This window comes from Myotis daubentonii, chromosome 10 (assembly GCF_963259705.1).
Source record: "Myotis daubentonii chromosome 10, mMyoDau2.1, whole genome shotgun sequence".
NCBI lineage: Eukaryota > Metazoa > Chordata > Mammalia > Chiroptera > Vespertilionidae > Myotis > Myotis daubentonii.
Genome location: NC_081849.1, coordinates 23,921,449 through 23,992,788, shown reverse-complemented (window position 1 = coordinate 23,992,788; position 71,340 = coordinate 23,921,449). Strand labels below are relative to the sequence as shown.

General features: G+C 44.3%; 2 protein-coding genes across 5 annotated transcripts; one reads left to right on the top strand and one right to left on the bottom strand.

Annotated features, from left to right (window-relative positions):
• The first annotated feature begins 12,827 nt into the window (after positions 1-12,827).
• Positions 12,828-48,962, top strand: CEP41 (centrosomal protein 41). 4 transcript variants are annotated; one of them, XM_059711797.1, is made up of 11 exons: positions 12,828-12,959; positions 21,180-21,243; positions 31,831-31,878; positions 35,958-36,019; positions 37,291-37,360; positions 43,282-43,426; positions 45,102-45,253; positions 45,642-45,709; positions 47,003-47,117; positions 47,762-47,977; positions 48,584-48,962. In XM_059711797.1, exons 1-11 carry the CDS (start codon positions 12,927-12,929, stop codon positions 48,730-48,732), a joined length of 1,122 nt encoding a protein of 373 aa, XP_059567780.1. In that variant the 5' UTR covers positions 12,828-12,926; the 3' UTR covers positions 48,733-48,962. The 4 variants fall into 4 exon arrangements, with proteins under 4 accessions (XP_059567780.1, XP_059567781.1, XP_059567783.1 ...); XM_059711798.1 differs by lacking the exon at positions 21,180-21,243 and having other exon boundaries at positions 12,837-12,959; XM_059711799.1 differs by lacking the exons at positions 12,828-12,959; positions 21,180-21,243 and adding an exon at positions 27,643-29,084.
• A 9,873-nt stretch (positions 48,963-58,835) lies between these two features.
• Positions 58,836-65,258, bottom strand: CPA1 (carboxypeptidase A1). Its single transcript, XM_059711795.1, has 10 exons — positions 65,127-65,258; positions 64,622-64,703; positions 63,957-64,190; positions 63,647-63,748; positions 63,058-63,159; positions 62,723-62,833; positions 61,967-62,057; positions 61,282-61,481; positions 60,692-60,776; positions 58,836-59,089 (listed from the first exon to the last, which is right to left on the bottom strand). Exons 1-10 carry the CDS (start codon positions 65,189-65,191, stop codon positions 58,902-58,904), a joined length of 1,260 nt encoding a protein of 419 aa, XP_059567778.1. The 5' UTR covers positions 65,192-65,258; the 3' UTR covers positions 58,836-58,901.
• Positions 65,259-71,340: the final 6,082 nt, after the last annotated feature.

Genomic DNA, 71,340 nt, shown 5'->3' with positions numbered 1-71,340 from the left:
ATCGTTGATGTTTCTGTCTCTCTCTCCCTCTCCCTTTCTCTCTGGAATCAATAAAAATATATTAAAACAACTTTTTAAAAAAACATGCACAGTAACTAGCATTGGCAAGGATATGGAGAAGTGAGAACCCTCCTACATTGCTAGTGGTAATGTAAAATGGTACAGCCCCTTTGGAAAACAGTTCAGTAGTGCCTCAAAAAGATAAACATGAAGTTACCATGTGACCAACAATTCTGTCCCTAGGTATATATAAAAAAGCATTGGAAACATGTTCACACAAAAACTTGCACACCAATGTTCATAATAGCCAAAAGGCTATAGCAACCCAAGTATTCTTCAACTGATGAATACATAAGCAAAATGTGGTATACCCAAAAATGGAATACTATTCAGCCATAAAAAGAGATGAAGCACTGATGCATGTCACAATATGGATGAACTTTAAAAACATTATGTTAAGTGGATGAAGCTAGACATCAAAGGCCACATATGGTATGACTCCATGTATATGCAGTATTCGTAATAGGCAAATTCATAGAGACAGAAGGTAGACTATTGCTTGCCAGGTGTCGGGAAAGGGGGATTTAGGGAGTGACCAGTGATGGATATGAGCTTCTTTTTGAGGTGATTAAAATGGAAGTATATACAGATGATAGTGGCACAACCTTGTGACTATAATAAAATCCTCTGAATTGTACACTCTAAAAGCATGAATTTTATGGTATGTGAATAATATCTCAAAAAAGAGAACCACTCCTGATAATATATTCATGCTTCTTTGGATCTTTCTATGTTTGTATGTAATATGTGATGTTTTAACCAAAATGACATATTACTAAATGAGCTTTTTGAAATCTTCTTTCTCAGTCATCTTGCCATTTCTGTAAGTTTGATTTCATCTAATACTCAATCCATATTCAAATGTCTCCATTTGTTTGAAAAATGTTCTTTAGAGCTATTTTGCTCAAATCAGTATCCAGTCCAGGATCATACATTACATCTTCTTTCCTGTTGTTGTTGTTATTGGGGTTTTTTTCTTTTTTTTTTTTAAAGTATAGCTGACATATAGTAATATATTAGTTTTAGATGACATTTATATCCTTAACATGTGATCACCACAGTAAGTCTAATGTAAATTTTGTTTTGATGTACCTTAAGTCTCTTTTTAAAATTTTTATTGATTGATAGATTTGAGAGAGAGAGGAAAACATCGATTTTTTGTTCCACTTACATATGCATTCATTAGTTGATTCTTGTACGTGCCCTGACTGGGGATCAAACCCATAACCTTGGGTTATCAGGATGATGCTCTAACCAACTCAGCTACCCAGACAGGGCTTACGTCTCTTTTCTAATTTAAGTGTAGTTGGCATACAGTCTTATATTAATTTCAAGTGTACAACATAGTGATTCAACTTTTTTATACCTTACAATGCAATCACTAATTCTCGTAATCATTTATCACCGTGCAAATTTATCTATATAATATCATTGACTATATTGCCCTTCATCTTTCCACCACCCTTATCCCCCTCCTCTCTGGCAACCATCCCTTTTGTCTCTGCTTCTATGGGCCTGTTTTTGTTTTGTTTTGTTTGTTTGTTTGTTTGTTTGTTTTTCTCTTTTTCATAACACTGGCTGTTGAAGAAGGCCAGGTCCGTTGTCTTGCAGAGTATGCTACCCTCTGAATTTGATTGCTTCCTCCACCTCCTGTTTTTCCTATAAAATACAAGTGATATCTAAACTATATATCCAAGTTAAGCATATTTGACTAGAGCATATTGTAGGCTTTCCTGTACACACTATCCTGGGTCACATCAGAGGACACATAACATCTGGTTGACTCTCTCTTAGCAACACCATGATTGATCCCAGGATATGAGACCTATCAGCCTGGCCCCGGGTTCGTTTTGCACCTGGCCCCTGGAAAGCTATCCGTGCTGTGTTGCTTTAACACTCTGCAAGTATCAGCTCCCCAACCATCACTCAGCAAACAGCTTTTAACAAACTGAAGCACCTTGTCTGCAGAAATATTTTCATTAGTTTCCAAATGATTGCTTTCCTCATTGTCTGATTCTTTCTACATTTATTTATTTGCAGGCCTTCTGGCAAAGCTTTTCCTCATCAGCGAGGGCTATTTGCTTACCCTGAAATACAGTTCCTACTAGAAAGGAAGGATCAAAGCTTAATTCCTTTTATTTAATTACAAATTTTCAGGGTTTTTTTTTTTTTAAAAAAAAATTAAAGTAGGGTTCACCAACCCCATCTTCCTTCCCTGTATTTTCTATGGCTCTTCATTTCCACCTGAAAATGCATTCAAGGCTTTTCTCCAGTCCAGCATTGATTCATTCCCATTAACTTAGCCCCTAACTTTTCCTAGAACTCAGAACAGCCTATTAAGACCAAACACCCCACACAATACTCATAGGACTACCCACATCATTAGTTGAGGCCTTCGGGCCTACGGAAATTTGTCTAAACAACCATTTCAAAGACTAACTCAACCAGGTAGAGGCTGGTCTCCTCCTCCTTCTGTTCTACTTGAGACTGAGCCCTTGCCAGACTCATCTCAACTCCCACCTCATTCTCCGAAAGCATTGTCCCTAATCTGCGACGTTTGGACATGGTTACTAACGTAAATAAACACATCAGCAAGGAATCAGCAAGGTATGGGAATATGAGAACTGTACCAATAGCAGAGGCCAGATTTCTGAAAAGGAAGGTAAGTCCTGGGGAAAGACCTGCACAACAGCACCAACGGTGGGTCCAAGGCCAATTTCTCTATAAGATGGACTCAAGGCTGGAGGGCTATGGCTGCCTCGTGAAACTTTGTCCTCAGCCCCTGCTGAGGGAGGTGCAAACAAAGAGGAACAGAACTGCGTGCAGGCTCGGCAGGAGCTGGGAGAATGAGCACCTCGGCCGCCCCTGGGGTGTATGAACTGACTGATGTATAAACCAGAACACACATGCATTCATATACAAAAAGGACACCCCTTGCCAAATGGACCAGATGTTCATGTTGACTGGTCAGCGTATTCTCTCCTGTTGGAAAAACCTACATGGGAAGCCAAATTACAATCAGGAGGTTGTTTGTGAGCATGAAGTCAGAACAAAGGGAGGGAACTGGATGAGCTCTGTGGCACCCATAGGGATATAGGGTGGACTGCATATTCGTGTCAATGGTCAAAAAACTCTTTTCCTTGACAGGGCTGGAGACATAATGACAAATGTTTGTTCCTTGGCTCCACTTTTCAGCACTCCCTACAGACCACTCCCCCTCCCCCTTCTGCTCACATATTCTTTCTTCAGCTGTTAGGGCCATTGATTGGGTTACAGCTTTCCTCCACATTCCGTCATGCCTTGATTAAATTTCCAGGCACCGCTACATCCTGTTGCTTAGGATGACATTTGCAGACATTTAATCACATCTATTATGTAGATTTCACTAGTTTCATAATCACAGGATAATATTTATTTATCCGTTTGGGGGATACCTCACCATTCTACCCTATGTTCTGATATTCTAAACAGCAGGAAAAAAAGGTCGCAGTGACCAGTGTGATAAAGGGGTCGATTTCCGTTGTTTTGGTCTTCCTCGTGCCTTAGTGAGCACTGTCACAGGACTGGACTCATTTGACAAACATGTACTGTGTGCATACCATATGGCAGGCACCGTACGAGGCTCTGGGAATATAAAGGGTGAGCATGGCAGTGAATGAAGCAGACAAAGAAACCACCCATCACAGTACAGTGTGGTAGACACAGGGTGCCATGGAGACATTTAAAAGAGCAGAAGTCTGGAATGGGGTAGGGGTTACTTGAGGAAGGCTGCCAGAAAGGGGTGATTGTCATCGTTATCTCAAAGGATGAGAGTAGAAGGCAGCCAGGTGAAGAGTGGGAAAACTACTTTTCCTCACAGGCACAGAGACTCACAGGCAAGAGACAAGATGGCTTGCCATTCTGCACTTCAGAACGGCTAGAGCACTTGCAATGCTATGTTGAGAGACTGAGCTGAAGTGGTAGGCAGAGAACAGAATGTCAAAGGTTTTGTGTGTCATGCTGAAGAATTTAGGCGTTGACCACAAGACTACAGAGAAACACTGAAAAGTTCTAAAGTCTACTTTGTCTAAAATTAAATATAGCCAGTCTAGCTTTTGCTTTGTTCTTATGGTGGGCTAAAATATACGTAACATGAAGTTTACCATTATAACTGTTTCTAAGTATGTATATACCATACTTTGTTTATCCATTCATCAGTTGATGAACACTGGGGCTATTCCCACATTTTAGTTAGTGTAAATAATGCTGCTATGAATATTGGTATATAAGTATCTGTTTGAGCCCCTGTTTTCAATTTTCATGGATATATATATATATATATATATATATATATATATATAGTAATTCTATGTTTATGCTTTTGAGAAACCACTAACTGTTTTCCATAGCATGGGCACCCTTTACATTCCTACCAGCCATGCCAAGGTTCCAATTTCTCTACGTCTTCCCCAACGCTGTCTCTGGTGGTGGTGATTACTGTATTTCCATAACAGCCATCCTGCTGTGTAGGAGGTGGTGGCACGTTGTAGTTTTGACTTGCATTTCTCTAATGAACATCCATTCATGGGCTTATTGGCCATTTGTATATCTTCTTTAGAAAAATTACTATTCCAGCCCTTTGCAAATTATTTGAATTGGGTTTTTGTCGTTGTTGAGTTTTAGGAGTTCTTTATACATTCTGGGTAACAATTCCGGATCAGATGTGTGATTTGCAAATATTTTCCCTCATTCTGCAGGTTATCTTTTCACTCTCTTGATAATGCCCTTCAAAACACACACGTTTTTAATTTTGATTGAAGTCCAATTTATTATTTCTGTTGTTGCTGCCGGAGCTTTGGGTGTTACATTTAAGAAATAATTGCCGAGCAGGAGGCCTGCTCCTAAGGGTTGTTTAGATCACATTTTCTTTTCCTTTAAGTCTCTTTAGTTGACATACTCCAGGCTGGTTCTTTGGAGAAGTGGCAGCAGGCTCTGAAAAGGCTGCCATATTATTATTTTTTCACACCGTCAACAAATTCCAGGACAGCCTGCTCTGCTCTTTCTTCATTAAAGCCTCAGCACCCCAGTTGGATGAAGGCTCTGACATTGACTCTGAACCCGATTTGCCACTAAAGAGGAAACAGCGCAGGAGCCGAACCACCTTTACAGCAGAACAGCTTGAAGAACTGGAGCGCACTGTTGAGAGAGCCCACTACCCTGAGATGTGCACCAGGAGAGAATTGGCACAGAGAGCAAAGCTCACGGAGGCCTGGGCACAGGTCTGGTTTAGCAACTGCTGTGCAAGATGCAGGGAGCAAGCTGGGGGTCAGTCAACTGATGGCTTTCAACCACCTCATGGGTTGGGGGAGGTCCCCTCCACTTCCCTGCCCACCTTGCTGACATGCCAGCTGTGGGAGACCTGGTACCAGCCCACCGCTATTCCACAAGGTTCGGAGGAAAGGAGTCAAAGTGTATCTCCCGATAGCTTTCCCTGCTGCTGATTCTAAGGAAGACGCAATGACACTGTTGCTGTTTGTACATTAATGACATTATGTCAGGTTGTCCTGAATGTACCAGACACATTTCAGAAACATAGTTTGTTCTGGGACATAATCTAAATCTCTCCAGATAAATTGTGTTGTAACATGATCCCATTTTAGTATTTGAAAGCAAAACAATGAAACCAAACAACCTTTCTTTAAAAATAATGCGATTTGCTTTGCTTTAGTTAAAAATTTTACCTCTGCATTTGTACTCCAGTGGAAAAGTGACTGAAGTTCTATGATGGGTACTAAGTGCAGTGGTAATTGAGGGAAGATGAGCTTTGATAAAGTCACTATTTGCTGGCACATAGAGGTGAATGGGGTAAATAAGACAAAATGACTTTGGATTATAAAAGATTGCATTCCGGGTGTTTGAAACCTTACTACTGCACTCATACTTAGATGCTCTGAAAGTGTATTTGCAAGGAATTTGAGACCTGCAACTCTTACGTCACTTAATTCTTATGTTGATGAGTAACATTCACTACCCAAATTGACTTGTTAGCATTGTTAGCGTGACTTCGGAATTCCTATTCTGGGTGAGTTTGCCATGAGAGTATATAAATAAGTTATGAACTTGCACACAGGTGCGGAGATAGTCATATGCTCAGAAATGCAGTTGGAAATGAACATGGGGTCTGGCAGTAGGTGCTCTTGGTGGCTTGGTGACTGTGAACTTTTGCACTGAACTTTCTGGGTTGGTCTACAGAGGAACGTGATGGCTGATTATCTTGTTCACTGCAGCTGTGTCAGATCCCGGTAGCACTGTTCCTGGACCCCAGCCGCTGCCCCCCTACCTCCCCCCCGCCCAAACACTGTACACCAAGGCACTCTTCCTTCAAACCTGGGCAGCAGTCCTTCCCACTGTCTCCCCCAGCACCAGGCAGGGATTTTCCAGCTACACAGACAGCTTTGTGCCTCGGCCGGGCCCTCCAACCCCCATGAACGCGGCCGTTGGCACTGGCCTTTCAGCTCAGGTCAGTCCGCGTTTCCAGACAGCGGGTTTGCTGTATACTAGAACCCCATAGTCAATCCCTGAGGAGTGGTATAATGAATTGCCAAATGTAAACCGTCATGTATTATTTATACAAGCCACATGATTTCAGTTTCCTAGTTTCCTTTCTCTCCAACCTTCCCATGGGCTGCATCAAAAGTTGGAGCTTAGACTTAAAATTAAAGTGATTTATAATGTAATCATGGAGAGTTTATGTTTATACTTAGTTGTCAAGGTACTTGTCATCTCTCCTCTTAGTTCTGATCTTGAGTAAGAAACGCACACACATTTTTTTAAGATGGTGTTTGGTCAGCAAAAGCAACTATAAAACACCAGGTTTTCTAAAACAATTGAAAGGAAGCAAACAGATTGTATGGGGAGAGACCCAGCTGATGAGTACAGAACTCTGGAATAAATGAGGCATAAACACATGAATTAGAATTAGTGCTCTTTGGGACTGTAGAGAGATTTGAATGTTGTAATTGTTTTTCTAATTTGCATTGGACAATGAGCTTTTCTTGAAAGATCATATTATTAATAAATTGCCTTGATAATTTTAAGAAAAATAATAGCCAATTCCAGTGTCATGAAGATTTCCCCCTATGTTTCTTCTAAGAGTTTTATCTCTTACATTTAGGTTTCTTATCTACGTTGAGATCATTTTTGTATATGGTGTAAGGTTCAACTTCATTATTTCGTATGTGTATAGCTAGTTTTCCCAACACCATTTGTTGAATCGACTTTACTCTCTCTCCAGCTTTCTTTCATTTAGTGTTTGCAGTTTTCGACATTCATTTACGTTTACCCAATCAGTATTTTTATATTTAAAGTATATTTCTTATAGATAACAAATAGTTGGTTTTCTTTATCCAATCTAACAATCTTTGCCCTTTTTTTTTTATCATTATTGTTGAGAGTATTACATATGTCCTCCCCTTCCTTTTGCCTTTTAACTGAGGTGTTTACACCAGAAGTTGGCAAACGTTTTTTGTAAAGGGACAGATAGTAAATATTTTAGGCTTTGTAAGCCATCCAGTCTCTGTTGCAACTGCTCAATTCTGCCATTGGAGTCAGAAAAAAGCCACAGACAATACATTAATCAATGGGTGCGCTATGTTCCAACAAAACATTTCTTTTAGCTTAAAATAACTATCTCATTATTTTTCACAATTCTTTCAATTGATTGAGACTCAACTGGATGCTTTTCACTTATTTGTTTTTCTCTTTTTATTCTTCATTTTCTAAAATTGAGACATAATTGATATATAACATTATCTTAGTTTGATGTATATACATAATGATTCGATTCCAATAAAACTTATTTTACAAAAACAGACTGCAAGCTAGATTTGGGCTGAGAACCATAATTTATGCCCCTGGTTTAGACCATTTTTACTTAACTATTTATATGGTTTAATTTAATCTGAACATCTGGCTATTCTTTTCTATTTGTCCTATTTAGTCTTCATTCTTTTTTTGTGTGACTTCTTTGGAATAACAGAGTATTTTTATTAACTCATTTTATCCCTACTATTGGCTTATTAGTTATGACTATTTTTTTAAGTAGTTGCTCTAGGATTTACTAGTATAATATACATACTAAATTTATTATAGTCTACCTTGAAATAATTTCCCACTTCATGTATAGTTTAAGAATCAATTTTGTCTCCTAACCTTTGTGTTATTATCATGCGTTTCAATTCTACGTGTTATAAATTCTATAATGCATTATTATTATTTGTACTGAGACAGTAAATTTTCTTTTAAAGAGAATAAAAATCAAAAGAAAATGTCCTTTATATTTGCCCTCATTTAATCATTTCCATTGCTCTTCATTTGTGTATGTCAAAACTCCCACTAATATCATACTCTTTCTGCCAAAAAACTTACTTTACCATTTTGTGTAATATGAGTTTATTGGCCATGAATTCCTTCAGCTTTTGTTTGTCTGGAAAAGTCTATATAATGATAATTTTAAAAAGATATTTACACCCTGGCCTGTGTTGCACAATGGTTAGAGCATCCGGCCCTCCCCCCCCAGTACACACACACACACACACACACACACACACCAAAAGGTCCCAAGTTCAATTCCCGGTCAAGGGCACATACCTGGAGAGGCTGCAGGATGGTTAAGACTTTGGGCTCAAGCCATGTACTTCAACTCTAGCCTAAGCAGGAGGCAGAAAAAGGTCAGACCTCACGCTTAGGCTAGAGCAGTGATGGCGAACCTATGACGCGTGTGTCAGAGGTGACACGCGAACTCATTTTTTTGGTTGATTTTTCTTTGTTAAATGGCATTTAAATATATAAAATAAATATCAAAAATATAAGTCTTTGTTTTACTATGGTTGCAAATATCAAAAAATTTCTATATGTGACACGGCACCAGAGTTAAGTTAGGGTTTTTCAAAATGCCGACACGCCGAGCTCAAAAGGTCCGCCCTCGCTGGGCTAGAGGTTAGTGTGCTCCTCCCTTGGACACATTCAACCACCAGGTAGAATGACACCAAATTGTGACCAGAGCCACAGGGACTTTATCCCAGAGTGGAGCCTGGGGATCTGTGGGTTCACTGCCTCAGCTGCTCTTCCATTTCTGGGGTGCAGAGGAAGGACCCCAGGACTGGACTGAATTGGGCAGAATTGTTTGCTTAAGCTTCTGAGTTTGTGTCCCTTAGGAAACGAAGGCAAACGGAGCCAAGGAAGGGAGGCGAGGCCCATCTTTGAGAAGCAGCATCTTGAGGCAGGTCTGAGGGGCGGCTCCTGGGCTCTGACCAGGAAACCAGGCTGAGAGCTGAGCCTGAGGGGACGAGGAGCTAATGGGATGGCGTGCGTGCGCTGGAGAAGAAGATGGATTCAGGATGAAGAGGGTCCAAAGGTTTCTAGGCTCAGAAGAGGGCGAGACTGCTTGACACGCAAACATTCACTGACCAATCACAGTAGTCTAAAACACTAACCATCCTTAAACCGGCCACACTTACCCAACTGGGACTCCCACCAACTCTGCAGAAACTAAAAGCGTTTGGAACACATACAGGGTTAAAAAGAAGACATCACGCAAATGCAAGTTCACAAGAGCCCTTCCAACTTCATGAAAAATGAGATTAATCAGTGGAAGTAGGAACTTTTAAAGAAAAGAATCAGAACTTCTTCTCTTACAAACAAAGCTCGAACCTCTTAGCAATTACAACTCTGATTGCAAGGATCTTACTCAAGTGCTTGAAGAGTCTTTTTACTGCCAAGAACGAGCGAACTGCACTTCAAATAGTGGAATTACACAGAATTCAGCTCAGGTCTAAATGGGCCCAGATAAATGTCATAGACCATTTTCAGACTGAAATAAGAATGCGGTTTTTGGTTTCTTAGGGGGTGGATGTTTTTGTTAAGGTATGCAATTAATTCATAGTCACTTAAGAAAATCTACAAAATACAGAAAAGTGTAAAAAAGAAAACAAATATGCATAATCCAGAGATGATTTACATTTTAAATATTTTCAAAACAATATTTTTGTAGGTACTGCTTCCCCTGGCCCCTCACAAATCAGGTTATATTAAATTAAAAATTGTTTCCAGCCCTAACCGGTTTGGCTCGGTGGATAGAGCGTTGGCCTGCAGACTCAAGGGTCTCAGGTTCGATTCTGGTCAAAGGCATGTACCTTGGTTGCGGGCACATCCCCAGTGGGGAGTGTGCAGGAGGCAGCTGATCCATGTTTCTCTCTCATCGATGTTTCTAACTTTCTATCCCTCTCCCTTCCTCTCAGTAAAAAAATCAATAAAATATATTAAAAAAAATAAAAAATAAATAAAATAAAAATAAATAAAAATAAAAATTGTTTCCAGCTATTTCCATTTACTCCATCAGGAACAATTTTCCATTGCCTTAATTATTCCTTAAAACATACTTTTAAATATTATTCCATAATGTTACATGTTATGGATATGCCACCATTTATTTTAATCATTTTTAACTGATGATCAATTAGGTTATTTCAATTTTTTAACCTTTTAAATACAATTCCAGTAAATATCCGTGGCTGTCATCTTTGTGCATCTCTCCGATTATTTCCTTAGGAGGAATTCTCAGACTATTAAGATTTGAGAGCTTCTCCATACTCACTTTCAAATTACTTTTCAAAATGGTCTCACTTCTTTTTACTCACCTTAACAATGTGTGAGCATGGCACTGAACATTATCATTAAAAAAAAGAGAGAGAGAGAAAAAACAAAAAATCTTTGTCTGCTTGTTAGTTGAAAAATGGGATCTAGCTGTTTGGTTTTGTCTTTCATATGTTTATCGAATGTTTTTCTTCTATGAATCATCTTTTTGTGCCATTTACTGTTTTTTATATTTGGGGTAAGCAACTTGCTTTAATTTTGATGCAATTTTGCTGTAGCAAATCCAAAGGGGATCCTAAAAAGAAACTCATGAAGCTAAAAGCCTTTTGATTTATAGCTTTAAGCTTTCCAAGGATTCCGAGGCAAAATGTAAAGGAAATTGGAGGTTTTTCTAGAGCACAGTCTCTCAAGGTGTGGCCCTTGGACTCTATGCATCAGAACCAAGGAGTGAGAGAGAGCGGCCACATGTATTTAAATCACAGATTCCTAAACCCCACTGCAGACACACACAGTCAGCATCTCTGACAGTTGGGCCCAAGAACACCACATTTCTATAATCTCCAGGTATGTTCAATTTTTCTTGAACTCGATTAATGAATTATCACTCATCTATTCAGTCCTCCAAGTTAGAAAAATTACAGCTATCCCATTCCTTGCATCCCTTACCTCTTCTCATGTATACAATAATTTTACCAACAAATGTCTTTAAATTTATTTTCTGCTCCTTCTCACCACCTCTTAGTTTTGTTCCTTATGATCTCCCTCTCTTCTTTCCCGTCTACTATTTATTCTACCCTACCCTTACAGTGCCCTGGGTAAGGATAAGCATACATTCTTAGTAATGTGTCCACAAGTTTCTACTTATTATGCAAAAGGTTCTAGATAAATATCCTCCCCACCACTCCCCTTCCAATTTTTTGCAACCCTTGAACTCTTCCTTATTCTAGTTGGAGGACTGGAGAACACTAGAGAAGTTCTGACAAAACTCAGTAAGAAGCTTGAAAAGGCAAGAGACAGCTACAGGCAGTGTAAGCCCCTAGGGTCACCCACCGGTGACAACACGATTCAAGGTGTGGCCCTCAGGGTGGCATGCCCAAGTGTCTGAGAAGACAGGGCATGTGAGGCCATACTGTTGAATGGGTCATCTACACAGACCCTAAAATAGCTCACATGGATGCTGTTATTCACAGAGAGCCAGGAATATGAACAGTTCAGAGTAACATTTCTCCCGTCCCTGAAAAAACAACTTAGAGCAAAGAACAAAGAGTTACTGTGTTGTTCCTCCCATGTAAAAGGAAACAATAATTTTGATGGATTTGGTGGGACATTGGGGAGCCAAGTCAAACTGTGTGTGATTGTTTTATAAAGGTGCTAGGACTTAATTTTCAGATCTGGAATAAGAACAGGTGGTGGCTGATGGCAGGAGTCACAATGGTTTCCATGACAACGGGATTGGGTTTTAGTCATCCTCCCATCCTCCACAAAACCTTCTGCAGCTTTTCTCATAAGGTGCTTATTAAATATTTGTTAAATGAATCATGAATCACAGAATGGTGTGTGTACTTTGCAATTAAGGCTGCCGTTCTCTAGCTAGCTAAAAGCTTTTAAAGCAACACTAATTACTGTATTTACACGATATTTTGCATAATTTGCATATTAACTTAACCTGAAAATAATAAGCTACAGATTTCCACCCCTGCTGAACAGTCCTGTCCCTTATCTGTTTCCTATGGTGGAAGTAGCCCAGATGGTTGAAATGGCCTTAAGGGTGGTGATGGTGTGTGTGTCTTAAACCGCATTTGTTCTTCCACATTTGCTAGAACGCTTGTTTCCCTTACCAACACCATCTCCCTCCCCACTTTCCAGCCCCTGCTCCTCTTCTCAAACCCTCCGCCCCCGCATCTGCGCAGTCGCCCCCGTGCAGGCGCCAGCCAGCCCCTCCCCCGCGCCCCTCTTCCCGCGCTACCGCTCCAGCCCGTGGGGCCCAGCCGAGAGCACAAAAGGCCTTGGCAGCCGGCGTCCCGCGTTGCCCTTGGCAACCATTGGAGTAGCATCTCCTGCCTAGACCCTGCAAGGAGGTAGTAAAAGGGGCCTCCATTGGCTGGCCGGGAAACGCAAGCCAATCAGAGAAGAGTTTGTAGGGAGGCGGCTGAGCGGAGATTGTAGGGGTAGGAAGTTAGGGTTAAAGGCAACCGGTGAGGCTAGAACCCTGATCGTGATCGGTTGGCGCCAATATGTCTGTCCGGAGGCACATTGGGAATCCTGAGGTGAGGGCCAGGTCCGGATCGGAGAGGCGGAGGGGGCGGGCGCACCGGAAAAGGCTCCACGTGGGCAGGGAAGAGCAGCCGGCGACTTCCGCCGCCCGCAAGGCGGGAAGCGGCCGGCGTGAGGAGGGGTCTGGAGGGGGAAAGGAGGCGGGGCGGCCGGGGGCGCGGAGCCCAGGCCTTCCTCCCGCGCTGGGCCCCCATCCCGCCCTTGCAAGCCCTTGCTCACCCCTTGCTCTTTGCACGCCGGTATTTGTCGCGGAGAGGAGCGAAGTGCATAACGAAAGACACAGCCCCTTCCCGCAAAGGGCTTGCAATCTAGGAGCGGCAGATACAAAACATGAGGAACGTGCCACTGCAGCCCGAACATTAAGGAACACCATCAAAAGCAGCTGTCACGTCTCATTATGGCAGCGGTTCTCAACCTGGGGGTCGGACGACCCTTTCACAGGGGTCGCCTAAGACCATCGGAAAACACATATATCATTACATATTGTTTTTGTGATTAATCACTATGCTTTAATTATGTTCAATGTGTAACAATGAAAATACATCCTGCATATCAGATATTTACATGACGATTCATAACAGTAGCAAGATTACAGTTATGAAGTAGCAACGCAAATAATTTTATGGTTGGGGGTCACCACAACATGAGGAACTGTATTAAAGGGTCCCGGCATCAAGAAGGTTGAGAACCACTGCCTTATGGGGATACAGAAAGAGCAGCCATAAGCAGACCAAGCCTTCTGGAAAGGGCGCAAACTATGACATTCGTCTTGCCCCCACCCCATAGCACCTTTTACTTTCTTGTCTGTTCCGCCCCTACTACCCTGCCGCATTTGTGTTTATTTAATTTCCACTCGTGTTCACTGGACTCCCACCTTGGAGTAGGAGCTAGAAATGCAACGACAGTAAGTCAAGGCCTTGGTCCTGTAATGAGTTCAGTCGCGCGAGGGAGACTTGTAAACAGAATGGGATGCAATGTGGTTCGGGAACATGTAAGAGAGCCCAAGGGGACGATAGGCCCGCACGGAGGGAGAGAAGGGCGCCGGAGTGCTGGAACCGGCCAGGGGATGCGCCAGGCGAAGAAGCACTGCAGGTGGGACAGCGTGCGCTCGGCAGAAGGTGTGACACAGGCAGTGGGCAGGTCCCTGCAGAGCCCAGGCAGCAAGTCCGGAAGGGCCTTCTGTGCCTTGCTAAACTTCCTGGCCTTTCTTACTGTCCAGGCGTTGCAATTTATTTTATTTTCATCTCATGGTGGATGCCTATGAGCGATGTTGACAAAGTTGTGAGGCTGAGCTCAGGCTCTGCAGGAGAGTGCCAGGATGGATTCTGTATGACAGTGATGGCGAACCGATGACACGCGTGTCAGAGGTGACACGCGAACTCATTTTTTTTTTTGGTTGATTTTTCTTTGTTAAATGGCATTTAAACATATAAAATAAATATCAAAAATATAAGTCTTTGTTTTACTATGGTTGCAAAGATAAAAAAAATGTCTATATGTGACACGACACCAGAGTTAAGTTAGGGTTTTTCAAAATGCTGACACGCCGAGCTCAAAAGGTTCGCCATCACTGCTGTATGATGGCTACCAGGGAGGTGAGGGAGGGAGGTGTGGAGAGCGGCAGTCAGGCTGCCATATGCTTCTCTTGTCTGCCGGCCAGAATCCAGGAAGCCTTTTAAAGTAAAGAGTGACGTGATCTAATTTGCATCTCAGGCCGTGGTTGGGACACCTTGTGGAGAATGGATCTGAGGAGCCCAGGTCTGGGCCTAAGGAAACGGGTTGGGTGGTTATGATGTTATAAACCTAAGCAGTGGTTCTCACCCTGTGGGTCGCGAACAATGAAAATACATCCTGCATATCAGATTTTTACATTATGATTCATAACTAGCAAAATTACAGTGATGAAGTAGCAACGAAAATAATTTTATGGTTGGGGGTCACCACAACATGAGGAACTGTATGAAAGGGTCATGGCATGAGGAAGGTTGAGAACCCCTGAAAGGCCACAGCATGAGGGACAGAATTGAGAGAAATATTTAGGGGGTAAAATCATCAAGACCTCATCATTCGTTTTGAGAAACAAGAGAGTGATGGACGGTAGGTTCCCAGCTTGGGCTCCTCATTGGTGCCGATGCCGTGCTAACGGGATCAGGAATGTGGGTGAAAGGACGGCGGGAGGAGCGGGGATGTGTGATGATACATTTGTGTCCTGAAGGAAGACGTCCAGCTTCCTCTCTTGTTTTAGCGGAGCACCGTTTCCTGTAGTTTCTTGGAAGTGCATAAGAAATAAATATATATATATATATTTTATTTATGCCTAAGATGTTGGGCCTGTCTAAAAATGTTAGTCCTCTACCTTCACATGTACTTGCCTGAACGTCTGGTTGAGTATAGAATTGTTGGTTGGAACTCCATCCACATTTTGAAAACATTGCATTGTGATCTTCTAGCTTCCAGTGTTGCTGTGGGAGAAGTCCAAAGCCGTTCTGTTCCTTTGCATGGGACTTGATTTTTCCTCTCTGGAAACTTGTAGAATCTTCTACAGGGTTATGATCTTTCACAAAGGTATTCCTTGCTCTGTTTTCACCCATATTGTTAGGTACCAGAAACGTGTGTCTTTCTGTTCCATAAAGTTTTCTTGAATTATTTTGTTGTTGACTTTCTCCCTCCTGTTTTCTCCATCTTCTCTTTCTTGAATTCATTATTTTGTTGCTGCTTCTATATGACTGGTTCTCAGATTTTTAAAAATTGTATCTCCTTTGTTGTTGATGACATTATTACAGATGCCCCCACCCTCCGTTTTCCCCCTCTTTGCCCACCACCACCCAGCCCCCTACCACCACTACTACCACCCCACCCTCCCCACCCTGGCCTTCACCACACTGTTGTCTTGTCCATTAGCTGTGCATATATGTTCTTTGGCTAACCACATCTTTGTCTTTTTGCTTACCTTTATCTTCCAATCCTTCTATTGAGTTTTTAATCCTTAAGAGCTCTGTTTTGGACTCTGTTATCCTTTATAAAAACTCTTGTTTTTATATAAATGCAGATTCACAGGAATTCGCAAAAATAGTACCAAGTAATCCCATATGCCCTTCACCCAGTTTCCCCCAATGATTATATTTTACATAAATATAGTACAATATTAAACCAGAAAATTGGTGTTTGTACTATGTGTGTGTAGTTCTAGTCTTTTTATCACATTGTAGATTTAATATACTAGTAATCAAGATTTGCACGTGTGTAGATTTTGCAATCAAGATACAGAACTATCCCATCACTACAGTATCTCCCTTATACTACCCCTTCCTCGTCACATCCACTTTCTCCCCCCTCATTATCCTAACCCCTGTCAACCACTAATGTGTTCTCCATTTCTTCCATTTGTAATTTAAAGAGTATTGCATAAATGGAATCAAGTAGTATGTGACCTTTTGAGATTGGCTTTTCCCCACTAGAATAATGTCCTTGAGATGCATCCAAGTTGTTGCTTGTAGCAATATCATTCCTTTTTATTGCTGATTAGTATTCTGTGGTTTGGATGTATAACAGTTTATTTAACCATTCAGCTATTGTGGGATATTTGGCTGCTTTCAGTTTGGGGCTATTACAAATAAAGATATGAACTTTTCGGTATAGTTCTTTGTGTGATGTTAATTTTCATTTCTCTGGGATAGGTGCCTAGGAGTACAGTTCTTGGGTTGTATGTAAGCTTATATACTGAGTATATACAACGATGGTATATACTACATACTATATAGCCTAGGTATGTAGTAGGCTATTCATCTAGATTTCACAATGACAAAATCGCCTGTGTATTTCTCAGAATGTATCCTCATTGTTAAGTGGCACATGACTGTACAAGTTCATGTGCGGATGTGTTTTCATTCCTCTAATAGTGTTTTTAAATATTTTTCCCCTTCATAGCCTCAGTTTCCTCCATATTGCTATTTTCTTTTTGTTTTGTTGGAGATGTTTGTATTAGTAAGCTTGAGCTGCCATAACATAATACCACACATCCAGTGGCTTATACAACAGAAATTTTTTCCTCATAGTTTGGGAGGCTGGGAAGGTTATGATCAAAGTGCTAGCCAATGTAGTTTCTGGTGAGAGCTCTCTTCTGGCTTGCAGATGTGCTCGCATGACCTCTTCTTTCTGTGTGCAGGGATGGGAAAGGAGCAGGTTCTTTGGTGTTTCTCTTTATAAGAACATGTCCACCCTTATGACCTCATTTAACTTTACTTCCTAAAGGCTCTATCTCCAAATACAGTTATATTGGGGATTGGGATTTCAATGTATGAATTTTGGGGGACACAATTCAGTCTGTATCAATGTTTTCAGTCTTCTTTTATCCCTACATTGTTAATTTATGTTTTCGTGTAGGAAACTTAAAATGTGATTGGACCCTGGCTGGTATTCTCAGTGGTTAGAGACAGGCTGCACACTGAAGGGTCCAGGTTCGATTCCTGGTCAAAGGCATGTACCTGGGTTTCTCATTCGCTCCCACCCGCATGTGGGAGGCAACCAGCCAATGTGTCTCTCTCCCTCTCTTGCACTTTCTCCAAAAAACAATGGAAAAAATATTCTCAGGTGAGAATTGACAATAACAACACAAAATTAAAAATGTGATTGGTGCCCAGCCAGTGTAGCTCAGTGGGTGAGAGTCAATCCATGAACCAGGAGGTCACGGTTCGATTCCCAGTCAGGGCACATGCCCAGGTGGCAGGCTCAATCCCCAGTAGGGGGAATGCAAGAGGCAGACAATCAATAATTCTCCCTCATCATTGATGTTTCTATCTCTCTCTTCTTCTCTTTTCCTCTCTGAAATCAATAAAAATATATTTTTTAAAAAATAGAAAATAAAGATGGAGAAACTGAGTCTCAGTAAGTTGCTCAGGAGTGCACAGCCAGTAAGCAACTGTAACCCACCCACCACCCAGTCTGACAACCTAAAATGTTTCTAAACATTGACAGTTGTCCCTGGGATGGGGGGAGAAAAGTGCACTTGTCTGAGAACCAGTTACCTACAGGATAACATCCGGGTTTCCTAGCATGGATACAAGTCCTTTGTAATCTGTCCCTGTGTTGTGTGTCTCTCCAACCGCATCTGACCCCATGTTGCCCCCTATGGCTGCCCTCAAAGAGCCTGTTATAATACCACAGACATGAACCTTCTCAGCCTCTCTGTCTCCCCTGTCGCTCCCACCCACTACTCCTTGAGTTTAGCTAATGGACTCAGCCCTCAGATTTCACCCTCAGGAGACAGTTCTTTACTCTTGGTCTGGTTTAGGGGCTAATTTCACATACTCCTGTTGCACCCTCAGCTTCTCTCTCCTTGTTTATCGTGCCATGTGGCATCCGTTCACTCGCCTTCCTTTCCAGCATCAGGCAGAGCTGGACGGCTGAGAATGTGTTTTTTACCTCTGTGTCCTGGGCACAGTGGTTTACTCCTAGAAGGCACCCAGTAAATGTGACTGAATGAATGGTTGGCACCCAATACGGCTCTTTTGAATGAATGGTTTTCCTTGAAACAGCTTCTTTTTCAGTTCTTTCACTTCCCGCCATCCCATCCTGTTTATGTAATTGAAAAAAAGCCAGTTGGTCAGTAGGTCAAGAAACAGTCACCCCAAAGCAAGAATTTTAATGAAAAAAGTATGGCAGCTCCATAAAACCCACAGCGCTCTGCTTAGAGCGGAGCACAAATACTTTTACGTTGCGATTGGTGCTAGAAAGTCAGGAACAAGAAGTTGGACCAAAATAGGAAAATGAGGAGAAATACTACATTTTCCTGCTGCAGCATATGGATTTCTCATTAGGCTGTGTAAGGGGAAACCGGGGGCGGGGGGCTCCGTGATTGCAGCTGTCCGCACTCCCCCCATCATTCTGCTGCCACCACACCTGGTCCCCAGAGGCACCCTCACTTCTTAGCTATGTTGGCTTAGGTATGGACAAATCCCCTTAGTTCAGCAGAGACAAGCCTGGAATTTTTCAAAAGAAGCTTTGCTAGGCAACTAGGGAAAAAACAAAACAAAAGTAAAAACAGGAAATAGCATATAGAAATTATAAAAATACGGAGAGCAAAACAGAAAAAAAGAAAATTTCTAGCCTAAGATAACTGAGTTCCAGTATTAGCTTTTCTTTTTTTAAAAAAAAATATGTTTTTTTTTATTGATTTCAGAGGCGAAGGGAGAGGGAGATAGAAACACCAATGATGAGAGAGAACCCATTGATCGGCTGCCTCTGCATGTAGCCACTGGAAATCAAGCCCGCAACCTGGGCATGTGCCCTTGACCAGAATCGAACCCAGGACCTTTCAGTCCCCAGGCCGATGCTCTATCCACTGAACCAAACCAGCAGGGCAAGTATTAGCTTTTCTTGACTCAATTTACCAGGCACATGTTTTCTGGGTTTTTTTGTTTGTTTGTTTGCTTTTGGGTTTTTTGTTTTGCTTTGCTGTGGTATTGTCTGCCTCTGGGAACTTGTCCTAAAGTCCCTCTTTTTAGTCTTTGAATATTTTCTTTCACTTAAAAGTTTTCTAAAAAAAAAAAAGGAAAGAAAGAATCTTCTCCATCTTCATCTCGGAAGGAGGTGAAATTGGCATTAGAGTCCCTTTTTCTTCTAGACAGCAGGTGACTGATCAACTGGAGAAACCTTTCAGGGTAAAATAGTTCAGGGGTCCCACAAACACATCCATGGCGAAGGTTTTACTTACCTAGGGTGAAATGAAAAACAGGTAATGTCAGTGACTTTTTTAATAATAGTAAAGGACCAATCTTTATTTTGAGGGTCTTTTTTCTTTCTTTTCAAGTGTTAAAATAGCAGATGGTAGTTTTGAGTCATTAACTAAATGCTGTAGTTACCTACATTTTCAAGGGCAAGTGATACAGGTTTTAAAGTTTGATGTTCTCATCTAAGGAACCACCAGGTAGTTGTGATAATACAGTCCTCATTCTATATATTCATTTATTGATTGATTATTAAGTCCTGGGTGAATACAAATTTGAGTAAGTTATTGTCCCCGCCTTCAAGGAAATCCTAGCCTAGAGAAGAAGGTCGAGTTGTAAACAGTGGTACAGGGTGTCCATATTCTGGGACGGAGGGAGAAAAGAAAGTGCCTAATTCCACCTGGGACAGCTTATAGAGGAAGTGAAGTTTTGTCTGAGAAAAGGCATCCTAGGTGGACATTTGCTAAGACTGGAGACCTGAATGAATGTGGCACATTTTGGGGAACACTCAGGCAACTTTAACTTGGCAACATGGGGGTGTGGCGGAAGATGAAGCTGGAAAGGTATATTACCCGGTTCAACTTCATATTCCACAGCTACCTGTGACTGAGCATACGATTTTCATACTTGCAGGCCAGAAAAAAAGCCTGATCAAGGAAGCTATATTCTATAATGTCCTTATTCATCAGCCTTTCCTCAGTCCATGGCTTTTGAAAATGTCACTAAAATTTAATGTGGGTCAGTGTCCTGAGCTTGGATTCAGAGTTCACTGCCAGAGTACAGGACAAGGGAGACCCAAGATAGGCATCTTTGCTGGCCATAAACTTACCCCGAGCCCGGATGTGCCCCAGCTGCACCGCGAGCAGCTGCCATCGTAGTGACATCTGTGGAGCCGCGGACTCCAGGCAGGCAGCGGGAGAGGCCTGCCAACCCGGTCCGGCCCGACAACATCTGGGCGCTGTGCTCAGGTCTGGGTCCACGTGCCCCCTTTTCAGGAGAGATGTGGATATAAGAGGGTCTCCAGCGGAGATGGCCTACAAGTCATCATTCCAAGAGTAAAATTAAAAAGAAGAACAAGAGAGCTGCCTTGAGTTGGTTTAACTGATTTCTTGAGGCAGAGGCGGGTGGCTTATCCTGGGTTGCAACAGTGGACTGGATGGAAATTAGGGACCAATTTTGGCTCAATGTCAGAAATGATTTTAAGAGCCTTTTTCCCGAGTCCTTTTTTTACATACTGCTATGAGATTATTTTGGCAAAATATGCAACTGTTTTGATAGAAACAAGACAGCCATCTTCACCTGTAGAGATGCTATAGCACATAAGTCCTATCTTGAAGAGATTGTTGGACCTCTTTCTACCTATAAATTCGATGAAATTGTAGCATTTGTTCTATTTTTTAAGTAACTGACTCTTTCCTAACTTTGCCACCCTTATCTTTACAGTACATTAACCCAATGTATTGTGAATTTTTAAATTTTTTTTTTTAGTATCTGACCAAAAGGATACCACAAAACCCAAAGTATCAGCATGTCAAGTCAAGACTGGACACTGGTGAGTAAAGATTAAAAAATTAAAACTTTAAAAATTCAAAAGCTAATTATTGACAAGAAGCAGCTAAAAGTTTCCCACTGTCTTGTCTGATGTCTTTCTGGGCTCAGGGACTTGTTTTTGATACCTGTTTTTCAGATTGTCAGCCACAATTCCATTCACAGGATTAGCTTATTATAAATTGAGAAATTGATGAAAACATTGTTCAGTAAGTTGCAGGGCTGAGGCTAATAAATATCAGATGGTCAGCTTCTATTTGGGGACACCTCAAGTATGTTTCTTTAGACTGGGAGTAATAGATTATACTTGTGTACCTTTGATCAATTTGGTATTTGCAGAGTTCCGGCTCCATGCAAAATTATGGCCTATGGGACTAGAAAGATGAGTGTGAATCGTGATTTTTTGCAATCAAAGAGCTTAGATTCAAGTGGAGGCAGACAGACTTGAATGAGTAACTGAAATACCAGACAAAATTAAATTAGTGCTGCAATTCAGGTAAAATGAAATTTGAGTGTATTACTGCTTATTTCCATGCTGTTAACATTTTTCACCAGGCCCCTTGTGGATTTGCAGCCTTGTGAGATTTTTGTTGTTTATTTGTTTAGTTTTTTTTTCAAACTTTTAAAGCCTGCTGTGGAAAATCCATCCTATTAAGATGGTTTCGCTAGTAGATTGGGGTACTGCATGCCTTTAGAATACTGAACATTCCACCAGTAACCTGAAGACAACTGAGAAAATAAATTGGGATGTCAACTTTGTTTAAATCTCATTCATTTTGTCTTTGTCTTTTTTCCAGTCTCCTTCAAAATCATTATCTCACACTGTACATGTTTCCTCATATAAAATAGAGTTAAATGCTTTAAATGAACCCATTTGCAGATTCAATTTCTGGGGATCTTTCTTTCAAACATTTCCATGCTGTACAGATATTTCCTTGCAAATATCCTGTTTGATGGGAGGTAAAAAAAATATTATCTGTTATTGAGAAGCAGGAAATTGTGGCACAGAGATCGTGTGATTTACATGAAGTTCAGTAAAGAAGCTAGAACAGGGATTTGTATGCAGGATGAGGAAGTGGATGTTGGAGAACTGGTGCAAAATCCTGTGTATTATTTCAGTCCTGTGTACTGTCCTAATTTTTCCCCAGAGCTGAGGGTTTTTCCCCCCAAAAAAATATATATTTGTGTATAGCTTTATATCTTTGTCTCTTAGAAATTGAACTGAAATTCCAACGAAAATCCATTTCTTTCTCCTCAATTTCTCAATTCATAACCAAAATTTGACTCAGTATAATGATACCTGAAATTAATTTAAGTTTTTTAAATATCTTTTTTATAACACATAGTGATTACCTATATCCTTTTATATTCTGAGATTATTGTTGTTGTTGTTGTTGTTGATCCTCACCTGAGGATATTTTTCCATTGATTTTTTTAGAGAGAGTGGAAGGAAGGGAGAGAGAGAGAGAGAGAGAGTGAGAGAGAGAGAGAGAGAGAGAGAGATGAGAGAGACACATCGATTGGTTGCCTCCCACACACACCCCAACCAGGGCCTTAGATTGAACCTGCAACCCCGTTATGTACCCTTGACTGGAAATCGAACCCGAGACCCTTTGGTGGGTGGGCTGATGGCCTAAACACTGACCCACACCGGCCAAGGCTATCCTGACATTTTAAGCTAGTGTTTTGCTAATTAAACTTTCCATTTTGAGGTAATTATAGAGTCATATGGAATTATAAGAAATGATTTAGAGAGATCCCATGTATCCTTGACTCAGTTTCCCATGGTAACATCTTGGGAAATGATACTGCAAAATCACAACCATGATATTGACATTGATGTTTATAGACTAGATACAGAACATATCCATCACCACAAGGATCCTTCATGCTGCTCTTTTAAAGCCACTTCCGCTTTCCACCCTCACCTCCTCCCTAACCATGGCAACCACTAATCTGTTCTCCATTTCTAGAATTTTGTCCTTTCACAAATGCTGTATAAATGGAATCATACTATATGCAACTTTTCGGATTGGCCTTTTCTCTCAGCATAATTCTTTGGTGGTCTATCCAAGTTTTTGCATTTATTAGTAGTTTGTTCCTTCTTGTTGCTGAGTAGTTATACCATGGTATGCTACAGTATAACCGTTGCTTGTTGAAGGAGGTTTGGATCGTCTCCACCTTTTGACTATTACAAATAAAGTTGATGTATACATTTGTGAACAGATTTTTGTGTGAATATAAGTCTTCATTTCTCTGGGATAAATGCCCAGAAGTACAATTGCTGGGTTGTATGGTAGTTGCCGTTGTGTTTTTTTAAGAAACTGCCAAACTATTTTCGAGAGTGGCTGGACCATTTTATATTCCCACCAGCAATGTCTGAGTGATCCAATTTCTCCACATCCTTACCAGCATTTATTTGGTTTTTCACTTTAGCCATTCGGATAGATATGCAGGGGCATATCATTATGGCTGTGATTTGCATTTCCCTAATGGCTAATGATGTTGTGCATCTCTTCATGCACTGATTTACCATCGTCTATCTTCTTCAGTGAAATGTCTGTTCCTGGCCTTTGCCTATGTTCTAACTGAATTGTTTGCTTTTTAATTGTTGAGTTTTGAGGGTTCCTTATGTATCCTGGCCAGTCCTTTGTTGGATACATGCTTTGCAAATACTTCCTCCCACCCTGTAGCCTGTCTTTTCACCCTCCTAACAGGGTCTTTCAAAAAGCTAAAGTTTTTAATTTGGGAAAAGTGCAGTTTTAATGTTTCCTTTTTGGGTCATGCTTTGCTGTCAAGTCTAAGAACTTTTTGCCTAGCCTAGATCCCAGAGAGCTTCTATTATGCTTTTTTTCTAAAAGTTATATAGCTTTAAGTTTTACATTTAAGTCCATGATACATTTTCAGGTAATTTCTGTGTGAGATATGTGACTTAGAGTGAGATTAACGTTTTGCTCTGGATGTTCAGTTGCTCTAGCACCATTTGTTAAAAAGATGACCTTTCCTCCATTGAATTGCATGTTCATCTTTGTCAAAAAACAGTTGGGCATATTTATACGGATCTATTTCTGAGTTCTCCGTTCTGTTCCATTGACCTATATGTCTATTCCTCTGCCAGCACCACACAGTCCTGATTACTGTAGCTACATCGTAAATTAGATACTTAAACTTGGTTTCTGATTACTCACACTTTACTTTTCTTTACAAAATTATTTTAGCTATCTTAATTCCTTTGCTTTTCCATGTAAATTTTAGAATAATCTTATTTACACCTACAATAATATTACTATGATTTTAATAGTAGTTGCATTAAACCTATGTATATTCATTTGGGGAGAATTGACATCTTGGTATGTTGAAATCTTCCAGTTCATTAATATACTATGTCTCTCCATTTATTTACACCTTCTTTGATTTAATTCATCAGCATTAAATAGTTTTCAGGATATAAATCCTGTACATGGTCTGTTACATTTACACCTAAGTATGTAATTTTTTGAACAATTGTAAATGGCCCTATATTTTAAATTCTGGTGTCTAAGTGTTTATTATGTTTATTTTGTATATTTATTTTGTATCTGGGACCTTGCAGAACTCACATTTTTTAGGTTCAGGAGGCATTTCGGTATAAGTTTTTTGGGGGGAAACTGGGAAGGTTGTAGATTCCTTGGGCTTTCCTGTGTAGACAATCATGTCGTCTACTAAAGGAACAGTTTTATTTCTTCCTGTCCAGTCTGTACACTTTTCATTTTCTATTGCTGCCTTATCTCACTGGCTAGAAGTAACAGCACTATGTCACATAAAAGTGAAAAGAGTGGACATCCTTGTCTTTTCCCAGCCTTAGGGGAAAAGTATTTACTCTTTCATCATTAAGTGTAGTGTTAGCTATATTAGGTCAAGGAAATTTCCTCCTATGGCTGTTTTTCTGAGAGTTTCTATCATGAATGACTGTTGAATTTTACTAAATGCTTTTACTGCATCAATTAATATAATCATGTGATTTTTTCCCCCTTTAACTTGTTAATATAGTGGATTTTCAATATTGTACTAGTTTTGTATCCATGGGATAAATCTCACGTAGTCATAGTGTATAATTCTTTTTCTTTTTTAATATTTATTGTTGCAAATATTACATATGTCCCTTTTCTTCCCCCCATAGACTCCCTCCAGATCACCCCCACTCCCCACTCCAGGCCTTCAGCACCCTATTGTCTATGTCCATGGGTTATGCATAAATGTATACAAGGTCTTTGGTTGATTACCTCTCACCCATCTACCCTCCCCGCCTTCTCTCTGAGATTCCACACTCTGTTCCATGCTTCCATGTCTTTAGAAACACTCCATTCATCAGTTTATTTTGTTAATTAGATTCCACACATGAGTGAGATCATGTGATACCTGTCTTTCTCTGACTGACTTATTTCGCTCAGTCATACTCTCCAGGTCCCTCCATGCTGTCTCAAAGGGTAAGAGATTCTTCTTTTTTACTGCTGCATAGTATTCCATGGTATACATATACTACAGCTTTTTTACCCACTTGTCCACTGATGGGCACTTCGGCTGTTTCCAGGTCTTAGCTATTGTAAATTGTGCTGCTATGAACATAGGGGTGCATATATTCTTTCTACTGATATCAGGGAGAGGGAGAGAAGGATAGAAACATCAGTGATGAGAAAGAATTATTGATCAGCTGCCTCCTGCACTCCCTGTAATGGGGATCGAGCCAGCAACCCCGGGTATGTGCCCTCATCGCAAATCAAACTGTGACCTCCTGATTCATGGATCAACGTTCAACCACTGAGCCACACCAGCTCAACAATATGTGGTCTTTTATACCTGGCTTCTCTCGCTTAGCATCAGTGTTTCAAGGATCAGTGTTGTTGTAGCATGTGTCAGTGCTTTATTCCTTCCTATGGCCAAATAGTTTTTTGTGTAGCGATTCCACATTTTGCTTATCCACTCATCAGTTAGTGGACATTCGGTTCATTTAGACTTTTTGGCCACAATGCTGCTATGAACATTAGGATACAAGTTTTTGTGTGAACATATGCTTTCAGTTCTCTAGGTTACATACCGAGGAGTTGAATAGTGGGTCCTATGTTACCTCTGTGTTTACTTCTTTTAGGAACTGCCAAACTGTTTTCCAAAACAGCTGCAATGCAGGAGGGCTCTATTTTCTCCACATCCACAAAAATGTTTTATTGTCCATCATTTTGATCACAGTCATGGTTGTAGGTGTGAAGTGTTATCTCATTGTGGTTTTGATTTGCATTTCCCTAATGACTAGTGATGTTGAGCACCTTTTTATGTGCTTATTAGCATTTGTATATCTCCTGTGGAAACGGGGCTATTCAAACCATTTGCCCATTTTTTAAATTGTGGGTTATTTTTCTCTTAATTGTTGAGTTATAAGCGTTATTTTGTATTCTCTGGATTCTGGACCCTAATCAGAAATAGGATTTGCAAATATTTTCTCCCTTTTTGTGGGTCATCCAGGGTTTTTTGTTGTATTTAGCTAGAGGAGTAGAGAAAAATACATCTACCTCATCTTCCTATAAGTAAATGTCTCCCAAACTCGTTTTTAATGGCTTTGGAAGGACCAAAGTGTGCTTCATTGCTTTAAAACTCAAAGTTTAGTTTAACTTAGTATGGGAGAGTCGTTTTATTCTAGTGTTCAATTTCTTTTGTTGTTTCAAATTAAATTGTTTTAAAGACAATTTAGGGAAAAGGTTTTAATTTTTTTCTATGCATTTTTATGACTTACCTCCCTGTGTATTCAGCATAGTGGCCTGTGTATTATATGCCAAGTTATACTACAGGTCCCTTTAGCCCTCTTGGTAGCCATCAGAGCCTGAGACAATGCAAGCCTGTGTTCTGTCCAGATATTATCACTTATCTGTATGCCATAAGGTGAAAAGGGTGAGGAGACCTGGTTAAGAAAACACAGAGTGACCTTATAGCCCAAGTGAGAGTACAGAGTTCCCATCTGTGGTATGTTTTTAAGCTCTGCCATCAGAGCCATAGAAACAGGCACAGGAATGAGTGAGCATTTCTCATTTCTAGGCTAAATAGGTAGGTCTTTCATCTTTCCTTACCAAACAATGAGTAATTCAGAGATAATCACAAGAAATCAAGGATTTCCTGATATCTCCTGTCTTCACCCAAGTCGTTGGCTACTGAGTTCTTCAAAGACTGATGCCTTCTTCCTTGGTAAAGATTGTTTTTTATGTCTATACTCCTGATTCTACTTCTCTTATAAACTCAAACACCAGTGTATAGCCATGGCTGGGAATATCAGAATTATTTTGAACTTCAAATATTTCTTTTGTTCCATAGGTGCCTGGGTGTATCTTACCAGCTCCCCAGCATTGCCAGACTGTACCATGAATGGATTATGCTTCTGATGAAATCCCTGGCGGCGTTTTGTTCCGTTTCCACTGCAGGGTTCCCGTTTATTCTCAAGCACCCTCTCTGTGTTTCTGCTCTGCAGCACCGCAGGCTGATTAAGGAACACTTTCCAAGCCACAGGGCTCCCCCTTTGTTAGTCTCCTACACTCTTTCATTGCTTGTATTATCCCCTCATTTCACTCCATTTTCGGTCTAATTTCAAATTTCTTGAGCTCTCTAAAATTCTGTAGCCTTCTCCACTCAGTGTTTTCTAGCCTTATTTTTTTTTTATTCACCTTACTTTTATTATCTCTGCACAAACTAGTATTTTCTTTTTTTCTTTAGTCTACTTTTCCTGGATTTTTGCTAATAGCCTTGATCTGTAGCAGTCAAACTCATTACAGTCTAGGTACTCTTCATCTTTTTCAGTTTTTCATTCTGTTTCTTATGTCAAAGGAAGAAATGTATGTGAAAGCCTTTTACAAACCAGAAAGCACGATACACTCGTATAACTTATTGAGATTAACAAAGGGCCACTGTGCCTCTTTTCACGCTTTCTGCTCCTTCTGAGCCAAAAGAACTTCTCCATAGAGGAGGGGAATATTGAAGAAACATAAAGCAATGGAGTTGTCTCTTAGCAACCGGGTCTGCCTTATAAATCTTACTTTAGATTACTGCTGCTCAAAATCACTTGCTTTTCTTACTGGCTTAGTGCAAATAATGTTATTAAATTATCGGAAGAGAAAGGAAAAAATATACTGAATGAGTCGCTTAGTTCATCAACTCCGCTCTATCTTTGCATAACGCTGTTGATATAGTTGGGTTGTCTCTTTCTCTTGGTTCAAATTGAAAAAGTTTATAAATATATCTTTTGTTGTTACTTAAGTTGTAAAGTAAGTAGAAACTAAATACCACCTTATACATTTCTAGGTTACCTGACTCCTGAAACAATATGGGTCGTATAGGTAGTATATAACAGACACTGCGTATAAATTAGGTTGTACATTTAAAGAAAAGCGGGTATACAAAACTCAAACCAGATTGTGGTATGATTATTTGCATTATAAAAATAACTCGTGAGTATTCTTCAGATATCTTTTAGTGCCTCCTGTGCTAGACAATGGGAGAGATATTCTCTTCGTGTGTGTGTGTGTGTGTGTGTGTGTGTGTGTGTGTGTGTGTGTAAATAGTCCTTGGCTTCCCCAGTAATAAGGTAGATAAGACTTGCAACAAATAAGGCAGTGAACTGATAAATGCCTGTGAGTGGAAAGCCAAGCGCGGAGGATGGAAAGGTCCCTCCCAGCCTGGTGAGCTGTTACGATTACATGGACAAGGTGACATGTTCAAGAATCCAAGACTAACAGAGATTTTGTCAAGTTTGGAATTAAGACAAGATTGAAGTGGTTGGCAAGATATTGGTGCCTTCAGCACTAGAACAAGGAGTTTAAATTTTAGCCAGTAAGCAATGGGGAGCCACTGACTTTTTTTTTCTTAAATCAAAATCTTGTCTAAGAAAATTTATCGTGCAATAATTGTAATTTCAATTCTTTTAAAAACTGGTTTGCTGATATTCCTTTAGGCTCCTTACTCTTGTATAAAACAAAGATGTTTACAAGTTAATCAATTATAGAATTGTTTTATTTCTAGTCTCTTTAAAGGGCAGTCAAAAAACTATTTTCAGATGAAATAAGATCTGGTAAGATGAGCTAATTAGTTGGGCTTCATATGAAGAGGGGTAGAATACTACTTCCCATACCTTCTGAAGTCGCTGTGAGGGAACTTCGTGTCGATCAGTCAGCCATCCTGCTGTCTCACTTCTCCAACTGGGACAATGCAGAAATCCACCGTTTTCTTTTTTTTTTCTTCCTACGTGGATAGAATGAATATTTTTAGTGAAAACAGCTTCTTCTCAATGGCCCTCTTAGATTTGTTCTTAATTTTGCCAAACATTTGTTCACCTGAGCGAAAGACTTTGTTTCCCTGCCTTTTCCTTTACGGGGAGAAACAAACAGTGGGAGTGACAGCGTGTTGTGAGGCGCTGCTGGTACAAAGATGAATTGCTGTGTAAATACTCTGAAAATGTTGATAATTGACTGTTAGTGAAAATGCAGTGTGGCTTGTTTTGTTTTGTTTTGTTTTGTTTTGTTTGTTAATCTTCACCCAAGGATATTTTTCCATTGATATTTAGAGTGAGTGGAAGGGAGGGAGAAAGACAGAGAGAGAAACATTGATGTGAGAGAGACAATAGATTGGTTGCCTCCCGCATGTGCCCCGATGGAGCCTGCAACCCAGCTATGTGCCCGTGACCGAAATCGAACCCGGGACCCTTCAGTCCACAGGCGATGCTCTATCCAAACCAGCTAGGGCAGGAAATGCAATGTTTTAATAATGAAGACTATAGAATAAGGTTGGCTATTATTTTCCATGCATAGCATGCCTTGGGGGATTTAGAGCATGAAATGCTTCCCACCTGCTTCTGTTAAGGAAGTAACACTTCCTACGTATTTACCTCACAGTTAAATCGTGTTTTTAAAACATTACAGCTAGAGAAGCAATGTGTTTTAGTGAGCCATATTAGATGAACAAAGGACCACTTTGTTAACCTAGTCATTCACTTGCTGTGTCAGGACAAGTCAGGACTCTTCCTTTGTGCCTTGGTATTCTGCTGAGACCGTCTGAAGCTGCCCTGGCCAAATAAAACCTGCATGCCAGCAACATGCGACTGCTGGGGACTTGGGGACACAGAACCAAAAGCTGTTATGTAAAATAGTTCAAGAATGAGATTGTGGGGTGCTGAGCAGCACACTGTTTGCCCTGTCGTCTTCCCCCACTGCATTGACCACACCGGCTCCCACCTGAGCTCAGAGTCGCAGGGAGAGGGAGGGATATGTGTCTGGGGCGAATCATGGTTTCCACTCTGGAAAGCTGGTCACATCTCGAGTCAGTCCAAGCCTGAAGAACCTAGAAAAGATCTTGTTTGATTCTAATCCTGCTCTTTGGTGCCATGTGAGTCTCTTCTGCGTCTCTTGAGAAGGCGCAGGCAATTCTGTCTCTGAGCTTTGGAGGAGGGACTCCGGCTCTAAGACTGCACACCGAGTCCAGATCCCAGAGAGTGTGTGTCTTCAGATGAAAAAAAAAAAATTTAGTTCAGCGGAATTTAATTCCATGATGAATGATAACAAATGACATAAGTTATTTTTGAAAATGAATTTTGGGTTTCAGAGCAAGACTTTTCTTTCTCTGCTTCTGACTTAACCATGAAGAAAAATTCAGAATAATCCTTAAAAACAGTAGTTCTTGCCATTAATTGAAAAGCATTTTGCTATCTGAAGTTGGGCTCCTCTCAAGGTTTAAAAGTTAGGAGCACAATTTTAGAAATAAATTATTTTGCATGTTTTCCCCTCTTTGCTATATCTTTTAGGTGCCAGATAGAGCTTGCTCTATTGACTCGAATCAAATGAAAGCATGTCCAGTGAAAATCACCTCTGGCTTGAGAACCAGACTGTAGTTCATTCAGAAACCAGAATGATCCTGGCCCAGTTTTAATGTACAAAAACTCTCCAGCCCACTGTGGCTGGAAGTTAGTATCGTAGAACCACGCTATAAAACGTGAGGGCCGGGGACTCCCCACACTGTGGGAATCTGCTGCTATTTCTCAGCAAATCAAATCCACCGTGAATTCCAGTGTACAGACTGTGTGGTCTAGTCCAGGCTGCACCATCAGCGTGAATAGAGGAAGGCCAAGTTCAGGAAAGAGGGAAGCCACAGGACTTAAGTGGGGAGGAAAGGGTTGCTTGGGTAGCCACAGCGGCACATTTTGGACATTTGAAGATCATTGCCTCTCTTTCTCCTTCTTCCTTTCTTCCACATAAAGATTATGGAGGGAGTAAAAGGAGGAAAGCCTTGACTCAAAAAGGAAAAAAAATTACATAAAATCATCTTTACTGCCAGGGACTTCTTAATGTTTGTTGGGTGTGCACCCCAACTTAACACATTTGACCAAACATTTCCCATGATTCATCATCTTTTAATGATGCTGTATAATTCAAAAAAGATGACTACTATGTGTGGCCCATTTGCCTCCTGTTATTCTGTAAGAACAGGATAGGAAGGCTTAGGGAATACTTGTACTCCATTTTGTTTTCACAGTGTTACTAATTTCCTTCCATTAAAAACATATCTAAAATCTTTATTCTCTTTTTAGGTAACAGTATGACTAAATACATTGAGAAGCTAGAAGAGATCAAAAAAAGTAAGTAGCACTATTATTGATGGGCTGGCATAATGGGAGCCTGTAGTAGTTGTATAAGTTGGTTATTAACAACCCGAATCGTACTCTATAACTGACACACACGGGGAGCTAGGGGAGTCCACTGGCAGGTGGCTGGGGAGATGTGGGAAACACAGTCCCTTCCTGGTTAGCTGCTGGGATCGTGGCTTGTGGATCGAGTTGTGCCTGACTTAGACCTCAGAGGAGGTGTTAATGTAGGAGTGTAGAGTGAGCAGCGAGAACCTGCACTTTAGTGTCATTGTTCTAAGGTCTTCTTAGTCTTTTTCAAGGTACTTAATCTTTCCTCCTTTCTCTATACCTGAGATAGGAGTAATAATGTCGTATTTCATAACACTCTTTTGAGTATAAATTAGTACTCATGAAAGCCTTAGAGATATGAGAAAGAGCTTATTCTTAAAGCGATGTTATACATTATAAATTCATTGCCGTCTGCTTTCTTTTAATTAAAAATCATATTTCATACACATTCTTTTTAAAAACTAATCTTCTGCAAAGATATGCCACTAGTCACTGAGTGTTTTGCTCTGGTACAAAATCATAATTTTTCAGTCTGTGTCCAAAACAGATGTAAAATGTACACATCAAGGCCAGAATTAAAGAAGAAGCAGAAACATCTACGTCCTAAGACGGATTTGCGCCTATCTCCAGTGGAACACAGTGCGAGGGGAGTATTTAGCTAATGTGAGGGAAGAGGGACTCGCTCAGATAACAGTTCAGAAGTTGGCTCTGGTAACATACATCTTCTGGGAAGAGATTACTACAAATCCAGAATTCAGAGAACTTTGTTTTTACACAGCAGGCCTTTTAATTTAAATGATAATGTTTCTGTTCCTTTTGAATTGCTGAGAAACCCCAGATAATAGATGTGGACCCTGGAGCGGCTTTCTGCTGACTCTGCTGTTCGCCTGCGTGAGCTATCGGACTCCTGCTGGAGACATTTGTTTCCTGATGTGTAACGTCCCAGTGGCCTTCTATTTTCTTCTTATACGTTCTACATTATAGCTTACACATTATTTTGCACTTTATATTGTATACGTATATATTTTAAGGATATATTAAAATTTTAAACTATGAAAAAAATCTTGTTTACTCACCTGGGCTGCATTATTGTCGCCCTTAGTTCATCCATGGCAGGACAGTCCGGCTGGCCTGCTTCGAATTCGGTGTGCAGTCTCTTTCACCTCCTATCCATTTGCAGCTGAGTAGAAAGCTCACCTGTCCACACCAGAATTTGTCCCCTAAAAATGTCTTGTTCCACCCAGATTGAGGAAACCCGGTTTAAAACATTTCTTAAAAAACACAGTGTGGTTTCTTTAATATCTAAACTTTAAATGGAGCTTTTCTCCCCAAAGAAATGCCTCTGGAACGGAGTCCTTGGAAATGGACTTCTCTTTAGAAGTTGTGGGCTTCCTTTTAGTAAAACAGGAGGTTCCTCTCACCTGGTCTCACAGACTTTGTGCTGATTCCCTGACTAGAATTACTTCAGATTCTGGTTTGGAATCTACATTTGGAACGATATTTCCTTCTCTTATCCCATTTTCTGTTGTAGATGTTCTTTTGGGTCAAAGGGAGGAGAATATTGCCTTGTTTCGTGACACCCTAGCCCCATCACTTTTCTCGGATTACCTCAGATGCCATGTCTTTCTGTGAAATCACAAACCTTGTTCTGTTACTTCCTTTGATTTGTCTTCCACTGTGAGCCCAACTTCCCTTTGCTAATAACGTGTTTTAACAAAACTCTGAAAACGCAGAATTCCTTTGTAATCTGAATATTCTTTCAACTCTGCCTGGGGAGAACAGACACTCTGTGTCTATTGACCACTTACAAAGCGTATTCTTGGCTTCTGGTGGTTAGATGACACTAGTTGGACCCAGTGTGAAACATCCTAGATAGTTAGGTCTCTGTCCTTCCAGTAACTCGAGAGAGACAGGCTGAGCCTCCAGACTTACTGGAGAAGCAAAACTTGATAGCATATCTGAAACTCGGGTTCATTGTCTCCATCGCGGAGTTGGGAGAAGCTACCAGTAGCAGAAGCTCCATTCTTAAAGCTCTGTTCGCGAGGACAGGCTGACAGAGCTTTCCAAGCCATCCTTTTTATAAACTTTAAAACTTACTGTACAACGTCTAGTTTGATCTTTTTATCTCTGAGTAATAATGTCAGAAAGTCCTAGTGATGGCTGCTCTTCTAAACCAGAACCAGGTATGTAGAGTTGAGGCTCAAATGTGCAGTGGGATTTCTAGTGCGTGTGAGAGGGCACTAGAAAGGGCAATCATTAGAAGACAGCTGGACCGGTGTTTTGTTTGAGGTAATTCAACAGAGTTCAAGGGGGTTTTAATGTACTTAGAATGTGAAGAATTGGAGAGTATTTCAAACTATGGGACTATACAGAAAGAATATCGGTAGATAAATGGCACAGTGCAAACTGCTTGAAAGCGATTGACTATTTTCATTGTCTGATGTATCACCATTTTGATTTAAATAAGTGACTTTTGGTGGACGGGTTGGTGGCGATTCAGTTGCACTTATTATTGCTTGTGGTCAGCCTATGTGAGTCTGCATCCTGGTGGGTCTTAGAAGCTGGTTTGCATCTAGGTTTGTTACCTTGTATCCAGAAGAAGTTGTTCTAAGAATTTTCTAGAAATAATGGTCAGTTATACGCCAAATTGCTCTCTTTAAGACATTTTAGAACAGCAGAACTTTAATTCCCTGTAAGACAAGAATCTTGATGAAGTTTTTAAGGTAATATTTCCTGACTCTGAGTCATAAGTTGTTTGGTAAATCAAGCAAACATTATCCTCCGAAATAACTATCCGGTCGGTGCTGGTTTTTTGGAAAATTCATAGAAATGATTAGTACACCAGGTAAACAGTCTTAAATATCTTAATCCTTTCCTTTGTTCCTAGGCGTCTTGGCTTACGAGCCTTTGTGCAATGAAGGGTACAGTAATTACCCAGCTAACTGACCTTTAGTAATTCTGAAGTAATGACACAGTCTTTAAGGAGCCCTGGGCTCCAATATAAACACCTAAAAGAGGAGAGGAGTAAAGGGTAAGAGTGGGAGGGAGGCCAATGCTGAGAACTTCAGAATGGGCAGTCATTTTCAGAAAAGTTTAAGGAAGCTAACTGTTAGCATGCCTCTCTGGGGCAGAGATTGGATAAAGTGATACTGGCTGAAATTTTTAAAAAACTGTTTAATGTGCTACATGGGATTATTATCACAATTACAGGGGTACCCTCCTTGGAGGAGTTATGCCTCAGACTGTACAGATAGCACTGAGTACATGTTGATGTTTTAGGTTGATTTTTTACTTTAATTGTAAAAAGCACATACCATAAAAGGTACTGTCTTAACCATTGTTAAGGGTACAGTTCAGTAGTGCTAAGTTTATTGGCTTTGTTGTACAGTAGATCTCCAGACCTTTTTCGTCTTGCAAACCTGTTGAACAGGTTGCTTTTTATTGAAGTGGAGGTGAAGAGAAACTGACACAAAAGATGGTCACGACTCTGTGCCCAGCATTGTGCCTGGGGTTGGGGGAGAAAGTGTTGTCCTGTGTCTCCAGCATGGTTTGTCACCTCCAGAACCGAACTCCTCTTTTCAGGGCAGGGTTGACCTGGGGCCACTCCGCCTAAGGGTCTCTGTCCTGTTTATAAAATGCAGATTTGTTTCCTTTTGTTCTGAAAATAGTTTAAAGCAGTTTACAAAAAATGTGGTACAATATGGCCAAAGTACAGCCAGAGCATGGTAACAGAAAAATGGTAGACTAATAACATAAAGGCAAGGGATAAAGTCTCTAGACAAAAGAGGTGGCTGTTCAGTTATAGGCTTTCTACTGGCCCAAGCAAAAGGGGAGGCGGGGGATGAAGAAATTATATAATACTGACCACTGTTAATTTTGAGGATATCATGAGGACTAAATGAGGTAAGGTATGTAAAAGCACATAAATGACTTGAGAAATATACCATATAACTTGGTGATTAGAAAGAATGAATACCTCTGAGGAAGCAAAATAAACCTAGAAAAATATTTGTGCTTTTCAGATTACAGATACAAAAAAGATGAGCTTTTCAAGAGACTAAAAGTTACCACCTTTGCCCAGCTGGTAAGTTTAATAATCTCCCACTGGAGTAAAACTTGTCTAATTTGTGCTGCTTTATGTGAGTATCTCTAAATTTGATTCTAGGTAATATTTGCAGTGGGGTTTCTTCTTGATTATTTATATTTTACCTGTGAGAGAATTAATTGGTATATGATGTGTATATTCATTGGAGGATGGTGTGAAATTTTTCTCTCTTCTTTGATAAGAATTTTATAAAGTAAAATGTACATTCTACTTTTAAATCATCAAATTTGTGGTTTAGGTTTTGTTTGTTTTTTCCTTGTCCATTTAATTTAATATTTAGAATCTAGAGTTCTGGACTCTGGATTGTTTGGACATTTTTCTCTGTGTAAACCAGGTGATCGCCCTTCGATGACTGAGTTCTTTTTCCAAGCCTTTCTTGGGCTATTTTTTTACTTTGGGAAAGTCACTTTATCCTTTCATTTGAAAATTACGGACCAAGTGTCTCTCTGGTACCCAAACAAGAGTTCCATTGATGTAACTCAAGATGGATCTTGGGTCTCATGAGCTAAATTTTAAAAACTGCTTCAAAATCTATATGTAAGGCCCTAGCCAGTTTGGCTCAGTGGATAGAGCCTGCGGACTGAAGCGTCCCTGGTTGGCAACCAATCGAGTCGTCTCTTCTCACATTGACGTTTCTGTCTGTCTGTCTCTCCCTCTCCCTTCCACTCTCTCTAAAATAAAATAAAATAAATCAATGGAAAAATACCCTCAGGTGAGGATAAAAAAAAAAATCTATATAGGTATACAATGCTATAATCAATGTACTCATAATTACATTTATTTCTTCCTTGCATGAAGAATTGCTGATACAATTTGTTATTATAAGTATTGCATTTTTAAGAAATAACATGTTAAAAAAGTATAACATATGTAATACTTTCAACAATAAAGATTTTTTTTTAATAAAGTAATAACATGTTATGTTGGGACCAGAATATATAGGGGCGTAGTTTCATGAATATTGCTAGGTACTCTTATTCATATTTCTTGTCCTAAGTTACCCTTTTGGCCTTTGAAGTTTATTGTGCAGTGTCTTAAACGAACCCTTTTCTTCTGGAAGGTCCTCTGCAGTGTAATGACCACTCCCGGAGTAAGGAGGCCCGCGTGTTAGCCTCTAGTTGAGGACACTGACAGTTTCTTAAAACAAGAGATCTTTGATGTTCCCTGTCCTTTGTATAAGACAGGCTTGCCTCTGTTTAAAGACAAACAAACATAGACCCATCTCCACATTTCATTCCTTTTTCTCTCAGGTCATCCAGGTTGCTTCCTTGTCAGATCAAACACTGGAAGTGACAGCTGAGGAGATTCAAAGACTGGAAGGTAATGAGAATTGAGGCTGCGGGAAAGTCACGGATTGACCGTTTGACTGAAGCGCTCGCCCTCTGCAGCTGCGTTCGCGGCGACTTGGGGCTTTGATGTACCTGTTTGTAATTAGATTGTTGCTCTCTGAGAAATGCTATCTGCTGCTTTAATTGTTAATTCTTACCTCTTAAAAATAAAAAGCCATCTGGTTTTCTGGCTCTAGCATTTGTAGTTTTAAACGTTTTAGATGTGTTTGATATACTAATTACTTTTTTTCAGCAGGTATTTTTAGTGTTTTCTATGTATGTACAAGCCACAGAATTAGGTGCTATGAGACCAGAAAGATGAATAAAACCCAGCTCTACATACGTGGAGTTTGTAATCACGGGTGCACATGCGTTTGCATGTTGGGTGAGGAGAATGAAGGCAGAAACACAGAGTCACTAACGGCAGAAATTTGTAATGGAGGACGGAAAGGAAGCTATCGTTTGTTGAATTCATGTATACTGCTAGGTACTTCACCTCGTGTTTTCTTATTTCATTTATTGCAAAAACCTCTATAACAGCGGTTCTCAACCTGTGGGTCGCGACCCCGTTGGCGGTCGAACGACCCTTTCACAGGGGTCGCCTAAGACCATCCTGCACATCAGATATTTACATGACGATTCATAACAGTAGCAACATGACAGTTATGAAGTAGCAACGAAAATAATTGTATGGTTGGGTCACAACATGAGGAACTGTATTTAAAGGGCCAGAAGGCTGAGAACCACTGCTCTAGAAAGAAGGTACTCCTTACAGATGAGAAGCCCAACCAAGCCCAGAGGTGCAGTGACTTGCTGAAGGTGATACAGCCAGTGTGTCTCCCAGGGCAGCCAGTGTCTGCTGTGGGAGTGCCGGGGGAGGGGAGGTATTTTCCAGTTAGAAAACAGGTAGACTTGCTTAAGGCTTCTAACCAGCCCTTCCAGGTGAGGCTGTGGCTGGCCGAGGAGAGGCACCGAGAAGAAAAGGCTGAACACAGGCCCGGAGAAGAGAAAGCTCCCGGCGTGCCTGGGGAGTCACGTAATCCAGTCTGGCTGTGGTCTGAGGGAGGAATAGGTGCCTGGTAGGAGATAAGGCCAGAAAGATAGGTAGGCTCCAGATTTCCTTTCTTAAATGCCGAGTCGAACGAAATAAAACCTCTTCGTTGTACTCTCATGAAAGGCATACACAGAGCTAAGGTCTTTATTTTATCCTGAAGCGCTCAGCAATCAATGTGTGGCTGTTTATTGACGGAGAATGTGTTTTGTTAAGGTTGATGTAGGCCAGGAATTTGACTTCTGATTTCAAGACAAGTTTCTCAGGAAGTCTGAACACTGGGTTTGTGCAACTCAACTGTCATTTCCCTGGGCTTGTTTTTGTTAGCGAGGATAAAGGGAATCTGAAAAAGCCAGGAATTTATCTTTGACAGATGCCTCTCACACCGCAGAGAAAGAAGGGCTCTTTGTAATAGAGATAATTGAGTCTCCTCATACAAATACACCCAATTTTAACCTGGTTATATAAGTACCTGGATTGGGTCTTTTAATTCATTATAGAGATTGCAGCACCAGGACATATGGGCTCATGCAATTTTCTCTTCTGAGATGAATTTGCACAGCAAAATAGGCTCTTGTAAAATAGGACACCATAATGTGTGAGTAATATTAGTGTTTTTCTAGTGCTCCACACAGAATAATAACTCACTCAGGAATGCCTGTAGGACAGATTGTATCTGTTTGCATATTGACTATCTTTGAAGGATTACAAGATCTCCTTTTGTAATGTTTATTTTTTCCTGACTTAAAAGTATATTTTTAGAAAATTAGAAAACGGCAAAAAATATATAAAGAAAATTAAAATAACGAATAATCCCTGTTTTAAATTTTGTTGTCTATTCCCCCCCCCCCCATCTAACTCCCACCCAAATCCATACTCTTCATATATAGTTTTGTATTATGCTGTTTCCCATTAACATTTTGTCATGCATACTTTCCTGTGTCATTCATTACATAGACTCACAGAGCTTCAGTGTAAAGGTCGTGTGGTCATATAATGCCTACCCTTTGGACATACCATAATTTATTTAATTATTCTCCTATTCCTGGGGCAGTACAGTTTTTCTAATTTTTCACTTTTATAAAATAATGCTGTGGTGTAAATACATAAGTGCTTGTGTGGTTCTGATTATTTCCTGGAGATGAATCGCTACAGATGAACAAAGGGTAGACCTGTTTTGGAGGCGCTCAATGCTGATTCCACAGCCTCTCCGGAAGGTTCTACCTCTGCAGCCCACCGAGTGCAGGAGAAGACATGTTTCTCCCCATCCGAGCCAGTGTTAGCATGGTTTTGTTTTGAATGTCTCTGATAGTGACAGTGAGCTGTGTGGTGTGTGTGTGTGTGTGTGTGTGTGTGTGTGTGTGTGTGTGTGTGTTTATTGGTCATACATATTTCTTTCGAGGATATTACAAATCCTTTCCCATTTTTTTTCTAATGGAATGTTCATCTTTTACTTACTGTTTTATGAAAGCGTTATATAATTATGATATCTTTTTACTTTGGAAACCAATACAGCCTTGGAAATAAAGGAGAAAAATCTTTATTTGATGATTTGGAACAATTTCCAAGCTGGATTATCAAGTAAAAATAAAACAACAAAACGAAAGCCAAGGTGTAGAGCAGTATGAATAGTGTTCTCCTGGACATGTAAAAAGGGGAGGAAATAAAATATATGCGGAAGATGTAGTTGTTTTATTTCTGGAAGGAGACATAAATATGTGAAGCTGGTTCCCGTGGGGGGGAGGCCCGATGGCCGTGCATCTGGAATCGGAAGGAGGCTTCCTTTCCACATAAATTTATGTCGTTTGCATTTTTACCTTATACACACGAGCCTTTTTTCAATTGAGGAGCTAGTTAGTTTTTTTAAACTCTGTAAATTAAGTATATTAACCTTTTCTCATCCATATATGTTACAGGTATTTTTCCTAATTTGTTATTCACCTTTTAATTTTCTTTGTGTTGATTTTGACACATATGAGATTTGCATTTTCACATGATTAAATCAGCCATTCATGTTATGTCTTGTTTTATTGCTTTAGATTCACAAATTCTAAAATAAGATAAATTATTTACCTCTATTTTCTCCTACCAGCTTGCTTGTTAGTTTTGTTTTTGTTTTAATATCAATCTATCTGTTACATATATAGGGTGTCCCAAAAAAGTGTCTGCACACTTTACCAGCTGATCATCACTTAATTTTCACTTCTTTTCGGGTTTAACTGATTTGAAATAATGGGTGAAGCCAGACTAAGCTTTGAACAAAGAAAATATATCCTAAAGTGCCACTAGACTTTTTTTATGGGGATACATAAAAGAAAGTTTACGGTACAAAGCCGGCAATAGTTGACAAATTGAGGGCACACAAATACTGAACAAAATGATTCTTAATATTTGTGATTTCATTGCTTCATGTTATCAGCGGTGTCTGGACCAAAACGGTCATCAGCTTGAAAACAGGCATTGACACACAAAGAAGTATTCATTTCTGTAGCTTTCTTTAAATTTTTTTTAATGAACTATATGTTAATAAACACTGACTTTATGATCATTCAAAGTGTGTGTACTTTTTTGGAGGAGACACCCTGTATTTTGGTATATGATGTGAGAGGTTAGCTAAACTTGATTTTTCTAGATAGTTGACAGATGATTTCAGCAGCATTTATTCAATAGTTTTCCTTTATCAACTGATTTGTGATGCCACCTTGAACATAGATTAGCTTCTTATATATATTCTAGGGTTTCTTTCTGTGTTCTCTATTGTACTCTGTTGTTCCGGTTGTACTTCAGCATTGCTTTTATCATTTACCTTTTCAGTATATGTTACTATTTGATGAATCAGGTTCTCTAAATTTTTATATATGTATGTATAATTTTTTTTTTCTTCTTATAGTTAAAATCCTTTTACACTTTTTTTTGTCCCATTGGGATTTGTATTAAGGCTAAAAAATAAATCCGGAAAGGATTAAATCATTTAACTTTTAGTCACCCAGTCAGGACTACTCAATGTATGCCACTCTCTTCATTCAGGTTAATGTCCCTAAGTTTATTTTTATAAGACCTATAAAGGACTTACAAGTTTTTACCAGATCTTTACATTTCTTAATTAGGTTTATTTTCTAGGTGAGTATGCTGTATATCTGTAATTGTTACTGTAAATGAGATCTTCATATTGTTTTCTAATTGGTATATAGGAAAAATATTTTGTTAGTATTTATGTTTTTTATCTAACCACCTAATTATTTTCCTTATGCTTATAGGAATCCCTTGAATTAATCCAGTAAATTATATCATATCCAAATTAAGATCTCATTTCTATTTCTTCTCTAATTATACTGGTTAGAACAGTAAATTCTCAGACTTTTTGGTAATAATCTCCCTCCACACTATAACAATTATTGAGGACCTCAGAAAGTTTTGGTTTATGTAAATTATACCTATTAATATTTAGGGTATTACAATTTTAAACAGGACTTAAAAATATTGACTCACTATTTCACCCATTATAAACATAAATAACATATTTTTATGCAAAACAGCTATATTTCTAAAATAAATTTTCTGAGAATGGAATTACTTTTTTGGGTAAATCTCATTAATGTCTGATTTAATAGAAAACAGGTGATTCTCCTATCTTCTGTATTCAATGTGTTGCAATATGCTATTTGGGTTGAAGCATCTGAAGAAAATCTGGCGTCACACAGACCTGTAGACATAAATGGTAGAGTGTTTTAATAGCCCTTGCCATTATTGTGGATATTTTTCTTTGGTACAACACCAAAACAACCACCAATAGTTTCCTAAAGGTTAGTTGTAATGTAGAATCTGAAACCATATTAATGAATTTTTCACACTCTGTTACATTAAAAGCCATCGGTCTGTCTTGCGCTTTGAATGAATCTTTTATCCGTGTATGATTTTATAACATCATGCCTTGGTCGTGCGAAAATTATTGGTTCACTGAGTTATGAAGATCTTCCCAATGTTGACAAATTTCATTACACAGCATAAAAACAAACAAACACATTCATCAATCTCACCGCCTATCTTATCAGAAAAGGCATTAAGTATGGAGAAACAGTCAAGCTCCCGATGGTACATGGCTTCCAAAATTGTGATTTTTATTCAAAATATAATCATTGCAACAAATGCCATCAGTTGTTTTCCTTGAAATGACAAGTTCACTTTTCACTTAGATCATTTTTTTTAATGTCTGCCAAATGCACACGTCTAAGTAACCAGTTTTTCTCAGATTTTCTTCCAAGTAAAAATGGTGTTCATGGCAAAAGCAGCAATAATGAGACTAATGCTTTTCCTTGAGACAACCATGGGACTTGGGTATGTAGCAAACTGTCCGTATGCAATTCCCCATTTCATCACACAGAATATGAAAAAGGCGTGTACGTGAGGGTAAAATTTAATAAAGTTGTTCATTATTAGTGCGTCACCAGGGACAATTTTTAAGTGAGATTGCCATATTAACTGTGATTGCAGGTTGGTGCAAACAGGATGATTGCTAATAAAACTTAGCACCATGACCCTGGCTCTTGCTAAGGCACTAGCAGTGTTATCCACCATTTTATTTGCACCACCAGGGCAAATAACACAGTAAAAAAGATAAATAACACCTCAGCATCATTATGAAAACAATCTTTACCTTGTACATCCCCTGAAAGGGCCTTGGGGACTCCTGGGGTCCACAGGTGGCATTTTGAGAACCTATATACCTAATTTGAGAATTTATAGAACAATTTAAATAAGGTGATGTGCGCTCCTTTTCTTGACCTAATTTCAGTGGCCCTGCCTGATAAGTAAATGCAGATTCTACCAGTAAATGTGCTTATTTCTTTATTTGCACGTTTTAGACAATGATTCTGCGACTTCAGACCCTGATGCCGAAGTCACTGCCAGGACCAATGGGAAGGGGAGCCCCGATGAGCCGCCGCCGAGCCCTGTCCAGTTCATAAATAGCGTGGGAGCGGGGGACTCCAGTCGCTCGACACTCCAGAGGTACTCCAGTCGGATCCGTGCTTCCCCTGCATCTTGCCTTCCTATCAGGCGAGAGACCGATTTCAGTGGCTTAATTACCTCAGGAACAGACTGGCAATGGTGAAGCCCCACATTCTCACCCAGCCCTCTACTTTCTCTCTGGGTGAGACCTGTGGGTCCTCGCCCTGGGGCCCAGTGAGATAAATGCCTCCCCCTGAGCCTTCCCACAGCACCTCCGTCGGTGAATGTCCGACTCTGTTGTTGGGTGAGCATTAATTTTCACACCTCGCTCCCACTCTTCTGGGCCCTCCCGCATGCACGTTTGCTATCAGGACCTGGCTTTACGACTACTGTCTTCTGACTCAGAGAGCATGCCTCCCTTCGCCTTTTCTGTCTGTTGCCCCTTATAAGTACCCTGACTCGAATCAGAAGGAAAGTGGAGAGGCACACACAGCGCTCTGCTATCACGTAGGCGCCAAGAGGAGTGAGAGCAGCCCTCGGTGTCGGTCCTCCAGCTGCACGTGGCTGGTCCGTCTTCCATACACTGTGACGCCTCACTTTCCCACAAATATTAACTGTTGATTATAAGACAGTGCTAATTTTTGGCACATACTCATCCCTCCTACTGGTAAAATAGTCCAACTAGTGAAAGAATTGCTATCATCTATACCACTATTATTATTTTTATTAACTACTTTTGTGCAAGGACTCAAATTGCTTTCGAAACAAAATAGACCAACGAGACTACCATTGCGGATAGAATTTCTTCTCCTGGGGTTCAACAAAATATGCTCTACATGGCATGTAGTTATAATGCTTATCAGATTTCAATGCAGAATTGGACTTGCTGTGATGGGGAGGAACTATGTACTGCATGTCAGTCTGTGGTTTGGCATACATGTCTTCATATTTGCCAGGAAAGTAATCATCTTCTCATAGCGACGCTCCACTCCTTGCCATTTTGTTCATAACACCTACTGCTCGTATTCCTTTGATCCATGTTTTAACCCCATTTTGCCTATAATATTAATATGGTGACCAATTTTAGTGATTTTATGACCTTAAAATAGAACTGTCAGTGGTGAACTCATTTTAATCTTAGCTTTTCCTGTGTCTGATTCTATGAGTGTCATCAAATCTAAAAGCCACTTCAACCTCAACATCATAACCTATAAAATGGAAGTAAGTACACATAACTACTAAAAACATTAAGGTTCAAAATCCAGATTGGATAGACTCAATGAATAAATTAAAGCGTTGCTGTTACTTTCCGTTACATATAGAGAGGCCTTCGTTTATCCTGCCCCATCAGCCTCATTCTTTCCCCTTTTGCTCTGCTCTCTTACGCCCCTCAAAATTCCATTGGATTGATTGTTCGCCGCCTCTTTCCCTGAATGCGGCCCTGATTGCTGGAGGCGCACGCACCCTGCAGCTTCTCGCCCTCAGCCAGGCTAATGGCCTAGCGCACACTGTCGGGAGGTAAGTGGGGACCTGTGGGTCCTCGCCTTGGGGCCCAGTGAGATAAAACAGGAACCACAGGATCTTGTATTCAGAAGCAGGACTGAGACACTATACCCATTTTCCTTTTGCTTTGCAGTGTCTTTTGAAAAGACACTGAGCTCTCTCTCTCGCTATTCTGAAGAAAAGCATCTGACCTTTAAGACTAGTTGCTGCTGACCTACTTTTCCACTTGCAGCGTCATCAGTGGTGTTGGAGAACTGGACCTAGACAAAGGGCTGGCGAAGAAAGCAGAGCCCAGCAGCCGAGACACGCCGTACCCCGACTGCCCCTTCCTGCTGCTGGATGTGCGCGACAGAGACTCGTACCGGCAGTGCCACGTCGTCGGAGGTAAGAGAGGGGCGGCCCGCAGTGCCTCCTCCCAGCACCGCCCATTCTTGCATCCTGGCCCCTGACCACATCCCACGGTCAACAGTTAAGGGACCCTATGCTAGCCCGGTCCGTGGTGAGCTGGCTTTCCCATAATGCTCTGAGACTGGCCGATGACGCGCTCCCACGGCTCAGGGCCCAGGGCTAACGTCAGGTGCAGTCGAGTCAAGCTTCGTATTTTGTTTATAGTGCCCTGTTTCTTTTCTTTCACAAAAGTATTTAGGTTTATGGCTTGCTGATTTTGAAAATATATTTCTTTAAGCTCTTAGTGAGACGTTAGACCCACTGGGGGGCGGGGTCAAGTTATACTAGGAAAGCTACAAACTTCCTAATTTTCCTTTCTTTACAGCTTACAGTTACCCAATTGCAACTCTGTCTAGAACAATGAACCCTTATTCAAATGATATTCTTGAATATGTATCCTTTGTTGCATTTTAAGGAGTTGGGTGAGGATGAGGTTCGTAATAATCAAACTTACCAGGAAAACTCTGTGAAGGACTTTTGATACACCACTTGATCTTAGCCAAAAGGCCGGGAAGCAATGTGTGCATGACTTCTTATAGTAATTAGCTTATTTTGGCATATTTTAGAATTTGGATTCTTAGCTGTTACTGAATATGCTGACTATGATTGCAGATGGTTCCAAGCCATACTGCCCTGGTTAAAGTCTATGATCCATTAAGATTTAGTCCTGTCCTGGCGGGTGTGGCTCAGTTGGTTAGGCATTGTCCTGTGCACCGAAAGGTTCCAGGTTCGATTCCCGGTCAGGGCATATCCCCAGTTGTGAGCTTGTTCCCTGGCGGGAGCATGCAGTAGTTAGCCAATAGGTTGTTTTGCTCTCGCATTGATGTTTCTCTCTCTCTCTCTCTCTCTCTCTCTCTCTCTCTCTCCTTCTCTCACAAAAGAGTCCTAAGACGTTTTTCCCCCCAGAAAGCTTTCCCAGGTAAAACTTATGAAGTAAATTTTCTTCCTTCTACTTTAACTTTTTTCTTCTTAAAATTTTAATATTTTTGCTCATAAAAATCATACAAGTAGAAAATAATTTAAATATTGAAATATGTGAGAAAGAAAATTGAAATCTTTGATAATCACCCATTTGAACAACTCTTATTACATTTTTTGTATATTTTACTCCAGACTGTCTTCTATGTATGTTTTAACAAAGTGGAAATCATACTGTATATATAATTTAGTGTCTTGCTTTTTCCGCACTTGATATTACAGTTACTTTGTCACACTAACACACGGTCTTTATAAACTCCATTTTTGATATAGTGTAAATGTCTTCAGATGTACTATAATTTACTAAAATGTTCTGCTTCATTGTACTTTTTTTTTTTTACTATTATAAACAAGGCTGCATTAGAGTATATTGAACATAAAAGTTTTTCTACTTCCTTGCCTGTAGAATGGACATGTAATACTTATTCTCCAGGGTTGTGATGATAACAGAGCTAAAGGGTGTGTAGTGTACCTAGTGCATCTTGGATCAGGGTACTGTTAGTTTATAAGAGAAGAGAATACCGGCTCGAGCGGGTTCCATGACAGGAAGAAATCTAGTAACTGCCAGTGTGATGGGTAAAGAGAGGGCCCGTCTGGCATTCCCCTGAGTTCAGAAAGGTGAACTTGGGCAGCTCTCTGTTCCTTGGGGGTTTCTTGTAGTCTAGAAGCACTAACTCATGGTCAAACCTTAACTCGTCTGACTCTTAGAAAAATGCTCACGGCAAGATCATCATTCTGTATGACGACGATGAGAGGCTGGCCAGCCAGGCGGCCACCACCATGTGCGAGCGGGGATTTGAAAACCTCTTCATGCTTTCCGGAGGTGAGCGAGCGGGGCTGTGTTCTGCTCCGGGCTTTAAAGGCTGAAATCGGGGCTCACAGTCCTTCACCCCCACGTCATCCCCTCTTTCCTGGGAGAGGTCAGGATTTAGCACAGGCGTTCCTCGGACACACGCAGATCACCACTACCAAGCAAGTATCCCAGCAAAGCGAGTCATAACCTTTTTGCTGGTAGAGGGTCTTGCCTTCAGTTTGTAAAAAATAAAAAATAAATAAAAATACATCTGTGAAGTGCAGTGAAGCGCAGCGCAATAGACCCAGGGCTGCCTGTGCTTTGGAAAGAGAGCCGTGCGGCTGAAAGGAGGCAGTTCTGTGAAACCTCCCTGCGCTTTATCGGCGCATGTTTTAAATTCCTGAAATACTGACATTGCATCAGGGCTCTGTGAGAAAGCTTTGATGCTGAGCACTTACGCAGAAGGATTTCTGGGGGAATTCTCAGAATCCCACATAACAAGCGACATTTTCTGGTGTAATTTTCGTAATGGTGAAGCAGTGGAGAGAGATTTCGCGTCCTGGTGCCGGCCTCGACTCGGAAGCCAGGGATGAGGAGGCACGCAGGCTCCTTGACAGGTTTCGCCTTGGCCTCACAGCGGTGACGCTGCTTCCTCTCTCATCTCCCACACCCAGGTCTCAAAGTCTTAGCTCAGAAATTCCCAGAAGGACTGATTACGGGTTCCCTGCCTGCATCTTGCCAGCAAGCCCTTCCTCCTGGTTCTGCCCGGAAACGACCCGGCCCCAAAGTGCCACCCGCACCGGCTGAGAATAAGTGGAGATTTACCCCAGAAGACCTAAAACAGATAGAATATTACCTGGAAGAGGAGCAGGGTCCGACAGACAACCTCAGTAAGATCTTTTGACCTTTAGAGAGAACACTTTCTGTCGAGCTTGAGCTTTGTGATCCCTTGTAATATATTCAGAGTCTTCCAGTATTTTGGAAGGGTACAGGAGCGATGCAGGGAGGTGGGGGGCAAGTGGAGGTGATGCGAGATTGTGGCAAGAATCGGGCATTGTGCACAGAGAAGAGAGAAGAGACTTTATCAACGTGTGTGTCTCAGGCAGAGTTGAAAGGCCAACCTGAAGCATCCAGATTCCTTCTGGAAAGTCTCCATTGTCCTTCTGTTGCTTCTAGGCACACAGATCACTTCAGGCCTTTCCTCTGCACACTGCCTCCTCTTCTCTGTCCTCTCATCGCTCCTGCTCACTTCTCTGCCTAGAAGGAAGGTGGCACAGGCTAGCTTGGCTGGGTTGCCTTTCATCCCTGCCCTTTTCCCCACCGTTAAGTTGGTCACAAGGATAAACAGTAGGTTTTAGCCTTAAGTGAAGGCTGAATAGGACTTGATTAGCTTCAAAGTGGTTGTATCGTAAGACTTCATTCGTTTCAAAGTGTGCTTGGCAGATTGTCCCTGGGACCATGCTTGCAGCTCTCTCCTGGCTTCCTTGCTCCCTCAGGCCGGCTGAGCCACGCTAATGCCTCGGCAAGAGACTCCAAGGTCCCCGGCAGCCGCAGCGCTCAGAACCTGCCCAGCGGGGGCCCTGCCAGCCACGCGAACCCCCGCTCTCAAGGCAGCGGCCACCTGCAAGGCAAACCCTGGAAGTAAAGACTCTGTCTGTCCCACTCAAATAAATGTTTTCTCTGCTTGCGGACCCCTGAGCAGTTCCCCAGCTGGTCCTTTTCAGACCAGGACACGCGTGATAGGCCCCTGCCCTCTTCCTCTCCAGCTCCAGAGGGTTTGTACACGACCCAGAGGCAGCACAGGCTCGTGTCCACCCGTCATCCACACCATATTCACGTCTCTGGAACTGAGTAGGAAGAAAGGGTCTCTGGGGGCAGGGGTGGGGGGGCTGGAGGGGGGCTTGGGGCGGGGGAGGGGGGTGTCGTGTTTGTAATAGGTCCCAGCTTGTTTGGGTGTGTATCCCGTGCTGCTGTGTAAATACTTCAGTCACATCTGGGGTGTTCTTCCCACCCAGTTCTGTTCCACTCACGTTCCTGGCTTCGTGGGGGCTGTCCAGAGAGGCCGTGCTGCCTGAGAAGCTGGCCCTGGGGTGCGGGTGACTCTTGGCTCCCAGCCTCCCCAGAGCCCCCAGGGGAGGGCCGCAGGTCGAGGCGCTCTTCCCAGCGCAGATACGGGCTCTGTGGTGAGTTTGGAGGCTGGCTCCGCCAGCGTCGCTCCATTTTAAGGCTCAGTGCAGCGGCTCTCACACTTCCTGGACGTTCCCCCCGAGGCACGCTTCCCGGAGCCAGCGCCGGTGGTGGTGTGTGCTTGGTGGTGGTGTGTGCTCGGTGCCTCCACCGGACACGGCCTCCCAGAAAGCCCGGCTGTCCGTGTGCAGGGCTGCCCCTCGCTGGTGTCTCTGTTAGGAATTTCCATCACCCAGCCCGGGCCCATCCCGCCTTAGAGGGGCAGAAATCATGGCCGCTGGTGCACATCAGCCCCGGGCGGCCGCTGAGGGCATGCAGGTGAGGGCGCCTTCATGGTCCTTTGTCAGAGCTGACAGCCCCTTAAGCCCTCGCTTAAAATACAGTATTAGTCTAATTGAGTAATTAGTACAATTTCCTACTTACTTTTCATTCTCATGGCTGAGCTGTGATTAGGAGGTTGTGATTATAGATTCTGGTTTGGGCCAGAATTTTGAATCAGCATTAATTGAATTGCTAGATGACTGACATTCATGCCATTTAATTGGGGGAACAAAAGACCTCAGGTAAGGATGAGGAACTCTGAAATCATCAGGAAAAGGAAAAGAGCCTTGTTAATTTTTATGGTCTGTGATCTGTAGCTGCGATAAGGAACTGAGGAATAAATTGTGCTTTTTGTCATGGCAACCAGCTTCTGAAAAGCCAACTGAAAATTGCCTATCCTTAGGTGGTTACTGCTGCTGGGTAAGATTCGCCTTAACGGCACTATTTTCTCGCCATCAAAAAAAAGAAAAAGAAAAAGAAAAAAGTACCACAGTATTTCTAGCAAGGGGGCCGTGTTTGTAAGAGAAGTAAAGGTAATACATATCGCATCGATTCATATGGAAAAGGAACTTTCCGATTCAGCCCAGTTCTGTTGCAGGATGTTTATTCCTCTCTACTTGATTTCCAAAGTATAACATTTTCCAATGCTTTAGAAATCAAACAAACCAGCGACATTGTTCAGATGTCAAGCCGTGCCCAGTTTTCCACAAGAGTCAAGAATCTTGTATAAAATCCAGCCAACGTACACATAGCTTTAATGAGGAGCCTGTCATGTTTCCCCATAAATTTATTGCCTGAGAACTAGTGCGGCCTGTTGCTAATGCCAAAATGCTCTGGCTTCTTATTTTCTTTACAACATACATTTTTTTTAATGCAAATTTTTCCACACTCAACTTTCCCCTAGCACGGACAAGATTTTCAGCCTTTTTGACACACATACATTTTTAAGAAGAAAAAAAAACACACTGTTTTCTCTGTGACAAAGTTCTGGTTATGCCATTTTAAAGTTGACTAGTCAGGAGTTTAGGTTTCCCCACTCGATTCTATTTTAGAGTAAATGGTAGCCCCCCTGTCTTCCTCTTCTGCATCCCCAGCACCCAACGACACTCGAGTGTTGGCAACTACTGTATATACGTGGAAAGTCAGGTTAGCCAAACCCGTCAGAACTGCTGTGCGCTTAGCCGAGCTGTCTGACAGGCTGTGTGTGTGTGTGTGTGTCATTCCCCACAGTGCTTTGCCCTGTTGGTAAGGATTGCGAGTCACTGTTTCTAAAGACCCGTTCTGACACTGCACTGCGGGCGTTAAGTGGCACTCGCAGCCTTTCCATGCTCCAGGTATTGCTTTGAATGTTTGACTTTACTCATTTCTGCATTAGGTTAACTGACATGTATTATTTAAGTGATCAGTGATACTCTGTGCAATGATGAATGTTGAATATTAAAGTGCGTAGTTATTAATCTGTTGTTTGCTATTGATATGCTGACCTCTGCCAAATTCTCCCTTCCTCGCTGGTGAGATGATTTTGGGGAGCATGTGAGACTGGGGATATTTGTATAAATAAATCAGGAACCGTTCCGGTGAGGGCAGGGGACGTCAGCTCTCCAGTCAGAGGCCTGGGTGTCATGCTCAGACAGGGACTAATGGCCACCTTAAACACATGACAGCAGGGCTTTACTGCAGTGTTTCAGGGGTTGACGAGATGCCTTTGGCTCGTGACCCCCTAAATGGAGGGTGCTTTATCCGTGCACAGCTCCAGCTCCATCTGCGCAGCGGTGAGGGCCCAAGTCTAAATAGTACGTTCAATGCTATAAGGCAGCGGTTCTCAACCTGTGGGTCGCAACCCCTTTGGGGGTCGAACGACCCTTTCACAGGGGTCGCCTAAGACCATCGGAAAACACATATACAATTACATATTGTTTTTGTGATTAATCGCTATGCTTTAATTATGTTCAATTTGTAACAATGAAAATACATCCTGCATATCAGATATTTACATTACGATTCATAACAGTAGCAAAATTACAGTTATGAAGTACCAACGAAAATAATTTTATGGTTGGGGGTCACCACAACATGAGGAACTGTATTAAAGGGTCACGGCATGAGGAAGGTTGAGAACTACTGCTCTAAAGGGTTATGTATTTAAGAAAGAAAGAAGGGAAGGAAGGGGAGAGGCAAGGAGGCAAGAAGTGGGGCGGGAGGGAAAAGCTGCGTTACTCATTCAAAAACAAAAAGAACAATCTTGGGCTGTAATAATGTCAGATTTAATCTATTGAAAGGTAAAGAATGATTCAAATAACCTTAAAGTCATTTTATTTTTTCCCTTGAGTGGAAAGCCAGAACCAGCACAATCATATTGGACTTGGTGTAAATCAGAATGAAAAGAGGACAAACAATGCTCATTAGTTGCTGAGGGATTTTTCCTATGGTGCTATTGAGACCAGAAAAAAATTCTTTAGACTTTAGGCTACTCACCAAGAGCACAGTCCAAAACAAAACCTCCTTTTCTCTAATTCCCTTCTGGAATATAAGGGGAATCAGAGTCCTAGACTAGGAAGAAATATGGAGGTAATTTTTCTTGTTTGGTTTTGGCTCCTGTCATGTTATTTATGGGTTATAGATTCTGTCTTTTGTGTTATCTGACTTTTTTAAGGGAGATAATTAATTTCTGTCCACCTGGATTTAAATCCGTGGCTCCCTTCTTGCTCTACTCTGAAGATAATCATGAAGAACCTTTCTTTTCCCAGTTCCAGAATGTTCTCAGTGTATTTTGTGTGCCTTTGTTTTCTTCACAATTCTTTTCCAAGATGTAACTCCATAATACTTTCTTTTTTTCCCCAAGAAACATCAGAAACATGGATTCTAATTCATCAGTTTGGTTATGTGAGCATGATGACATGCTTACATGCAGTTCAATTACTTTTTTGATTAGCAAATATATTTTCCTCATAAAAACAGTAAATAAAACAGGCTGTGCTTGCAAAGTATTCAAAATACATTTTGCTAGCAATTCTTTCCCACAATTGTAGTAATTATTGAAATTGTCTATTGTGGTGTTCTTAAATTGGTACACAGGTCAATTATAGCATAAAATATGTAACGGAAATTTCTCAGCATTGAATTCTGGCAGAACAGGATTCAGTGCATGGTTTTATGTGTTTACAAAACTCTGTTGGTCACGCCACCATCCCGATGGCCTCCCTCTCTGATGCTGACCCTCTTTGTTCCAAATGCAGCAGCAGATCTTCTCACGTGTGCAACATCCCCAGGCGCTTGGTAAAATGTGGGGCAAACAGAGGTCATTTACCAGATGCTGTTACCTGGTGGGCTGCATTTTTTTAATTATTTGAACTTTTATTTTGACTATAAGCTCCTAGAGGGTGAAAATCACCAACTAGATGACAGTGGCCCTTCATCAGGGTGTGTGACCAAGTGAATGGGACCTGTCAAGTCTGAAGTCTGGATGTGAGGCCCATTGTGGGGCGACTCAATGCCGGCCTGCCATTCTGGACATCCGGGAAGCGCTTTCTCTTTCATCCCCTTGTGCACGTCCTGCTTTTGTGGGAGAGGCATTCACAGCCCTGAGGTTTTTAGATTACCCTCTGCAGGAGGCCCCGGAGAGCTGTGAGGGCCTCATTATGCCCTGCTGTCTGCAGTCTGCCTTCAGCATTCACCAAATTTGGGTCCCACTCCATCCCCAGCTGAGAGTGAGTTATGTTTTCTCTCTTATTTCAAATCTTGAAGATGTCCAGACAATCATCCTAGCAGACATTGATGGAGAGCTGACTATGTGTCGGGCAGTGTTTCCAGAGTCTTTGTTTTATGTTTTGGCTCATTTAGTTCTCACAGCAGTCCCGCGAGGTAGGCACTGTCATTTTCAGGTAGGAGACTGAGGGTGGCGTGGAAACAAAGCAACTCGCCCCACGTCACTGAGCTAGAAGGTCGGGAGGACAGGACCAGCTGGAGGACTGTGGCTCCAGAGCAGGTCCATCAGCTGGGCACAATCACACTCTCCTCGCCAGGCCTCCGATTTGCCCATGAGAATGTAACCTCCCCTGGCTGCTGGCCTCCCCGCCTCACCTGGGACTCCACAGGAAGCACCCCTCCTCCGCGGCGCCAAAGGCGAGGGAAGTTCAGGAACCGACATCTGCTCCCGGGACTCTGTGTCTCTGCATTTCCGCCATCTGTGTCTGGGGACCCGTCCTGAAGACAGGTGTTCCAAGGTTTCTGGGGTTTGTTTAGTTTCTTAGTGAACACCTACTGAGGTGTCACTTAAGGAATGAGTTTCAAACTTTTCATTAGATTGTAGGCAGAAAATAGGCCGTTTTCCCAAGAAGTCCAACTGTTCATTCAATAAACCATATTGATACGATTTGTGCCTGGTCTTTTCTCTCCTTTGTGGTGATGTTTCTGATTGAGGTTGAGACAGAAATGATGTGAACTGGCTCAGGGCCTGAGGCCCGGGCGGGAGGAAGCAGCAGCAGCGCTCTGTGCCCCCTGAAGGGTGTTAGCAGAGACGTTCACTGCACTCTCCCGAAATGCAGCTGAGCCGCTGCCCGGGTTAAGCAGAAGACTTTTCATTTTCTTCTTTCAGTTTGGCAAGAAACTTCGGGCAGCGTCCGTCTCTGGGGCTGTTAAATGATGCTCGCGGTTTGCGTTCCCAGTTTAATGCGGATCCTGAAAGCTTTGGGGAGCATTCCTTACCCTTTGACAGTTGCTCAGAGTTCACGGGTGTCCTGTGCTTTTTTTCTCAGAGCTCCTCCTCCAGCCGGCCCATCTGAATGTTGCAGTTGGTCATATCAGTTTCCTGAAAGTAGCATCTGGGTCTTAGTGTGTTCACAGAAGGACGCTTCTGTCCTTCGAGTCCTGAGAGCAAGAGCCCATTTGCATCTTCAGATCCACCTAGTCCCACTCACCCTGGCAGAACAATTGCTGAGATGATGAATAGCCAGCACTGGACGAGCGACCAGTGAGGTCATTTCTGGATTGCATTCGTGGCATTTCAATTTTAACTTCAGGCCAAAGCCAGAAAGCTAGACTGTGTGTGTGAGTGTTAGTTCAGAGACCACCCGAAGGGTTCTCACGGACCACCAGTGGCTCACTGGCCATCTATAATGGGCTAAGAAAAAAAGTAAAATGAGTTCATTGAAAAATACGGAATTGTGAAAAGCCTTAGAGAATAAGCATAATCAATTGCCCTCGTCAATTCCCCAGACGCTAGGGGAACGGAATCTGAGCAGAAGCAGCTCTTGGGGATTTTCCTCTGAGCTACGGCAGAGTGCTTCAGGGAATGGCCCCCAACTGGAGGCACGAGTAACCCTTTCTCTTCCTAAAAACTGCTGCTTCCAGCTCTATCTGGAGTGTAAATTATTCCAAAGATAAGACAATTGCATTGTTCCGGGCAATTGATGGTGGAATCTGATGCCAGAGTAGAAGAAATGACAAATTATAAAAAAGAATCTGGGCTCAAATGTATTACTTATTTTTTGTTGTTAATCCTCACTTGAGGATATTTTTTCCATTGGTTTTTAGAGAGGGTGGAAGGGATGGAAGGAGGGGGAGAGAAGGGAGAGATTGAACATGCAACCCAAGCATGTGCCTGACTAGGAATCAAACCCATGACCCTTTGGTCCATGGGCCAACACTCTAACCACTGAGCAACACCAGTCAGGGCTGGGCTCAAATGTCGATGGCTATTTACATGTTTGATGTTGATACTAGAGAACTTTATCCGTGGGTTATATTGTGTGTTTGAAACAGCACCCCCCTGACCCCCATTATTAAAGTTCATTGCAAGAAAGTCAGAAAAGTTTAAAGAGGAAAACCACCACCACTACCCATTTAAAATATGTAATTCAGTGTTACAGTAAATTTGCAGAGTCGTGCAGCCATACGCAGTCCTGTTTTAGAACATTTCCGTGGCATGGCTGGCTTCTTCCACTCGGAATGTTGTGACCATTTTCCCCCATCAACATACACCTCAGTGGCTTCATGATACTCCGTGTATAAACCTGTCACATGCGCATCAATACTGTTATCTACTTAGGTTCTTTTTATTTAAATTTGTATTATTGCAACCATGTACATACATGTATTTGAAATTATCTGAATATTTTAATAAAATAAATTCTTCCAAGTGGACTTCTGGGTCAAAGGGGCGATGCATTGAAAACTTTTACCCACATTGCCAATTTGCCCTCCAGGAAGGAGTGTAAATTTATCCTCCCACCAGTAGGATAAGACAGTCTTATTTCTTCATACCCTTGTTGGTCTTTTTATTCTTTGTCAATCATGGGAGAAAATAATATATTTGTTTTTCTTTATTGGCCAAAAGATTTCTCAGAGGATCGGTATCTTTCATACATTTATTGGCTTTTTGTGTTTCTTCTTTTGGGAATTGCCTATTTTTCTTTTGAAATATTAGTCTATTTTTTGAACTGCTTTTACTTATAAGAGCTCTTTTCCCCTCAAGGTTATTAATGCTTTTTCATAGGTGGTACAATACTTTCTAAAATGATTGCTTCTTTAAGCTTTTGTGCTTTTATTTATAAAATAAAAAATTTCACCAATAGATTTTTAAAAATATGTATCTGCAAACAAAATGTAATGCTCTTCCTACATTTAAAATATAAAACAGGGGTCCTCAAACTTTTTAAACAGGGGGGCAGTTCACTGTCCCTCAGACCGTTGGAGGGCCGGACGATAGTTTAAAAAAAAACTATGAACAAATTCCTATGCACACAGCGGCAGCAAAACACCCGGCGGGCCGGATAAATGTTTTCGGCCAGCTGCCTGTGGCCCGCGGGCTGTAGTTTGAGGACCCCTGATATAAAAGAAAAGTATTAATGACTTCTGTGTCTCCATTTAACAGGCATTTATTAAGTCCCTACTATGTGCCAGGCACTTGGCCAACCAGTAGGGATTAAGTATTAACAAGAACAATGCAATCCCTGCCCTCATGGAATTTTCATTCTAGTGCTTCATTCTTTGTCTTTTCCATTTCCTTGACTCTTGCTCAGAGCCTTACTTTCTAAACTACACTTTGGAGAATTCAAAATAACTTGCAAGCCTATACTAGACAGATTATAAAATTCATGAGTTCATTAGAAAAAGTGGAGAACATTCATTCCACAAATATATATTGGACATCTGTATATCAAATACTATTGATGGTTTTGGAAATTGAATGTCAAAATGTTTCCTACTATTAGGAAGCACAGTGTGTGTGTGTGTGTTTGTGCGTGTGTTTAATATATATATTTTTTTATTTCAGAGAGGAAAGGAGAGGGAGAAAGAGATAGAAACATCAATGATGAGGGAGAATCATTGATCAGCTACCTTCTGCGTGCCCCCTACTGGGGATCAAGCACACAACCTGGGCATGTGCCCTGACCGGGAATTGAACTGTGACCTCCTGGTTCATAGGCTGACACTCAACCACTGAACCACACAGGCCAGGCAGGGAGCACAGTTTTAAATTAAGCAATTTGACCCCTTGAAATCTAAGTAATTCAGTTCTGTAAAATGACATATTTTCTTACTGACAGCATTTTTTCACTTATGTCTTTATTAAACAAAAAGTTAGATCAGCTTTTCACTTGTGCAAATTGAATCATTAAAATGGGTTTCAGCTTATCTTCATAGATTGAAGGAAAATGTTTCCCAAAAGATAACTTGAAGGAAGTGTTTAAAATCTTTAGGTCATGTTTCTATAAAGGCTGAAACACTATTTTACCTTGCTTCCTATCAGTTTACGGATATTGTATGTATAGTCAGTTTTATTCTTTTTTATTTTTTAATTTGTTTGGCAGCAAAAAAACCAAACACATATATTTAAAAAAAACAACCTTTAAGATGAAAATTCCCCAAGGGTCCCTTAAAAAAAGGCATTTTACCTTTAGGCCATTTTATGTGGGAAAAGACAAGGCTGTTAAGTCAGTGGGGCTGCAAGCATTGTGACAACTCAACCCGGCTGATACAGGAAGAGGCTGCCACCCCCACCCCCTTCCCCACTGTTTGGGGAGCTACCAATCCATCCCACCCACTTCCCAGTGACTTCTGTAGGAAGCCATCTTGGTTGAATAGAAACTAGGGCCTCGTGAAAGCATGGGCTTCATTTGGGATGTTGGAGTAACCCCCTGCTCCACAATCACATCTTAAGAGATTTGGAGAAAACAATGTAGATTCTTGCTTTGAAAAAAGATTGCGGTACCCTATATATTGTTGTGCTAGCCACTAATGAGATATCACAGCCATCAGAATCAGCAAGCCAAACGAGGGAAGGCAAGTTCTAGGCTCTGTGGAGGGCATGCAGAGGAGAGCCTTATGTTTGAGAATGTTTGTGAATGAATGTTCAGGAGTGGTGGTGGGTGGGACAGGAAAGGGTGTGGAGACAGTGGACCAAAAGATCCTGGAAAGGCTGTGCAAAGGTAAGGGAAACTACTTCTGCCCCTAAAGGCAGTCTTCATGATAAACCACAATTCATAAAATGTCCTGGGCCCGGCTGGCATGGCTCAGTGGTTGAGCATCAACCACAAACCAGGAGGTCACAGTTCAATTCCCGGTCAGGGCACATGCCCAGGTTGAGGGCTCGATCCCCAGAGTGGGGCGTGCAGGAGGCAGCCGGCCAGTGATACGCTCTCATCGTTGCTGTTTCTATCTCTCTCTCCCTCTCCCTTCCTCTCTGAAATCAATAAAAAAATATTTTTTTTAAATGTCCTGGGATTGGTGTTCTTCATCTTCAGAAAATGATTCCGTTTAAGCTAATTGCTCCCTCCCAATTTCATTCAGGAGTGGGAGACCATACTTGCTTTACAGAATTTTGCTTTGCCTGGCTGCAACATCTATTTGGGGCAGCAGTGGCCACCCGATCATTCTATTTCATACTAGAAGTTATTGCTGTTGTAGATGAATGGGTCCAACCAGCTAGACTATTGTGCGAGCGGAATTCCTCGCCACAGCAGGGTGCCAGGCATTTGGTTAGCAGCTGTGACTGCAGCTTGCTACTAAGGTATGAACAAATCACCCCACTGACGAGCTGAGCTCGGGGTGGTCTAATTAAAACAGATGCCACTTGGATACAAACTCACAGGACCTTGGAATGCGGGGGGGATTTCGGGGTCATCTAGTCCAACCACCCACACATGTGCAGCGAGGCCTGCAGGAACTAAATCACTCCTGCCCCAGCTTGAAAGAGCAGGCGCGCCACATGTGTTCCCATATGCACATCCCACGAGTCTGTTCCATGCACACTCGAACTTTATTCGGTTGCCGGAGAGGCTAAAGAGGAGGGAACGAAGGGCCAGTTCAGTAGGGGTGCTTCAGGGTGTGGTCCATGATGGTCTGGAGCGCCAGCCACGTCTCCTGGGCCGTGGGGATGATCTGGGAGGCGGGCAGCAGGAAGCCGTAGCGTCCGGTGTCGCGGAGCTCGAAGGTGTAGGAGTACTTGATGCCCTGGTTGTAGGTCCAGTCAATGGTGCCTCCACTGGCTCGGTCTGGGCAGCAACAGAAGCGGGAGAGCGAAGGTCAGTCACCTGGAAATACTGCAAGGGCCAGGCTGACGGTCCAAAGCCCGGAGCCCCTGCAGCGCTGATGGGGTCACCATCTACTCAGTGCCTGCTATTGACCAAGCAGCCTGGCTTCCTCCCTAGTAACTCCCCAGAAGGTTCTCAGACCAAGAGGCCCACTGAGGGGAGCCGGCAAGGGTTCTCCTCTCCCTGGGGATGCGGGAAAGTTCCCGCGATCGCAAAAGCACCACTGAAAACCGCCTCCGTCCTCCAGGAGCCATTTTGGTCAGGCCTCCAACTACTCCAGCTGCCCACTTGGGTCGCCAGGATTTGCCCCCTGAGGCCGTGGTCTGCAGGGGGAAAGTGCAAGGGCCAGAGTCAAAGCAAAACTTCCTCGTCTGTCTTTTCAGGAGAGACTTGGCCCAGATTTGCAGTTACCAAGCCCTTAGGAAGCTGCTTTCAAATTGGGCAGGGAGGAGGGGGGCGGCTGCGTATCCGAATTTAACCTGACAGCCTTGAATAAAGCAAAACCCTTACACCTGGTGTTGAGACAGTTGCCAAAGAAGGCCTGGAGCCCAAAAGCAAGGCCAGCCCTGGGGAAGGCTGTGACCCACCAAAACCTGGGCCCGAGGGCGGGACGTATGTGAGACCTGCACGCCCCCCACCTCTGTCCCTGTGCCCTGCTTTTCAGTGCTCCTGCCTCTGGTCAGCTGGTTAACCCAGTGCGTTCCCTCTGGGCCCCAAGAATCTTCCTGCACCCCACCTGCCTCCACAATTCTGTGTTCTCACTCGGCTGCAGCCACCAGGGTCTCTGTGCTATTCCTGCTATTCCTACAACACGGGGCCAAACCACAAGGTAGGGCTTTTGTTCTAGAAGGTTCCTCTGTCTGGAAGCTCTTTCCCAGATAGATAGCCTCTGGGCTTCCTCCCTTATTTCCTTCAACACTTGTCCAAATTTCACTCTCTCATGAGGCCTTCCCTTCAACTCGCCCGCCCACTCCCACCCCCAGGTTCCTGGGTCCCCTCACCCTGCTCTAGTTTTCCTTCTACTCCCTAACATACTGTACCATTTTCTCTTGGTCATTGTCAGTCTCCCTGGCTAGAATGTAAGGCTTTGTTTTGTTTTTAAATCTATGCTTATTTTATTCCCAAGCAGGTAAAACAAGGCCTAGTGCACAGTAAGTGCTCAAATATTTGTTGGGTAGCAGTGTTCCTACCACGGTCACTGTATAAGCAAGTGGGGAAAGAGTAGATGTATTCTCTAATTGAAGGGCATTGCAGGGGATATTTTTTAAGTTGAATCTCTGGGTGATCTACGACTGCCAGCAGAACTCTCTACCTTCACTCTCCATGAAGCTAGACTTAACCCCAAGACAAGGGGACAAGAGTTCTCAGAGGAACCGGCATGTTTGTTTGAAGGTGTCGAAGAAGGCAGAGAAAGGGCAGCACTGCCCACGGAGCCCGCAGTTATCAGGCGGGGTCAGGAGCCGTTCTCCTTGCCCATGTCCCCAGATCTGGGCACCCTTGGCCAACTGGGCACCCGCCCCCCCCCACCCCGGGGCCACACACAGAGACCATGCACCCACTTACAAATTGCTTTGATGATGCTGCCATACTTGAACTTGGTTCCATACAGGGAGGCCAGGGCCGTCACAGCAGACTTGGCCAGTTCATCCTGGAGAAAATGCCAAACAAAACCCATCATGGCCAGCAACACCAAGCCCCCAGAACAGCAGGGCCAGGGCAGCCAAGGGTGGCAGGGTGACCCGGGAACACGCACCCCACAGAAGCAGATCCTGAGCAGAGAACACAGGGCCTGCTAGGACCTGCAGGGCGGCTCCGGAGCTGGGATCCTCTGACCCTGCAGGATGTCTGCCTGGCACTTTCCTGCCCTTTGGTCACACTAGCTCCCAGCGTGAGCTTGAGACACAAGCTCCAAGTCTAGCCCCTCCTCTCAGTCTGCCATGTGACAGAAGTGACTCAACCACTCGATGCCTCAGTTTCCCAGACTGAAAGTAAGGCTGGTCTGTCTCGCCAATCTCCCCCGTCAGGGGCCCGGGGGGAACAGGGTGTCTGCAGGTGTAGGCCCTCGCGCCTTAAGCAGATCGGATGGATGAAGCCCTAGGCCTGCTGCCCAGAGCTGCCTTTGGGATCGAAGGGCCAGCGGGGTGAGCGCGTACCAGCTCCGCCTGGTCCTGGGCGGGGTCTGTCGTGTAGCCATAGGGATAGAGGAGGAGCTGGGAGTAGCTGTGGATGGAGATGAAGGCCTTGATGTTCCCATGGCCCTTCACAAAGTCCACGATGGACTTGACCTCCGTTTCGGAATTGGCAAACTTGCCGTGGTAAGTCTCAGAGCAGGGGTTGCTGCTGGCTCCAGCCTCTGAGGAGAAGAGAGGGGGTAGTTGGCATTCCTTACAGCGAAGCCAAGTGTCCCTGCATGGGGGATGGGGGGAGGTGGGTGTAGGAGGGCTCACCCCCACCCTCCGATGAAGGAAAGGCCAGAGGCCTTTTATAATCTGGGGGCCCACCTCTCCAGGCCGTGGGCAGAGATGGTGGACCCGCCCAGGACGGGAGAAGGGCTCTCAAGCCAGACCCACTTCTGCATGAAGGGGCGGCCTGCAGACCCCTAGGGAGGCTTCAGATCTCAGTTCCATTGGGAAGAGCTTTCTCGTTACAGACAAGGGACAAGCAAGCCTCAGAATGCCACCTCCCTCACTGAGCCTCAAAGAGGGGCTGACAGTCCCACCACCCCCACCCCAAGCCCTTGCTGCTGGGGCAGGACAGGGACGGGGGCAACAGGACAGAAGTGTAAGAAGGCATTCCCAGTTGTCCCATCCCTGCTCCCAGATTCCCCCTGGGCCTTACTTCCAAAGCCAGCGTCCCAGTTCCGGTTGGGGTCCACCCCAACACAGGAGGAGCCTGCCGTGATGGATCGAGTCTTGCGCCACAAGCGGTTCTGAGGAAGGAATCAGACACTAGTCTGTCACCATCAGCGCGCTAGCCTGGGCCTCAGCGCCCACAGGGAGCAGTGTAGGCTGGAGGCCTCAGTCAACTCAAAGCACCCTGATCCGGAGCTTGGGTGTGGACAAGGCCTGGGGCCGGAAACCACTCTCGACTGGCTGTCGGGAGGAAGATGTATACTAGGAGAGGGGGCTCTTGGTTGAAGGAGAATGGAGGAAGAGACAATGGGTGACATGTGGCCAGAAGTTTCTTCTGGTGGGAAGTGAAAAGGCCTGAGGTGCCCACCCCATTCACATCTGATTGGTAGCATGCTGTACCTGCCATAACAATGAAATAAAGCCAGGAAGTAAGGTCTGGGCAGTGGGTCTCCACTGGGGACAATTTTGTCCCCTCACAACTGGACATTTGGCAATGTTTGAAGACGTTTTTGGTGATCTCAGCTAGGGCGCTGCTACTGGCATCTCATGAGGACTCGTCAGGATGTGCTAAACACTCGGCACGACCAAAATGTCAAGAACGCCGAGGTTGAGAACCCTGGTCTGGGGGCAGGTCTGTTTGCCCTTCCCTTGACTCCTGGAGGTTGAGAATAGGGGTGAGTAACCTGGTCTCAGGAGCCAGAGGCCCACCCTGCTTTCCCCAAGAACAGGAGAAGGCATATACCTTGCTGTGGGTGAAGGCAAAGCCATCAGGGTTGGTGACAATCTCTAGGAAGATGTCCATCTTGTCAAGAATGGCGGTGAAGGCCGGGTTTTGGCCATAGTCCTGTGTGATCTGTGAGGGTTGGAAGGCAGAGAGGTGGAGGGGGCCGGGTCAGGTGTCTGCCATGCTAGACCAGTAGACACCTGCCTACGGGCCCTCCTCTGCAGTCACGGTTTCTGGGTGGGAAGAGGAGGCCAGTATTCTATGGGCCTGGGGCACCAGTGCTCCACGGGGCCAGAGGGTCCCCTCCCCGCCCCCCCCCCCCCCCACACACACACACAGCTCCCCGGGCTCACCTTCTTTGCAAACCAGATCCCGCTGGCCTGAGTGACCCACTCCCGGGAGTGGATGCCGGTGTCGATCCAGATGGCGGGGCGGTTGTTTCCCCCAGTGCTGAACTAAACGAGAAGAGCAGAGAGGTGGTCCGGCTGGGGCCTGGTCTCGCCCCGGGGTCAGAGGCCAGCTGCTCTCTGGGTATCACAGGTGGAGACTCTGTTTGTGGGGCTACCACTCAGGTGGGGCATAGAGGCGCGGCCTGGACAGAGACCCCCACAGAACTTGGCCTCCTGCCCTCAGCCCAAGCTTCCAGGCCCCACCCTGCTGCTCTCCATTGGAGGTCACAAAACATTTGGTCTGGGTCACCCCAACTCCAGGCTACTTCCCACAATGTGACACTTGATTGGAAAAACTTAGGTCACTTAAAAGTTAAAACTGTGCATACAGATGCGCACACCTAGACCAGGATGGAAATCCAGACCTTCCCACTGTTGGCACGGGGAGTCGGTGAACACGGCGTTCCCCGTGACCACAGGCTCCCCCTACACACGGATGTGGGTGCCCATTCTTGCATATGTGCCGTGTACACCACCTGCAAGAGCTCATTACCTTCAGCACGTAGATGGGACGGCCTTCATAGGTTTTGCCGATCTGGAGCTTGCTGACAAGCTGTGGGTGCTCAGCCACCAGCATGTCCATGAAGCCATAGATCTGAGAAGGGACAGGAGGGAAGGCCGGCTTTAATGCCTTCCAGGCGCCGGGATGCCTCCCTTAACGTTCCAGTGAGCCCTGCAGTGTGGAAGGGCCACAGCCCAGACCACCAGGCCACATGGAGACAGGGCAGGTGCCACACACACCCAGGCTCTGCCAGCCTGACCAAGAGCTTGGTGCCTGTGGGCGTGGCCCAGAGGTCCCTCACCTCGTCCAGGGTGTGGTAGGTGGCATAGTTAAAGGTGTCAGTGGAGGCGGCCCGGGCCTGGAAGGCGAACATCTGCTCCTCCTCCTCGTCCAGCAGCGACTGCACGTCCTCGATCATGATCGTGTACTCGATGCCATGGGCCTCCAGGAAGACTTTGACAGCCTGGAGGCTGGGGAAGGGCACTCGGACATCGACGGGGGAGCCAGGCTGGGCAGGGCCCCGCCAGAAGTCCAGCTGGGAAGGACAAGAGCCGGCACTGTCACAGCGGGCTGGGGAGGGGCCAGCCTGGGAAAGGGTTTGGTGGCAGAATTTCCCATACAGTTGGGGATGTCAGGGACCGAGGACGAAGGGAACCCCTGGACACAGGACAAAGTCCCGTACGATCAGAGAAATGGCCCAGGAAGCGGAGTCGGGTGAGACTTGGAGACAGCAAGGGCGGGGGGGGGGGGGACTAGAATGGGGATCCCCCTTTGCTCAGGTGCACAAAGGCACCAGGATCCAGGAGCAGGGGGTTTAATCACTTCCTAACAGGGATCAGTCCCATGGCTCCTTTCTAGAAGGCTTGGGGGCGAGAGCCCAGGCTCCAGGGGTCGGTGGGGGCCGAGGGGGGCCCAGGTGGCCTGAGAGGCACCCTGGGCTCAGGGAAGGCTCCTCTGTCCTCTGACCTGCAGGTGCTCCAGGTCCTCCAGCTCCGTCACCTTCTGGACCTGGGCTTCATCAGCCACAGAGATTCGGAGCACCTGGTGCCTGGGCAGAGGAGAAGGGGAGACTGAGGGTCCGAGAGCCCCTCCTGGCCATGCACGTTCCCCGGTGGGAGGAGGGCAGCAGGCAGCCTAGAAACCCAGGCTGGGCCTCAGTCCTCTGGGCTGAGCAGTGGGAAGCACAAGGGGCCTCAGCAATAGAGGTCTGGGCTCCTGCGAACCTTCCGGACACTGCTGATGTCCCCAGTCCCAGTGTAGACTCTGTGTCTCTCTCCAAAGCCAGCCAAGCCTCCTCCTGCCTCTTCTCCGGGAAATTCCTCCTCAGAGCTCAGGTATCCAGGGCTCAGGGGGCGGCCCTGGTCCCTTCTCAGCCCTGGTCCCTGGTCAGCCTGCCTCCCAGAGTGTGTCTGTCTGTCCATCTCCTCCAGATGGTGGCTGGAGGCTGAGCCCTCCCTGCCTCCCCTCTTACCCCACGAAGTCCTCTTTGCCAAGGACAGCCCCCAGCAGGAGACTGAAAATCAGCAGCCCCTGCATGTTGAAGCCAGTTGGGAAGGTCAAGTGAGAAGAGAGGATCCGGGGGCCTTTTAAACTCTCCCAGGACAGAGGTTTCCTGCCTGTGCCCGAGAGCTGGCCTCCCCCTGCACCTGGGTGCTGTCCCACGGGGAGGGAGCGGTGGGAGTTCTGAGCTCTGATACCTTCTCACCCTTCCTGATAAAGTGGCAGGGAACAGGGCAGCTGGAGAGATAAGCTGGGGCTCAATCCCTTGGCCATGAAGGGCCTGAAGGTCACTGGGGCTTAAGGCGCCCCAGGTGGGACCCTGCTCGCCCACAGCCCACGGTGCTGCACCCACAAGCCAGGCACCCACAGTTGTCCTGGGCAGCGGAGAAGGAGCCAGGACTTTGGAGGAGCCACACCAGCTGGGGCCTCTTGTGCAGCGCTCCCTGAGGCCAGCTAGTTTGTTCTTGTGACAGAGCAGGCGGGACCCCGTACCCCACCCAGTTGCTGTACCTGCTGCTCCTCACCACGTTGACTTTGTCCAGGGCTCTGCCTCCCCTGTGCAGGGCACACCCCCTCTGGGGTACAGCCCCTTGAAGGGCCCTTCCCAGCCCCACTCCTATCAGCCTCGGGGCCCTGCGGGCGTCGGGCCTCAGCTGGGGCAGAAGCCCAATTCCTGCCAGCGTCTCCTCCGCCACCCCCACCACAGGGCTCTGGGAGCAGGACTGCCCTGGATGGGAACTGTAAACAGATGTCATCTGAGCGGACGGTGTGGTGCTGGGAGCCGGGGCCAGGCGGTTGGGACTGCCCAGTGCCCAGAGGGCCCTGGAACTCACAAAGGGGAATTGGCTCTGACTCTGGACTCTGATCTCATCGTGGAGACATCTACGGAAAATCCACCCGGATCCACAGGGGCCCCAGCAGTTCCCGGCACCATCTGGGGGCCCGGCTCTGTCTCAGAGCCTCCAACGTGGGTGCTGAAGACAGCCTCAGTTGCCCTTCCTGGTTTCCATGTGCTCCGTCTGCCTCTCTGCCCCACCCCTACCTGCCAACCCTCCTGTGTCCAGGCAGAGTGACCCATTCTAGTAGCCCCCGAACACAGACGATGAAATACTAACCACCCCCCCTCGCCCCCCCCCCCCCTCCAGGTCCTGCGCCTCCATGAAGACTGTTGTTTTCCACTCTACAGCCTCCAGGCCCAGGCAAGGCTCGCTTCCTCCCTGAAGCTTCCTCTGGCTTCTTCCTCCCGCACTCATCTGCCCCTTCTCTGAAGTCACATCCCTTCGTGCCACCATCCTTCTGGGCCAGGCACTGTGCTCCACTGTGAGATGATGCCCAAGGCCCCTGGTCCCCGATCTCAGGGAGCTCAGGGCCCAGCAGGGAAGACAGGAATAACCAACTCTCAGGTCCTCCAAGAAGCTGCCATCAAGACTAGACTAGACGTGCCAGGGAGTCATGGGGAGAAATGCCCAGGCAGGATAACGAGGAGGGATCAGAAGGCAGGAGCACCTTCACCAGATGTGGGGTCTGACACCTGGGGACGGAGGGGGAAGGAGGGAGGGGAAAGGATGGAGGGGGAAGGACGGAGGGGTGGGCAGGAGGAGCTCAGACGGCAGCACAGTGCTGAGACCATGACAGCCAGGCTGTTGTGCCATCTGTGAGCCAACATGGTCATCGGGCGAGTCCTGCATTCCTCAGGAAGGCTGGCCCTAGTGCCCGCTTTGCTGTCGCCAGCTGGGAGCAGCCGTGGGAAGTGTGGCCTCATCTCAGCTATGTCCCCTGCTGACTGGTCCCCGATCTCAGAGCTCTCGGTCTGGTGGGAAAGTGACCAACTGACATGCTGGTTCTCCGACAGGTCTTACAAGAAGCTGTTGCCAAAACAGAATTAGACACACAAGAGACTTCCCGGAGATGCTGTCCTCGCTGTGGGAGACCTGAGCAGGGGGTTCTCCGGGGTGTGGCCTGAAAAGCACCAGGGGGGCTATGGACTCAGCACTATGGGTCCACACAGGAGGGTCCAGGGAGGACTTTACCGAGAAGGGGACATCTCATCTGCGTCTTCATGACAGGATTTTGCCAGGCCGGGAAGAGAAGGGATGCTTTTCACACGAACTCACACTTACTCCTCCTTCCTTGTAGCTGGAGTGTTATTTCTATCCCCCAGCCAGACTCTAAATGTGCTCAGATGAGGACCCGTCTTACCTGGTCCCCACAGTCTCATCTCAGTGCCCTGCAGTCTTCTCAGACTCTCCAATCTGCCCCTCCAGGAAAGAAGGCTTGTGGAGGCCTTCCTTGGTCTGCATTATTTAAAAAATATATAGGTATTTTTTTTCTATGTCTAAATCTAACGCTGTCCTATAATTTTGACTCTGTTTTATGTACACTACACATGTGTGGGGTGTTGGCTAATGCTGAGGCCTTCTGTGAATTCCAGAAAAGACTAGCCCATGGGAAAGGGGAGGAGGGGTGGGAAAGGGCACAGCCTCCGGAGAGGGCCTCCTGCAGCCCCCACCAGCCATCTAAGGTGTCCAAGAGTCATAGAATCGATTTTCTTGCCAAGTTGGGAAAGACTAACTCAATGCTGTAAACAAATGAGGGCCCGCGCTGGCCGGAAGCTGAGGAATGGGGTCCCAGGCGGAGACCAGCCTAAATCCCCACGTCTTTGCCAAGCACCTCAGGAAGCTGGAAAGTGCCTCTTGGTAAAGACGTTCGCTAGGATGGGACGTGGGGCAGAGGGCCTCAGCTCTGCCTGCCCATTCCGCGGGCTGGTCTCGCATGGGTCCAAAGCCAGGCGGAGAGGAAGGCCACTGGGCTGGAAGCCGGGGGAAGAGGCAGAGAACCGAGCCCTCTGAGCATGAGAAAGAAACCACCAGGCTGGCATCTAGGCCCAAGGACAGGTGGCCAGGCAAGTGCCTGAATGCAAATAGACGCAGGCCCGATGGAGGCCCACGGGCTGGGGTTCGCGGTGTCCCTCCCTTCTTCCTGGCCGGACAAACCCGGACTGTGTGCAGCCACCACCCCTCAGGGAAGCCACCCCCTTCCCAGCTCAGGGACTAAGTCGAAGAGCAGTCAAGTGACTGGTTTAGGGATGGGCATGTGACCCAGTTTTGCCAATGAGATGTGGGGGGGGGGGGAGGTCAGCAAAGAAGTTTCTAGAAAACACTTCCTCACTCTTGAAAAAGACACACGTTTCTCTGCGTATTGTCCTTTTCACTAATTGGGGTTTCTGTTGCTTTTGTGAAAAACCACTCCTGCCCTAGCCGGCTTGGCTCAGTGGATACAGCGTCAGCCTGCGGACGAAAAGGTCCCGGGTTCAATTCGGTCAAGGGCCGGTACCTTGGTTGCAGGGTCCTCCCCGGCCCAGGCCTTGGTGGGGGCTCATGCAGCAGGCAAGCAATTGATGTGTCCAGTGCTTCTCTCTGTCTTGCCCTCTCTCTTCCACTCTCCCTAAAAATCAATGGAAAAATATCTTTGGGTGAGGATTAAACAAATTCATTAGTTAATCAATTAAAATGAAAAGCATTCCAAATGCTGTACTTATTAAACCTTTACGTGCTTGTACTGTCGGGAGACAATACAATTTTCAGTCTAGGGAACCTTTATGTGACATGGGGAAAGGCCCCCTCCCTCTGGGCAGACACAGCCCTCAGCCTCCCAGCAGAATGCCTTTGTCCGTGCACAAACTGGACAAGTGCCCATGACAGCCCTGTGGCCAGAGAATGCCCAGGCGTGGTAAACAGAGGCTCTGAGACGCTGCTCAGAGACCCTCAAACCAGAACCTAGAGAATAGGCTGCTAAAGAGGCAGAAGAACCAGTCCCCCGTGTCTAGATGAGGGAGCAAAGGGGACAGTGGGCCAGGGAGCTCCTCGCAGAGAGCACAGATGGGCACAGTCAGAATGGCTGGACCCAGTAAAGCAGGAGACTTCCGCCGTCTTCCGTTGGCCAGTGTGTTTAAGGTGGTGTGTGGCGCAGTTGTGTGTCTGGGAAGAGAAGTCGATGGGAATGTAGGGCAGCCAAGAGGTGGACTGTAACAGACACCCCACTCTCGCCCTCCGGTACCCTCCTCCTTTGGGTAACAGCACCTCCATTTCCCTACGCTGAGGCCATATCACTAAGAACGGACCCAGCCATACCCGCCCCAGCTCTAGGAATGAGCCAGCAAATTCCTTTCTTTCTCAAGCATTTTCAAGTTGGTTTTCTGTCCCATGTGACTGGAAAGATGCACAGCAACACAAGACACTCTCCAGCTTCGGAAGAGAGGGAAAGGAGGATGGCATGCCTCTAAAGTAGATTGCCACAAAGCCAGGCTGTGATTTCGGGCGGGTCCTGCACACCCCGGGCCTCAGTTTCCTCGGTAATGAAACGAGGAGTTGGGCACCGTGATCTCCATGGTCCCTTCCAGCTGTGGCCCTTTGGTTCTAGGGCGTTTGTATTTCTGGTCGCAGCTGCGGTGACCGCTCGGGGCAGGGCAGAGAGGCTTTCCCAGTTTGTGTGGAGCCTGGAATAGGGCCACAGGGGCTCTGCGGCCACCTTGCAAGATCAGTGCTCCCAGGGCAGTGTCGGTCAGGAGGGGCCTCATCCTGCTGAGGCTCAGTGGGGGGCTGGGGCTGGAGGTGCCTGGCAGGCTGGAAGGAGGAGGTTCTGACAGGGTCCTCTGAGTTTTGCTTTCATAACTGAGCGCCCAGAGCCTGTTGCTTGTTTTCTTTGAAGCTGCAGAACCGTCGCTTTAAGGTGGCCAGCGGTGCTTGTCTCCAGATGGGACCCGAAGGCTCTGGAGGAAGAGTCACCTGAAGAGAGAAGTGCTCCAGGGGAACGTCAAGTCGCAGCCCACATCCCAGAACAGAGATCTGGAAAGAGGACCTAAGCAGGAGTGGCCACCGTGGAAAAGGGGATACGGGGGAGGGGAGGTTCACTTCTTACTTTGCCTGAGAGAGTGGGGAGGGCTGTTCCTGGACTTGGGGGGCAGAATGGGCTGCCCCTGGGATGGGGGAGCAGGCCGAGGGTCGAGGGGAGCGAGCACTGTAGGGAGGGCCTCACAAAAGGACAGGGACCAACTCCGACGCCAGCGTCCGGGAGAAGGGTTTTATTTCCTGCACTGCCTTTCCCTTCTGTATTCCAAGTAGAATTTTGTGAAATGTTACCCTGTGGTCTCAGCTATGCTTTGGGGAGTTGGGGGAGGTGAACTGAGAGGCAGGAGTGGGGACGGAGAGCCACAGAGCTTAGCGAAGCTGGGTAGGGGAGAGCAGGAGGCCAACTCCAGACCTCAGGGTGGCAGGGGGAAGGAGGGAGGCCAAACAAGCCAAAAAATGGATTTGCAAACATGTCCTCGTTCCCAAGGATTGTCCCAGGTACTCAGGGAAGGAGAACCTCCAAAGGTTGCCCTTCAGGACACCACCCCCTCCCCGGAAGACAATTATTTACACACACACACACACACACACACACACACATGCTCACACACATGCACACGCTCACACACACAAACTCACACACGCTCTCACACACACACATGCACACATGCACACGCTCACACACACAAACTCACACGTTCACACACACACTCACACACACACGCTCTCACACACGCTCACACACATGCACACGCACATACACACGCTCACGCTCACACACACGCTCACACACACGCTCACACACGCTCACACACACACATGCTCTCTCACACACGCGCGCGCGTGCACACGCTCACACATGCTCACACACACGCTCACACACACGCTCACACACACACATGCTCTCACACACGCTCACACGCACACATGCTCTCTCACACACACACACACACACACACACACACACACACACGCTCGTTGTGGTGTGGCCTCCCAGTCTGGGGAGCACTGACAGGCCCGTGGCGGGGACTCTCTCTCAGCTCGCACTAAATGGCTGCCTAGGCCTTCTTAGGTTTCTACAGATTTTTTTAAATAAAGAAGCCTTTTTAAATTAAAAATTTTTTGGTAAAGTCATTTTCTCTCTGGCTTTGTCTGGGGCTGTCAGAGGGGAGACAGAAGAGGCTGGGTGCCCCTCACGGGCCTCCTGGAGCCCGGCCACGGCCCACGGCCCGGCCCCCGCCTGCCCGCACACAGGACTCTTTCACATTCCAAACCGCCGCCTGGTTTGTTTTTGTAAGAAAGCAGTAACCGCAGCACATTCACTGTGGTTCTTTATGG

Coding starts and splice junctions, on each gene's coding strand:
- CEP41 (XM_059711797.1), top strand. CDS start 12,927: ATGTCTGTCCGGAGGCACATTGGGAATCCTGAG. Junction 12,960..21,179: donor GGCACATTGGGAATCCTGAG/GTGAGGGCCAGG, acceptor TTTTTTTTTTAG/TATCTGACCAAAAGGATACC. Junction 45,254..45,641: donor GCAGTGCCACGTCGTCGGAG/GTAAGAGAGGGG, acceptor CTTTCTTTACAG/CTTACAGTTACCCAATTGCA.
- CPA1 (XM_059711795.1), bottom strand. CDS start 65,191: ATGCAGGGGCTGCTGATTTTCAGTCTCCTGCTGGGGGCTGTCCTTGGC. Junction 63,160..63,646: donor GTCCCATCTACGTGCTGAAG/GTAATGAGCTCT, acceptor CTTCTCGTTTAG/TTCAGCACTGGGGGAAACAA. Junction 62,058..62,722: donor TTGCCTTCACCCACAGCAAG/GTATATGCCTTC, acceptor TTCCTTCCTCAG/AACCGCTTGTGGCGCAAGAC.